A 60948-nucleotide genomic window follows, 5' to 3' on the forward strand; every position below is an offset into this window, starting at 1 on the left:
GGCTCACAAGAGGTGTGGCCGTCTGCCCGCTGGTGGTCTGGCTTAGGGACTGGATGGTGCTCCCAGCCAGCTGCAGGGTGGACCACGTGGTCTGGGTGCTGCCTGGGCTCTTCGAGTCAGCTGTGCTAAGGCCCGCGGCCGACACAGGGCCGGGGAGGGGCCAGCAGCCGGCCAAGGGGCCGGTGGCCTGCGTGCCTGCGGCCGCAGCCCCCTCAGCTACACCGGGGCCACCCGACGGGCCTGCCCTCTGGCCCCCATCGGCTGGAGGGGACGAGCCTGGGGCCAGCGGTCGGGACGACTGGGAGCCAGCGAGGTCCGGGCCCGACGCCACCCGACCGTGGCTGGCCGGTTCCCGGGGGCTCGGGGCCCGGGTGGTTTCGCAGGAGATGCTGTCCACTGGGGGCCGGGGGCTCTGGGGAGCACGGCCATTCTGGGGCAAGGTGTCCCGGCTCCCGTCCGAGTTGGGGGGCCGCAGGGCCTCCTGGGAGGGAGCGGGGGCGGAAGGGACCGGTGGCGGGCTCCGGCGCCGCGGCTTGTCCTCGCGGGGACCAGTCCCAGGTGCCGCGGGGCCACCTGCCCGTGGCACAGGCACCACATTGGCCGTCTGCTTCTGCAGGCCATGACCGAGGCCAAAGGTGATGCCCTGGGCCGGGGTAGTAGGGCCGCTGGGCGCAGGCTGGCCCCCGTGTGAACAGACGATGATGTTCTTGGGCGCCGGGTCCCCCGGGATGAGCACGGACACCTTGGGGCCGCGCAGGGCGCCTCGCCAGTGCACGGTGGGGTCATCGTACAGGCAGATGTCGTTGGCCTTGAGCAGCTCGATGTAGCGGCCGTTTTCCCGCTGGATCTCATCCAGTTGCTTCCGGAGCTTCTTGATCTCTTCCGCTGCGGGGACAGCAGGAAGGACTGTGGCGGAGGGGGGACGACCGTGGCGGCAGGGGTGGTGGGAAGGACCGTGGGAGTGAGGACGAGGCTGCCTGCACCGCCAATCGCAAGAGGGGGCGGCCGCTGCCCCACCGTGGGGCCCAGGCAAGCCACTCCCGACCGCCCACCCTTCCATCCCAAGTCCATCGGAATGGCAGGGCGCACTTTGGCCCTCACAGGTCCAACCCCTCAGCTCCCCCTGGAGCGAGCCCACGGGGCAGAGCTCCCCACACACCTCACGGCAAGGGAACGTGATGCCAGACTGCTCCTCCCATCGCCAACTCCCCAATGGCCCCGGTTGCTTCCCTGGCCCCACCCCATTTCCTCTGTGCTTCCCTTGGTCTCTGGGACTGGACCTGGCGTGGCTCGTCCCCACCTTTGGGACAGCAGGCTTCTCCGCGACCATCATCACCCACCTCTTCCTCTTCCTCCTCCTCCAAATGATGCAAGGAAAACACACTTAAACCCTGCAGACCTGCCATGTTTCCAGTCCCTGAGCCTGAGGGGACCAGCTGGCTTCTCAGCAGCCCAGGCCCGAGGCAGGTGCAAACTGTCTGAGACCCTGTGGAGGCCCCCCTGACCACTGGGCTTGGGCTTCAGGCAGCCTGAGGGAGGAGGTGAGCTTGGCCTGGATCCCAGGGCTAAAAAATCAACCCCGTCCCAGAGGACGCACGAGTGCCCTTGGTGCCGAACCACCGGTCGGGAGGGCCACCGGGCGCTTGCCGCCAGCTTGGGGGATGCCCGCCCCAAGAACCGTTGGGGAGGACAACCGAGCACTTGCTGCCAGCCTGGGGGATGCCCACCCCGACAGCCTCAACTCCTTCACCCTGCCGCCGTGAGACACCCCTCCAGCTAGCCCATCCCTAGACGTCGGGGTTTTGCCAACACCCACAGAGGGCACCCTGCCAGGAAAGGTGCCCTGAATGCTCCCTGGAGAAAGGTCATAATGGAGTCCAGTTACCCAGCCTGGCCCCAGGGGAGAGCAGGCCCGGGGGACCCCCAGTCCAGAGCGCCAAGCCTGGGTGGAGAGAGGCTGAGTCCCAGGGATCTACCTTGTTCGTTGTTGCCTCCGTTGAGGAGAAGCTGATCGTTCTGCCGCTTTAACTCCGTGATGTACTTGAAGGCTTGATCCAGGATCATGTTCTTGCTCTGCGGCAGAAACGGGCTCGCACTGAGTCCGGCGGAGCTGGTGGCCACAGCACGCCGAGACCGCCCAGCCCTGGGGACCCCTCCGGCTCCCTCCTGCCCGAATCCGCCACCCTCCAGCCTTTTGAGAAGCGTCTGGCCTGCCACAGCGGGGTGAGGGACCCAATCTAAACATGGCAAGAGAGAGTAGGTGTGGGGACCACTCCCCAGGGGGTCCTATGCCCCCCACCCACCCCGCAACCCCCTCCATGCCCGGGGCAGGGCCTTGGCCACCGGAAGCCTTGGGGCCGCTTACCTGCTTCAGTGCAGGGGAACAGGGGATGAGCTCCCCAATGCGGTTTATCCCAGCGTTGATTTTCTTTTTCCGGTGCCTCTCCACTGCGGACAGACCACAGTCAGTCCCGCCCTGATGTGGCTCCGAGAGTGGTGGCCCGGCCCTGCTGAGTGCCCGCTGCCCCCGCCGCAGCTCAGACCGGGGCACCTAAAGGATCTCCAGGGATTGCCCAGTTGGGGCTGGACCCTCACCTGCCCCAGATGATGTCCCTCTGCACCCACGACCGCCTCCCTCCCCTCCCGATCAATCCTACCTGCATTGTGCGTCTCCCGGTTTTTCTTTCTGCAACGAAAAAGGGAAGTTATCAGGGTTATGGGAAGACAGGAGGGAACTACGTCACTACTGAACTTGAGTTCAAGACGCCCCCACCTCCAAAGAACTAAGTTACTTTTTAACGTATTTGCCCTCTTCTCCTGAGGCCGCTGTTACCTAAAGGGAAAATCGCCTGGGCCCCAATGGTGGCTGACCCTTGGCACAGGAAGGAAGGAGCGGGGAAGGGAAGAGGAAAGAAGATGATGCAGAGGGAGGGAGGAATAGGGGCCAGAGGAAGGCAGGAAAGTGGAGAAATGAGGGAGAAGACTGTAGGGGCATGGGAGGGAGGATGACGTGGGGGAGAGTCTCAATCAATCAATCATATTTATTGAGTGCTTACCATGTGTAGAGCACTGTACTAGGCGCTTGGGGAAGCACAATGCAACAGAACCAGCAGACACCTTCCCTGCCCATAATGAGCTTACAGTCTAGAGAGGGAGACAGACATTCATAGGATTAAAAAATTTATAATGTATAATGTAAAGTTATGTACATAAGTGCTGTGGGGTTGGGGGTGAATATCAAATGTTCAAAGGTCACAGACTGAAGTGTATACATGATGCAGAAGGGAGAAGAAGCTGGGAAAAAGAGGGCTTAATGGGGAAAGGCCTCTTGGAGGACATGTAGCTTAGTAAGGCTTTGAAGGTGGAGAGAGTGGTGGTCTGGCGTATATAGAGGGGAGGGAATTCCAGGCTAGGGGGAGGTGGTGGAAAAGGGGTCGACAAGATAGACGAGATCACCAGGGAGTAAACTGGTTGCTTAAAGGAGTGAAGTATGCGGGCTGGGCTGAAGTAGGAGATTGGTGAAGTAGGAGATTGGTGAGGTGCAGTAGGACGGGGCGAGCTGACAGTGTTTTAAAGCCAATGGTAAGAAGTTTCTGTTTGATTCAGAGGTGGATGGGCAGCCATCGGAGGTTCCTAAGGAGCGGGGAGACACGAACTGAACATTGCATTTATGAAACACGTTCTCTGGGCCGAGTAGTATACTAAGAGCTCGGAAGAGTACAATTTAAGTGCCATGGAGGATGGCAAGTTGAGAAGCCAAGTGCTTAGGAGACGTAGAAAGGTTAGAGTGTCATTAGGGTGGGGAAATAAGGCAGCGAGACGAGAGAGTCGTCGGGGAAGGCCTCCTGAAGGAGGTGTGATGATGGGGAGAGTGGCGGCCTGCCAGAGGTGAAACGGGAGGGAGTTCAAGGCAGAAGGGAGGGCATGAGCCATGGAGCAATGGCGAGAGAGATGAGAGTGAGGCCCAGTGAGTAGATTGGTGTTAGAGGAGCGGAGTGTGTGGGCTGGCGTGTGGGGTGAGGGGAGCGAGGCTGGGTAGGAGGGAGAGCTGAATGAAAGCGCCCAAGCCAAAGATGAGGAATTTCTGCTTGATGCAGAGATGGATGGGAAACTGCGAGAGGTTCTTGATGAATACGGAGAGTCTATGTTTTAGAAAGTTGATAATAGGCAGCAGAGTGAAGCATGAGCTGGAGAGGGGAGAGGCTGGGGGCAGGGAGATGAACAAGGAGGTTGATGCAGTAATCGAGATGGGATATGACCAGTTGTCTGAACCAGTGTGGAGGCTATTTGGATGGAAAGGAAGGGGAGGATTCCATACACACTGAAAAGACTTGGTGACAGGTTGAATATATGAGCTGAGAGAAAGGAAGAAATCAAGGATAATTCCACTGTTGCGGAATGGAGATGAGGTGAGGATGGAGGTGTTGTCAACAGTGATGGGAAAGTTAGGTGGAGGAGAGGATCGATCAATCAGAGGTATTTATTGAGCATTCACCTGTGCACGGCACTGTACTAAGTGCTTGGGAAAGAACAATACACTAGTATTGGCAGAAACATTCCCTGCTCACAAGGAGCTCACAGTCTGGAGGGGGAGATAGATATCATAATAAATTATGCATATGGACACAAGTACTGTGGGGCTGAGGGTGGGGTGAATATCAAGGGCTTAAAGGGGACGGATCCACGTGCAAGAGTAACGTAGAAGGGAGAGGGGATCAGGGGAAAAAAGAGGGCTTAATGGGGGAAGGTATCTTGGAGAAGATGTGATTTTAATAAGACTGTAAGGGTGGGGAAAGTGGTGGTCTGTTGTACTTGAAGGGGGAGGGAGTTCCAGGCCCGAGGGAAGATGTGGGCAAGGGGTCGGTGGCAAGGTGGATGAGACCAAAGTGCAGGGAGCAGGTTGGGGCAAGGCGTGAAATATGTAGGCTGGGTTGTAGTAGGAAATCAGTGAGGTTAGATAGGATGGGGAGAACAGATTGAGTGCCTGAAAACAAATGGTAAGGAGTTTCTGTTTGATGCAGGGGTGGATGTGCAACCACTGGAGGTTCTTGAGGATGGGGGGAGATGTGGACTGAAAAGTTGTTTAGAGAAATGCTCCAAGCAGCGGAGTGAAGCATGGACGGGAGTGGGGAGAGACAGAAGGCAGGAAGGTCAGTGAGGAGGCTGATACAGTAGTCATGGTAGGTAGGATAACTGCTTGGTTCAGTGTAGGAGCAGTAGTTTGAGTGGAGAGAAAAGGGTGGATTCTAAATTTGTGAAGGTAGAACCGACGGGATTTAGTGACAGACTGAAAATGTGAGTTGAATGAGTCAAGAGAGTAGAGGATAATGCCAAGATTTTATAGGGTTGTGAAATAGGAAGGGTAGTGGTGTCTACAGTGATAGAAAACAGCGTAGCGTAGTGGATAGAGCATGGGCCCGGGAGTCAGAAGGTCATGAGTTCTCATCCCGGTTCTGCCACTTGTCTGCCGTGTGACCCTGGGCAAGTCACTTCACTTCTCTGGGCCTCAGCTACCTCACCCGTGAAACGGGGATTGAGACTGTGAGCCCCAAGTGGGACAGGGACTGTGTCCAACCCGATTTGCTCCTATCCACCCCAGCACTTAGTACAGTGCCTGGCACATAGTAGGCACTTAAAGGAGAGGGTCTGGGTGGGACTATGAGGAGTTCTGTTTTGGACAGATCAGCGGGCCATCCAAGTAGAGCTGTCCTGAAGTCGCTGGAGTGAATAGGTTCTCCCAGGGAATGGGTGTAGGTGGAAAATAAAAGGTGCTGGTGGTCAGGGAGGGAAAGGGGGAGGGGGCGAATGAGCTCAGAAGGTGAGAAGGGACGGTGGACAGAGTTGGAGGGGGACGGGGTCTGCTAGGTCTGCAATGCTAGGAGTGGTTGTCCCTGCAAACTGACAGGTGACCTCTGAGTGAGGGAGCTGCAGTGGACCTCCCGCCCAGACCCCTCGCTGAGCCTCAGGGCCCTCCAGACTCTCGACTCTGGACCTCGTCAGCAGCACCATCCATCCCAGCTTTGACAGCGGGATGGCGGCTCTCTTCCCCAACCTCCGCCGCCTCCTCCAGTCTCTCACCAGCGCCAGCAGCCGCCACCTCCAGCCTCTCCGCAACCACCACTACCGGCAGCTGCCTCCACCCGCCTCCTCTACCCCCATGACCGACGCAGTGATCTGCCATCCGTGAGCGAGAAGGCAGAGGTGAGCGGGGCCGCCTGGCCAGCGTGGCCCACGCCCCCTGCCACTCTTCTGGGCAAAGCAGGGGCCATGAGAGGCGGCAGCGCAGCCTTGGGGAAGGCACGGACGTGAACCAGGGTAGAGGCGGAGGGGCGGGAAGGCGGGTGGACAACCGTCAGGGAAGAAGCAGAGATGCTGGCCAACTTACCGGTGCTGTTTCTTGGTGGGAGTTTCATTCTCGGTCATTTCGGGCATGGTTTCAGAGGGGACCTGCATGGTGATCAGATATGTCAGAAAAACATCCCAGCGCCCTGGCGAGCACTCTACTGGTTCGTGCGAGCACTCCCCCGGCCTGCGCGAGCATCCCACCGGCCCGTGAGAGCACTCCACCTGCCTGCAAGAGCACGGCAGACGGTGGTTGCTTGGGGCAGTCGAGTCCCCACCCTGCGGTCATCCTGTCTCCCGCCTGAATCTGCCCCGACCCGGCGGACTCAGGCCTCGAGAACCCACCCGAAACAAGGAAAATGACCGCTTTAATCTGACTGTGGAGGGAACCACTGTTTTAAAGGGGTTTAGGGGCGGATCTGCTGAATGCACCCCCTGCTGCCACCCCTCCCACCCCTAGGCGAAAGCAACAGATCCCGGGACCTACCAATGGTGTTCACTGAGTGCCTACTGTGTGCAGAGCACTGTGCTGGGCGCCAACTGCATACAGAATGCTGTGCTGGGCACCTACTACGTGCAGAGCACTACGCTGGGAGCCCACTGCACGCAGAGCGCTGTGCTAGGCGCCTACTTCTTGCAAAGCACTGGGCTTGGAGCCTACGGCATGCAGGGCACTGTGCTGGGCCCTTGGGAGAGAACAACTGAGCCGGGGACAGGTGGAGCAGACCCCAAGCTCCTGCCCTGCTCTCACCCACCATATGTGCAAGCAGAAATTCTTCCCCGTCACGTCCTGACTCCTGCCACCTCAAGCCCGTTTCTGATCCCAACGCATCGCCTTCCGCCAGGAGACCATCTTCACGTCACCTCCTCTTGCTACTGCACAAGACGGACAAACACCCGGCCCTTTCAGCGCTGCTGGCCCTTTCAGCACTGCCGGCCCTTTCAGCGCTGCCAGCCCTGGAGGCGGACATCATCTTCCCGCTGCGGTGGAGGGGAAGGGGCTGCACTGACCGGTCCGCCGGGAGACACCCGAATCTGGCCGGACAGTCAGGAGCTCCGGCTCCTTGCCTCCGCTAGGATGTCTGCCTGACGAGGGAGAGACCCGCTGGGGGCGGGGGCGGGGGCGAGGCAAGCAGTTGCTGGCATTGCTTCAGGCACCCTAACCCATTTTCCGGGGCCACCCGCAGTGAGCCATGCCGGTACCAGCTGCAGGACTGGACCGGGGATGGGAGCCCCGGGGCATCTCAGAACCACAGCTGCCCCGGTGTCGCAACTAACCTCACGACAGCCCAGCCCCCCGGGCGGCAACCGAGAGGAGAGCGGGTTCCCGCGTGGAGGGCTGGAGGCGTCCAGAAGACCAGTGGGTGAAGTGGAAACACTAGCTGCCCTTGGCTTCACTGACCCTGACCTCTCCCAGTTCTCCTTCAAGCTCCCTGCCTGCTCCTTCGGAGTTACTTTCACAGGCTCCTCCCTGGGGGACAGGGGCTGTGTCCAACCCAATTATCTTGTATCTGCTCCAATACTTGATACAGTGCTTAACACAGAGTAACTGCTTAACCAATTCCACCATTATTAAATATCACCACCCTCTAACTGTGGGGGTCCCTCACAGTTCAGTTCTGGGTCCCTCTCTATTTCCCATCTATGCCCACTTCCTTGGAGAACTCATTCGCTCCCATGGCTTTAACTACCATCTCTGCATAGATGATTCCCAAATCTACCTCTCCAGTCCTAACCTCTCACCTCTGTCATCTTGCATTTATTTCCTCCTGCATTCAGGACAACTTAGATGTCCCAGTGACACCTCAAACTAAACCTGTCCAAAACAGAACTCCTCATCTTCCCACCCAAACCCCGTCCTACCCTTTCCCATCTCTGTAGACAAAGCCACTATTCTCCCTATCTCAAAAGCCCGTAACCTTGGCATTTTCCTCGCCTTGTCTCTCTCATTCAACTCACATTTTCAATCTGTCACCACATCCTGTCGGTTCTACCTGCACATCCCTAGGACCCACCCTTTCCTCTCCATCCAAACTACTACTCAGCTGATCCAGGCACTTATCCTATCCCGCCGTGACTATTGTATCTGCGTCCTCACTGCGCTCCCTGCCTTCTGTCTCCCCTCTTTCCAATCCACATTTTACTCTGTTGCCCGGACCATTTTTTCTAAAAATTATCCTGTGCATGAGTCCCTTTTTCCTCAAAACCCTCCAACAGCTGCCCGTCCACCTCTGCATCTGACGGAGACTCCCGGCCATTGGCTCTAAGGCTTGGTTTTCACTGGATCGCCATTCATTCGTGAGCCCGACTTGAGCCCCCAACCTCTTTCCTCTGTTCTTCTGCCCGCAAGGGACACGCTTTCTTCCCACTCTACACGCACGTCCCTCCGGCACCTCAGGCTCAAAATACCCCCAAACCAAACTCCTCCTCATCCCTTCCCAATACTCTCCTCCATCCAGCTCCCCCAATCACGTAGACGGCACCACCACCCTTCCTGTCTCTCATGCCCATAACCTCGGCATTATCTTTGATTCGTCTCCCTTCTTCAGCCCGCATATTCAGTCAGCCATCCAATCCCATTGGCTTTTTTCTTTACATCTCCAGGATCCGCTCTTCACACCCCGTCCAAACGGCCACCACACTGACCCCGGCACAGGTCCGCTATCGCACCGGCCTTCTCAGCGACCTCCCTGCCTCCAACCTCTCCAGTCAACACTCCACCTCGCTGTCCAGATCCCTTTTCTAAAACATTGCTCTGCACAAGTCTCTCCACGCCTCAAAGACCTCCAGTGGTTGCCCACCCGTCTCCACATCACGCAGAAACTCCTGGCCATTGACTTACCGAGACTCACAGAGACGGTCTGAGGCCAAACACGGCAAACATAACCCAGATCCAAACGGCAACGATGCCCAGGCCTGGCACCTACGAGTGACCACGGTGTTTCTTCAGGGCACGAGGGGCGCAGCTTCTGTTGCGGGTCTAATCGACATTACTGACTGAGCACCGACTGCATGCAGAGCACTAGGCTGGCTGTTTGGGAGCACGAACCCCGTGTGCTGAACATGGGGATTCCATTCAACTCGGCCGCGTTGACTGGGCGCTTACTGCGCTCAAAGCACTGGACTAGGCGCCTGGGAGAGCACACTATAACAATCAACAGATGCATTCCTTGCCCACCACGAGCTTACGGTCTGGAGGAGAGTTCGCTTGCATAGAGAAGCAGCGTGGCTCAGTGGAAAGAGCCCGGGCTTTGGAGTCAGAGTCATGGGTTCAAATCCTGGCTCCGCCACTTGTCAGCTTTGGGTAAGTCACTTCGCTTCTCTGGGCCTCAGTTCCCTCATCTGGAAAATGGGGATGAAGTCTGTGAGCCTCACGTGGGCCGACTTGATTACCTTGTACCTACCCCAGTGCTTAGGACAGTGCTTTGCACCTAGTAAGCGCTGAATAACCGTACCTCGTTCTTGCCTGTCCTGCCATCGACCCCCGGCCCACGTCATCCCCCGAGCCTGGAATGCCCCCAATCCCTCTGCCCATCCGCCAAGCTAGCTCTCTTCGTCCCTTCAAGGCCCTGCTGAGAGCTCCCCTCCTCCAGGAGGCCTTCCCAGACTGAGCCCCTTCTTTCCTCCCTCTCCCCCTCGTCCCCCTCTCCATCCCCCCGTCTTACCTCCTTCCCTTCCCCACAGCACCTGTATATATGTATATATGGTTGTACGTATTTATTACTCTATTTATTTATTTATTTATTTATTTTACTTGTACATTTCTATTTTGTTGGTATGTTTGGTTCTGTTCTCTGTCTCCCCCTTTTAGACTGTGAGCCCACTGTTGGGTAGGGACTGTATCTATGTGATGCCAATTTGTACTTCCCAAGCGCTTAGTACAGTGCTCTGCACATAGTAAGCGCTCAATAAATACGATTGATTGATTGATTGATTGATTGTACATATGTATTCTATTTTGTAGTATGTTTGGTTTTGTCTCCCCCTTTTAGACTGTGAGCCCACTGTTGGGTGGGGACTGCCTCTCTATGTTGCCGACTTGGACTTCCCAAGCGCTTAGCCCAGTGCTCTGCGCATAGTAAGCGCTCAATAAATACGATTGACGATGATGACTGTCTCTATAAGTTGCCAATTTGGACTTCCCAAGCGCTTAGTCCAGTGCTCTGCACACAGTGAGCGCTCAATAAATACGATTGATGATGATGATGATGATGACGGAGCCTCCGGGGGGGGGCGCTGCTGGGTCCCCAGGGTCCAAGGCGCAAAGCTTGACCGGCGCGCGCGCGCACGCGCACCCACACGTGCCCGCACCCAAGCAGGCACGTCTGCAGGCGCGCGCCCGCCCGCTCGTTCGCGCGCGCGCGCGCGCGCCCCCGCCGCCCCTCCAGCTGAGCGGGCTGCGGCAGGCGGCCCCCGGGAGGCTCCAGCAGCCGCGCGCGCCCGTCCCTCGCCCCGCCTCGCCTCGCCCCGCACTCACCGTCGGGCGGCGCGCTCCCGGCGGCGGCGGGCCCGGCCCCGGCCAGCATCCCGGCCGGCCGGCGGCCTCAACTTTCCCAGCCCCCCCCCCCCGCCACCCCTCCCCACGGCAACCGCCCCGCACGCGCGCAGCCTACCCTGCTGCTCCGCTCGGCGCCTCGCCCCGCCCCCCCGCGGCCCTGGCGGGGCGGCCGGCCAATCGGGCGCCGGACGGTCGGCGGCGGCAGCCAATGGGACGCCGGGAGGCGGCGGAGGGGCGCCGGGGGGGGGCGGGGAGCCAGACACCAGGGGGCGGAGCTAGAAAGTTGCGTTGACGAACACAGGAACTCTTCTCCGTCCTCGGTGAAGGGCAGAGACGACGGACCAATAGGAGGGCGCGGGGAGGCGGGCCCGCTCCCTCCTCCTCCTCCTCCTCCTCCTCATCAATCGTATTTAGTGAGCGCTTACGACGGGCAGAGCACTGTACTAAGCGCTTGGGAAGTCCAAGTTGGCAACACATAGAGACAGTCCCTACCCAACAGTGGGCTCACAGTCTAGAAGGGGGAGACAGAGAACAAAACCAAACATATTAACAAAATAAAATGAATAGATATGTACAGGTAAAATAAATAGAGTAATCATCATCATCAATCGTATTTATTGAGCGCTTACTACGTGCAGAGCACTGTACTAGGCGCTTGGGAAGTCCAAGTTGGCAACATCTAGAGACGGTCCCTACCCAACAGTGGGCTCACAGTCTAAAGGGGAGACAGAGAACAAAACCAAACATACTAACAAAATAAAATAAATAGAATAGATATGTACAGGTAAAATAGAGTAATCATCATCATCATCAATCGTATTTATTGAGCGCTTACTATGTGCAGAGCACTGTACTAAGCGCTTGGGAAGTCCAAGTTGGCAACACCTAGAGACGGTCCCTACCCAACAGTGGGCTCACAGTCTAGAAGGGGGAGACAGAGAACAAAGCCAAACATTATTAACAAAATAAAATAAATAGCATAGGTATGTACAGGTAAAATAAATAGAGTAATAAATATGTACAAACATATATACATATATACAGGTGCTATGGGGAAGGGAAGGAGGTAAGATGGGGGATGGGGAGGGGGAGGAGGGAGAGAGGAAGGAAGGGGCTCAGTCTGGGAAGGCCTCCTGGAGGCCTTACTGTGCAGAGCACTGGACTAAGCGCCTTGGAAGTCCAAGTTGGCAACATCTAGAGACAGTCCCTACCCAACAGTGGGCTCACAGTCTAGAAGGCGGAGACAGAGAACAAAACCAAACATATTAACAAAATAAAATAAATAGCATAGATATGTACAGGTAAAATAAATAAAGTAATAAATCTGTACAAACATATACATATATACAGGTGCTATGGGGAAGGGAAGGAGGTAAGATGGGGGAGGGGGAGAGGAAAGAGGGGGCTCAGTCTGGGAAGGCCTCCTGGAGGAGGTGAGCTCTCAGTAGGGCCCATCTTACCTCCTTCCCTTCCCCACAGCACCTGTGTTTATGTATATATGTTTGTACAGATTTATTGCTCTATTTATTTATTTTACTTGTACCTATCCATTCTATTTATTTTATTTTGGTAGTATGTTTGGTTTTGTTCTCTGTCTCCCCCTTTTAGACTGCGAGCCCGCTGTTGGGTAGGGACCGTCTCTAGATGTTGCCAACTTGGACTTCCCAAGCGCTTAGTCCAGTGCTCTGCACACAGTAAGCGCTCAATAAATACGATTGATTGATTGATTGATTAAAGGAGCCGTTCTCCCCCCGCCGCCCTCCAAGGCGGAAGAGGAGCAAGTTGGCTCCCAGCTCGCGGGGGGGGGGGGGGGGGGGGGGGTGTCGAGGTCGGCTGGGGTAGAAGGAGCGGCAGTGGCGGCCGGCGGCCGCCGGGGGGCGCTGTCGGCGCGGTCCGGCCCAGGTTCCCCGGAGCGCGAGGGACGAAAGCCCGAGACCTTTAGGACGTACGTATTTATTACCCTATTTATTTATTTAGTTATTTTTCTTGTACCTATCTATTCTATTTATTTTATTTTGTTAGTATGTTTGGTTTTGTTCTCTGTCTCCCCCTTCTAGACCGTGAGCCCGCTGTTGGGTAGGGACTGTCTCTAGATGTTGCCGACTTGTACTTCCCAAGCGCTTAGTACAGTGCTCTGCACACAGTAAGTGCTCAATAAATACGATTGATTGATTAATTGATTGATTTAGGACGTACATATTTATTACTCTATTTTACTTGTACATCTCTATTCTATTTATTTTATTTTGTTAGTATGTTTGGTTTTGTTCTCCGTCTCCCCCTTTTAGACTGTGAGCCCGCTGTTGGTAGGGACTGTCTCTATATGTTGCCGACTTGTACTTCCCAAGCGCTTAGTACAGTGCTCTGCACACAGTAAGCGCTCAGTAAATACAATTGATTGATTAATTGATTTAGGACGTACACATTTATTACTCTATTTTACTTGTACATATCTATTCTATTTATTTTGTTAGTGTGTTTGGTTTTGTTTTCTGTCTCCCCCTTTTAGACTGTGAGCCTGCTGTTGGGTAGGGACCGTCTCTGTGTTGCCGACTTGTACTTCCCAAGCGCTTAGTACAGTGCTCTGCACACAGTAAGCGCTCAATAAATACGATTGATTGATTTTGTTAGTATGTTTGGTTTTGTTCTCTGGGTCCCCCTTCTAGACTGTGAGCCCTCTATTGGGTAGGGACTGTCTCTATGTGTTGCCGACTTGTACTTCCTAAGCGCTTAGTATAGTGCTCTGCACACAGTAAGCGCTCAATAAATACGATTGATTGATTGGTTGATTCCGCACCCAAGGACTGTCACCTCTTTCTGGCACTATGCCATGAAGCAGCGTGGCTTAGCGGATAGAGCACGGGCCTGGGAGTCAGGAGGACCTGGGTTCTAGTCCCGGCTCTGCCACTTGCCTGCTGTGTGACCTTGGGCAAGTCACTTAACTTCTCTGTGCCTCAGTTACCTCATCTGTAAACTGGGGATTAAGACTGTGAGCCCCATGTGGGACATTATTACTCTATTTTACTTGTACATATCTATTCTATTTATTTTATTTTGTTAGTATGTTTGGTTTTGTTCTCTGTCTCCCCTTTTTAGACTGTGAGCCCGCTGTTGGGTAGGGACTGTCTCTATATGTTGCCAAGTTGTACTTCCCAAGCGCTTAGTACAGTGCTCTGCACACAGTAAGCACTCAATAAATACGATTGATTGATTTTGGACGTACATATTTATTACTCTATTTTACTTGTACATATCTATTCTATTTATTTTATTTTGTTAGTATGTTTGGTTTTGTTCTCTGTCTCCCCCTTCGACTGTGAGCCCGCTGTTGGGTAGCGACTGTCTCTATGTGTTGCCGACTTGTACTTCCCAAGCGATTAGTACAGTGCTCTGCACACAGTAAGCACTCAATAAATATGATTGATTGATTGACGCCGTCCCCAGCCCGGCTCTAGCCCCGCTCAATCGCCTTGATTGCGCGCGTACTCGGTGCACAACACTGTACAACGCCCTTGGGAGAGGACGATATAGTAATAGAGAAGAGGTGGTAGACATGTGCCCTGCCCTCAACGGGCTTGCTGTCTCAGGCAGGCAAAAATAAGCGACCCATTTGCCCCGCCCACACAGAGCCTCCGCTCCCATGGGCAATGGACAGAAGCATTTACAGTCATCCAAAGAAAGACTTCAATAATAATAATAATAATAATGATGGCATTTGTTAAGCGCTTACTATGTGCAAAGCACTGTTCTAAGCGCTGGGGGGGATACAGTGTGATCAAGTTGTCCCACGTGGGGCTCACAGTCTTAGTCCCCATTTTTACAGATGCGGTAACAGGCTCAGAGAAGTTAAGTGACTTGCTCAAGGTCACACAGCAGACTTGTGGTGGAGCTGGGATTCGAATCCATGACCTCTGACTCCAAAGCCCGTGTTCTTTCCACTGAGCCACGCTGCTTCTCTGCCCAGGGGGACTCAGCTCAGGGAGCAGGATGGCCTGGTGGAAAGTACAGTGCTCTGCACATAGTAAGCGCTCAATAAATACGATTGATTGATTGATTGATTGAAAGGCCAGGGGCTGGGGAGTCTAGTCCCTACCCCTGCACTTGCCTGCTGCATTCAATTCAATCGAACGTATTGAGTGCTTGCTGTGTGCAAAGCACTGCACTAAGCCCTTGGGAGAGTACAAGAGACACATTCCCTGCCCACAACGAGGTCACAGTCTAGAGGGGGGAGACTCTATACATGAGAAGCAGCAGTGGCTCAGTGGGAACAGCCCGGGCTTTGGAGTCAGAGGTCATGGGTTCAAATCCCCACTCCGCCAATTGTCAGCTGCGTGACTTTGGGCAAGTCACTTCACTTCTCCGTGCCTCAGTTACCTCATCTGTAAGATGAGGATTAAGACTGTGAGTCCCCTGTGGGACAACCTGATCACCTTGTAATCTCCCCAGCGCTTAGAACAGTGCTTTGCACGTAGTAAGCGCTTAACAAATACCATCATTATTATTATTAATATACATAAATAAAAAACAGATCTATACATGTGTGCTGTGGGGCTGAGAAGGAGGATGAACGAAGGGGACAAGTCAGGGCGACACAGAAGGGAGTGGGAGAAGAAGAGAGCTTAGTCAGGGAAGGCTTCTTGGAGGAGATGTGCCTTCAATAAGGCTTTGAAGTGGGGGACAGCAATTTTCTGTCCGATATCTGGGGGGGGAGGTGTGACCTCGGATAAGTCACTTCACTTCAGTGCCTCAGTTCCTTATCTGTAAATTGGGGATTCAGTACCTAGTCTCTCTCTTACTTAGACTATGATCTCCACCTGGGACAGGGAGCGCCTCTTTTGTGATTTTTGTTAAACCCTACCTATGTGTCAAACATTGTCCTAACCACTGGGGTATATACTAGTCAGTCAAGTTGGACACCATCCCTGTCCTACTTGGGGCTCATAGTCTAAGTAAGAGGGAGTAGGATTTGATCCCCATTTTACAGTAAACAGGCACAGAGAAGTTTGAGACTTGCCCAAGGTCATATAGCAAGCAGTTGGCAGAACGAGAATTAGAACCCAGGTCTTCTGACTCCCAGTCCCAGGCTCTTTCCACTAGGCCATGCTGCTTCTCGGCCTTCTGACTTATGTGCCAAGCACGTGATCATCAAGTGCTTAAAAAATACCACAATTGCATATACATACACACGGAGTGCAGAGGATGGGTGTAAGTGCTAGAGGTAGCTGAGGGGCATATCTGATGGGGGGCTGGGAATGAATCCAAGAAGTCCTGGAGAAGGTGGGCTTTCAGGAGAGCTCTGACTACCGAGAGGCCTGTGGCCGGTTGGATTTGGTGAGGAGCGAGTCCCAGGCTGGGCGGGTGGGGGAACAGCGGGAGGCTGGAGAGGGAGGTACAGGGAAGACGGCTGGCTTGGGAGAAATGGAGAGCTCAGCATAGAGCAGGGGGTGAGGCTAAGGGAGAGATGACTGGAGTGAGTTGAAGAGACTTGAAGGAAGCGGCCCCACAGATGATCCAGTTTTTGCTAGGGTTTGCATTTCCTCTCTGCCCCTGCACTGTTATGAGCTGGATTGTACCAGGAGATGGCAGAGGCAACAGCTGCCCTGAGCCTATGGGAGAGTCCTGTTGTCCTCAAAGGGGATCACAGCCCTTCTGAAGCCCCACGGGCTCACACGACTTCTTTCTCTTTGCTCCACCGCCTACCCCCTCCACTCCCACCTTGGAGCTCCCCTCCCGCCAGAGCTCCTGTACATAATAATAATGACATTTATTAAGTGCTTACTATGTGCAAAGCACTGTTCTAAGCACTGTGGAGGTTACAAGGTGATCAGGTTGTCCCACATGGGGCTTACAATCTTAATCCCCATTTTACAGATGAGGTAACAGGCACAGAGAAGTGAAGTGACTTGCCCAAAGTCACACAGCTGACAGTTGGCGGAGCCGGGATTTGAACCCATGACCTCTGACTCCAAAGCCCATGCCCTTTCCCACTGAGCCACGCTGTTATCTATCCCAAGGCACACTCTTCCATTCATGCACTTTAATGAAGCAGCACGGGATAGTGGAAAGAACACAGGCCAGGCAGTCGGAGGGGCCTAGGTCTTAATTCCAGCTCTGCCACTTTTCTGCTGTGTAAGCATGGGCAAGTCACTTAACCTTTCTGTGCCTCAGTTACCTCAGCTGTAAAATGGGCATTAAGACTGTGAGTCCTAAGTGGGACAGAGACTGTGTCCAACTTGATTATCTTGTATTTATCCCCTTAGTACAGAGTCGGACGCAGAGTAAGCACAAATCCATAAAGAAGAAAAAAGCTTTACCCATCCTCATCTTCTCCTGTCCAATCCCTTTCCTCCTCTCCATAATTGTTTTGTGCGTCTCCCGAGCTAGATCAGAAGGACAGGGGACATGCCTTCTGCTATGGGACTCTCACAAGTGTTTAGGGCAGTGATCTGCCCATAGCAGCTTAGTACTGTCATTGGTTGATTGACTGCACAGCCCATTGCAGGATGAAGTGGTGGGTGAGCAGCAGGCCGGCTGCCAGCACAGAATGCAGACAGGGGACGGTTCTGGGGTCTCGCCACCGACCGCTGGCGCTGATACCTAACTGTGGCCCAAGTTTTAAATCTGCCTTTGGGTTCAGAGGGCCCACCTGCCCAGGGCCTAGCCCCCAGATATCATCACCATAGGCACAAGCGAGATTGCCCAAGAGGTGAGGCTGGAGAGTTGAGAGGAATGGAAGGGGATCTCTTGCTCTTCTTGGCTAAATTGTAAGCTTAACTTCCCCCTGGATAGTCCCCCCACCCGCCAGCAGCTAGTAACCAAGGGCCAAGAAAACATTTTCCAAGTTTGAGGCCACAGGGATGAGCAGCGGGAGTCCCGGCTGTGGGCCTTGGGCCCTTTCTGGAAACAGCATCTGTTCCTCATCAGCCACAATGCCAGGCAGGCCCTCCCTGGGGTCAGGGTGGCCACCATGCCAATCCCCGCCTCAACTCACTCCAAGAGAAAACCGTAGGAAGAGAATGGTGAGCAACGATCCCTACAGGGAAGTCTCCCGGGAGTTGTTGCAGAAAAGGATTTCTCCCATCCTCACTGGCTCTAGAAACCCTGCTCCAGCCTGGCTGGGCCAATGTTTCAGATCAGGGCTGGATCGTTGGCAGAGGACATAGACACGGGTCCCATCCCCAAGGATCAGGTGTCCCAGCCCACCAATGCCCGGGCGTCACTTAGCTCCAAGCCCCCATTGCTTAGGAGGCTGGAGTATTTTTACCCCAGTGACAAGTGACCCTGGACTTTTAGTCCACCACAAATTCCTCACGCTCCTCGCTCATCACTCATAATATGGAACTGGGACATGGAGCACCTGCTGAAATTCTTTTATGAGGAAGGATCAGAATCAGGACTGCTTAGCTCTGCAGTGTTTCTGAAAGCCAAAAAACCCCCAAAAAACAAAAGACAAAAACCCACCCCGCTGAGGCAGTTGGCCCCTCCTCTACTCACCCAAGTTGTTCATCGTCTCTCCCTAGGGAGCTCTGCCAGCTGAGGCCAAGACCTGGATCCTCCCACTGCTCCCCACCCATGACTCCAAGGGTTCTGAGGCAGGACAGGCCCTAGGACCGCTCCGGCTCATTTGGTCAGTGGTCCAGTTCCAACATCACTCAGTGGAAGAATTCGGGCCGACCCGGTTGCTCCCCCGAGGGGTCACTCTGAAACCCAATCCTGCAAACTGTCAGCCAAGCCTGCCCACGGAACCAGCCCTGGAAATCGATCCACTGGTCAGTCGTGTGCACAGAGCACCGTGCTAAGCCCTTGGGAGAGTACAATATAGCAGACATGTTCCCTGCCTACAACGAGCTTACAGTCTAGAGAGAGAGAGAGACAGACAGACATTAATCTCCCCATAGCAGGCAGGGACGACGGAGGGAAAAGTCAAATTAGCTTTCTCGTCCCCCAGTCTACCTCATGCCTCCCCTGGACAACACAGATCCACCCTGAGTAATGTACCACTGAGGGTGGGCCAAGCTGCAGGCTGGTTTTCCAACGCTACTGTTACCGGTTCGTCTGGCCAGAACTGAAAACAGCATGCTCAGGTTCACAACTCCGTGGTACGTACTTGGCTTGAGGCGTCTGGCCTCGTAACTGGGGGTGCCAAGCACGGGCGGTCTGGGACTGACTTCCCGGCTGAAACCGCTGTAGGCCCGGCAGGGCCACTTCAATCACGGAGGCCTCTGTGGACCACAGCCCGGCGACGGTCTAGAGCCCGGGCTGCTGGCCTCCAGAGCAGGGAGACAGGAAGCTGTGGGAGGGCCCTATCCAGGTCCAGACAGAGGGAATCGTCCCCACAAGTGGAGGGTTCCACTTGGATGCAGAGATTGAGTGTCCATTGTATACCATCTTGCAGAAAGTCACAAGCCCAGTCAACTTGGTGGGGAGGAAACGTCAGTGTGCTTTTGGACCCCATGCTCGAGATGCTACTTTATTGAATTTGTCACCACTGGGCTGTGATCTGCTCACCCACCCGCCCCCCTACCCGGACCCTCCAGAGCCAGTCGTTGACTTCCAGGGACGGGTGGTAAATGAGTCCAAACCCCGGGGGCTGACACTCCTGGTTTCCACCCCGGCCACCACCTGTTTTCAGCGACAGAATCCTCCTGGCTCTGGAGCAGCCACTGCCCGCTACTGGAGTTTAGGGGCTAGGGCCCCTGCCATTTTCTCTTCCTCTGTGGGAGAAGGAAGGAAGAGGGAGGAGCAGGCACAGGAGGAAGGGAGAGGATAAGGGTTGTGATATCAACAGCCCAAACCAATAGCCTAGTTTGGCCACATCACGCCTACGTCACACGCCTGGGCCACCCACCTTACACGTATCAGACAGATCAGGGCAGTCCCGGAACAAAACAGCACACGTTTATTTCACACAGAACAGCAATGGCAGCAAAAAATCAACAGCAAGTTAAACCCAGCTTCTGAAGCATTTTTTAAAAAGTTCTTCCCTCTCCAAAAACGAGGGAGCTCTGGGTCCCTCCTCCCCGGTTCCTTGGTCTGGGCGGATCCTTCACATACACAGCCTACACCCGGGGTCCAAGTATTAGTTGCATAGATTTTCCTCGTATGCTCTCACGCCCAAGACTGAAGGGGCAACGACTGCCCCATGAAACCTCCTGCCCCAGTGGGGATGATGTGGCGGGGGCTGCTCTCGGGCACAAGAGTTAGGGGGAGGAGTAGGAGGGTCTCAAGCCAAAGGGTTACTACTGTTCAACACCCCGGATACAGGACCCCACCCCAAAACTGTTTCAGGCTGCCAACCTTACAGCCCACCAAACCCCTGGCTTCCGCCTACTCTGCCCAAGGGTAGACCGGGTTCTAATTCCACAGCCATGGCCTTTCTCCAGCACTCACCAGGCCGGGAGCACTCACACTTTCATCTTCTGGAGCCAGAGGCGGCTCTCTGATCCCCACCTTGGGCACGCTCTGACCAGAATGGGCCAGCTGAGAGAGGGGGCCTCGTGGCCTGACCAGACCCCACCACAGGTAGCTACAGAAAATAGGTGGATGGGGGAGCTCAGAGAAGCCACGTTCACCCCGAAATCCCCCAGAAGCGGGGGGAAAGTGGACGGAAAAATCACCAATGAAAGTGTCAGCTTCTGGAAGCCTTTAAAGGAATCCTGAATAGCTTCTTCTAGCCCTGTCTCTGAACTTGCTAGTCTTTGGGCCAAGTCTCAGGAATCACCAACACCACCCAGGTATCACCCACCTACCTGAGAGGGGACTGGGGCCGGGGGGCCGGGAGTAGGAGAGAGGCCCAGTCTAGCCATTCGTTCTTCACACCTGTGGCTCCCAAAGCAGCCCTCCACCCAGCCCCGGATGGCCCGCAGCCTCTTCCTTCTAGGACAGAAAGCCCTCAGGGAGCATCCAGCCTCGGGATCCGCAAAACCAGCAGTCACCTCCCCACAGGCCTCTTCGAGAGAAAGGAAATGGAGGATGCCAAGCGTAGTCTTCCATGGCTGGGAGGGCTTAAAGCGGCCCCACACAGTCCAATGTGAGTGCTCCGTTTTCCAGTTCCCAGACTGAAAATTACCACTGAGAAGGGAACCACCAGGAGGCTACTACGCATATCATCACTGTCTGTGGATCTCTCTGACTCTCTCTCTCTCGTCCCCTCCCTACACAGGGAGCGGCACGCTGTGAGCCAGCCAACACATCCCTTCCTCGGAGCCTGTAGCTTTCTTCTCTGGTCACCCATCGGAGCTCAGCCTGCTCCGAGGAGCCCGCGGCCAAAGCAAAGCACATCCCTGCAGCCTGCTCCATATGCGCCAGTCCAACCGCTTCCTACTGGGCAGGGATTTCTTAACAAAAGGATGAACGGCTGCTCGACGGCAGAGAAGTATCTCAGATTGATTTCACAGAATCGCCCCGGCCGGGGAATCGCTGCTGGACAGCTTGACTAACTAGTTTTAGGGTTAACTTTATTCCAGGAGCAGACAAGGGATTTGCAGCAAAACAAACAAAAACAAAAACAGGGGGGTTGGGGGGGGGGGGAGAGGAAGGGAGGGAGGGAGAAAAGAGAAAAAAAAAAACACGAACCAGGAGCATATCAAACCTGTTTCTGGGCAAAGGCCGCAATGGGTGGGATGGGAGTGAGCACCGCACCCACCCCCCTGACCTCCAGAAACAACCTGTAGCAGGGAGAGCAAAACTGCCACTCACCAGTCAAAAGCGGAGAAGTCGAACTCAAACATTCAGAGACCAGAAGAGTACAGGACACAGACCGGGCTGCCATTCCTAAACCCGAACCCCCCACCCCACCCTGGGGGGAGTGAGAGGCAGGGGCAGTAGCGAGGAGAGAGGCCAGCTACCAAAGATTAGGCTGAAATTCACTCTAGGGTTCCCAACGCTCCCAGTCCCGAGAGCGGGCTCGGGAGGAATGGGAGGCAGAGTGCACGGCCATGGCTGCTGAGATGACTGCATCCCACAGATCGTAACTGGGGAAAAAAAAAAAGTCACCAAAAAAACCCCCAAAAACAACACAAAATCCAGAACGCCACAGACGCAAAAACCGGTCCGGGGCTCACAGAGGACAAAGTATTGCTTTTTCTTGTTTTGAAATACATGAAGATTTTCTACACTCTGCCCTTCAATGTGAAAGGAGATTAAAGAAAAAAAATACCACTCCAAAGGAAACCTGCCATTCTACTTACCACCCACATCTTTCAGGACCACCCGCCACCCCCTGCGCAACTGCACAACCCCTCCGTCCTTCCTCCCTCACCGAGACACAAAAGAACAACGAGAAAAAGCCACTCAATACGATCGGTCTCCCAGGTCCTCGGAAGGAACGTGAAAACCTGTGCAGGGGAGGCCAGAGGGGAGAGGAGGAGAGAGACGAGGGTGGGAGAACCAAGCGTTTCCGAGGCGGAGGGGACGGAGAGAGGAAAACCGGATCGTCGACAGGTCTCTCGTATTTGGCGACAAGCAAGTGCGAGGCGGCAGTCCGCCCGGGGCCCCTCCGCCCGGGCCCAGCTCAGTTGTCGAGCTTCTGCACGTCTGTGCTCTGACCGAGAGGCGGGGGGGTCTTAAGGTTCTTCTGCAGCACATGCGCGTCCGCGGGCTCTATCCTCTTATAGTAGTTTTTCTTCGTCTCGATGACCTCAAAGCCAAACTTCCGGTAGAAATCGATGGCGGACTCGTTGCTGATCTGGACATGCCTAAGGCAGGAGAAGGTACCGATGGTCAGAGTCAAAATTCCGCTGAGCGGAAGCCCAGACTCACTCCAGCCCTCCGGCCCGCCCCATTTCCACAGGCTCGGAAACCCTTCCAGCAAGGGAGCCATTAACTTACAGGTAGATGTTGTCAAAAGTGCCATCCTTTTCACAGATGTTTAAGACATGATTCAACATCTTTGTCCCTGCCAACAAACCGACGAGCAAATAAGTAACGCACAACCTGAGATCACACGTAGCCCCCCCCCCGAGCTGTGAAGCTGGGGTGTTCCAGACAGCAACTCCCGGAAGAGGAAAGGTCAATTCTTCCTGGTGGAAAGTGGAACCACGCATGGGAAGGGGGAGGGAGGAAAGGGGAAGAGGACCCAGGGGGCTTAACAGAAGGATGCTCCCCCAGCTCAGTGTCCCAGTTTGCCAGCAGCGGTCCCTAACAGGGAAACCAGCTTGCCAGGGTCTAGGGAAGGGGAAGGTCCGAGGCCAAGGCAGAGGACCGGGGCAGAGACCGAGGCTAGGTCTGCTAAGCATCTCCCAGGAGAGGGGCTGGAAGCGGCCGGGAATGAACTTACCGATCCCTAGCCTGCGGTAGGGGGCCAGGCAGCCCAGCGTCATGATGTAGAGCCTCTTCTGGCTCTGTGAGTGGTCCACCCTGCAGCATACGGCACCCACGGCTATGTCATTGAAGTAGGCTGCCTCGCCACGGGGAGGGCAAATGACAAGGCCTCAGGTTCCCGGCCACAGCTCCACCAAGCCCCCTTGGCTCCGGTGCCACATGAGACCCCCATGCACACCCTCAACCCCCCCACCCCATGCACAGGCCTGGGACAAGGCCATGTGGCCCGTGAGCAGACAGCCGGACTCAGAACACGAGTCTGGTGAGGGGGAACACGCAGCCCAGGTCAAGACCACGCTCGGTTTTCGGCGGGCATCCACAGCCGGCTGAGGAGGAAGGGGAGAGAAAGCGAGTCTGGGACCGTACCGAGTTTTGCCAGCTCGCCGACCTCCAGCACGTCTTTGTAAAACTTGTCGTTGTAGCTGACTGGAAAGATGACCTGGTTCAGTCTCTTCAGCTGCTTGATGTTGTGTGGCGTCACATCTCCAAGCTCGATCCGGCTACTGGAACAAACCAAAACATGCTCAAAACCCGCCTGGACCCCAGGAGGCTCCCTGCAGCGGACGCGGCTGCCCGGCAGAGGAGGGTCCCGGGACCCCGATGTCCTCGGTTCCCCACTTCACGGAGCTTCCAACTCGGCTGCCCACCCCGGCACCACAAAGCCTCCAGGTCACCGGGGCCAGGTGTTCCGAACTGGTCGAGGAGCCCGCAGACTCAATTTAGGGACTGGCTAGAAACCACCTGCTCCCACGTGGCCCCTATTCCCCGCCCTCGGGTATGGGGGATCAGACTGGTCTCCCCCTGCTTGCTTAGCAGTGGGGCCAGCCTTACCTCCACCCCGTATTTCCCATAGCCCTGGGACGGCGGACCCTCGGCAAACACCGATCGACCCCCGGTGAGTCAGCAGCAGAGGCTGGTCCCTTTAGAGCCAAGGGGACGCTGGGAGCCCGGCCTGCAGTCCTGGGCGCCGGCCAGGCCGGGGGTCGGGCGGCCGGTATTCCTTTCACGCGCCTTGCCCAAGGCCCCTAGAAGGGCCCGCCGGGCTCACTCCCTGGCCCAACGGGATGTTTGCTCCTCGAGCACCAGACCGCTCCCCCTAGACACACCAAGATGGCTGCGCTGCAGGGGGCACACGGAGCCACACACTACACCCCGCCAGCCAACTTGGGGCTCTAAGGGATTTGGGGGGGAGGACCAGGGGTCAACCCTGAGGCAACATGGGGACAACAGGCCGGAGAGCAGCTCGGCCAAACAACACCCGCCCAGCTGGTCCACACCCTGGGTTGGCGGAGGGTCCGTGGGGAGGCAGGGGATGCTCGGTGATGTTGTTGCACTGCTCAGCTATGTTCTCGGCAGCGGGAGGTTTCCAGGAACCCTGACTCACACCCCCAGCTCCCCCCGCACCACCACACACACGACACAAGCCGATGCGACTGGGCTAAATGGTCCAAGGCGGTGCTGGGATGTGGCCACTTTCCTTTCCCGAGGGGAGGTTGAGCGCAGGAGCTCGACCTGGTAGAGCAGGCTGCAGAGGAACGGGCCTCCCGCCCAAGGCTCCCCGAGGGTGGGGGGCCGTAAAACTCTGATCCGAGGAACCACAAGGGCCAGGTGCCCCGCGCGCACATGGTCTGGGGCTCAGGAAACCCCGCCCACCTGGCCCCCCGCTCGCCCAGCACAACGGGGAAAGTTTGAGGCAAGTCCAGAGGCCGGCTGGCCGCCGGGTGTGGAATTTCACGCTGCCCATCTCCAGCAGCCTCCTGGCCTAACCCCTCTTTAATTATAGCTCAGCTCCTTCCACAGCCTGCCCTCCGTGGCCGGCACGACCCCCTGCGACCTAACTGTCGGGCGCGGGCCTAGTTGAAGCGGTAGGTGGTCCGAGTAAAGCAGAGGGGCAGCTTGGGCCAGAGAGCTCGAGGCGGCCAGCGAGGGGCAGCATGGACCAGAGCCCGTGGCGGCCAAAAGAGGGGCAGCACAGGCTAGACAGCCCACGGCAGCCAGGCCCGGAGAACGGGAAAATGCTGTTGTGCAGCCCATCGGACCAACAGCTGGAAAGCTGACCCGGTGCTGCTCGCTGGAGACCCCGACTCACTGAGCCCCGGAGGTGGGCAACCGAGTTTCCCAGTGGGAATGCTGGACAAACCCCAGTCCCGCACGGAGTCTCGTGTGCAGCGAGCAGGTAGCACAGGGCTAAGGGCACGTGCGGCCTCTGCCCATGCAGCCAGCCATGATGGGAACCCAGGCCTCCTGGTTCCCAGTTCCCGGCTCTCCTCGGCAGGACCAATTGGGAAACCACTAGGATGGGGACACTGGTGTCCACCAGGCCACTAGCAGGGGATTGTGGTGAAGTTCTCACACTCAAGGATGAGATCGTCCCCGCTGCCCTCCCATGAGACAGTAAACTATTCTGGCCACCCTGTCAAGGCCTCGGCAGACCGCCCCCCCACACCCTCCCCCCAGCACCTCAAACACCCTGGCCCACTGCCAGCCAAGGACCCTGAGTGCACCACATGGTGACCGGGTACAGTAGAGAGAGCTCCAGGAGGCTCTCCCCTGGAGGGCAGCCAGATGACGTGGCAGAGAAACCAGTTAAGGTCATGAAGCCCAGAGAGACCTTTCTCTCCGGGAAGGGGACAGCTCTGCGGACCAGTCAGGCACCCTAGGATGACAATGCGAAGCATCAAGCCTGGGTCACAGGGGAGATACCCCGCCAGGCTCCGTGGGAAAGGACCCCGGTGCCAGGATCCAAGAGACCTGGGTTCTAGCCGTGGGCCAATGGGGGCATGGTTTCTGACCGAGGAACCACCAAGAGTGTTCAGCGAGGTGGCCAGGCCCCGCAGACAACCTAAAAACAAGGGTGCAAAGACCACAGTGGCTACCCAGGGAGCTGCCTACTGGGCCAAGCCTCCACAGCACAGCACCGTGCCGTGGTCACTTTTCCATGGAGGACCGTTGACACCTAAATGCCTCCAGGCACACCAGACCACGTCGCACTCTGCCCTCCTGCTGCCCTGCGGGCCCCAGCAGGGCCGTGGAGGGCAGGCGGCCACAGCCCTGACATCTCAGGCCTGAGGCTCATCCTGTTCTGGCCCATTTTTGGCAGGGTGTGATCTGGGACCCCACCTGTGCGGCCACATTCACTCCGGCAAACACCGAGGGAAAGGGCAGGGAGGAGCTGCCCCGGCACTCCCCATCCCAGGGCACTGCCTTGGGGCCACAGCCTGAGCTGCCCACTCAGCAGCCCGGACTCGGTCACCCACGTCTCGGGAGCCTCCCCCTACAACACTAGGGGAGCAAGGCACGGCAGGAGGAGCTCCCAGAGGGAGCTCTGGCCGGTCAGAGGGTGGGTGGAGAAAGCCGGAGATGGCCCCGGCGGCCACCACGCCACAGCCCACTCCGAGGGCCAGATTCCAGTGGCAACGTGGAGAAGGTAAGAGATGGCTGGGATGGGGAGGGTCAAAAAGAGAGCTTTAGAGGAAATATTAGAATCGGGGCCTGGCCTGGAGGAAGCTTTGGTAGCCAGCTAGATTAATTGACCCAACAAATGACATTGGGGGCAGAAGGAAGGAAGCAATCATGAAAGGCTCCCCCCCTTACCCTCTTTTCTCCATCCCACCCCAGGCCATACCATTCACTCCCCTCAAGCTAAGACTAACTGCACCTCATTCTCATTCACTGAGACACAGAGTGGCCTAGTGGATAGATACTGCACGGGCCTGGGAGTGAGAAGGACCTGGTTCTAATTCTGGCAACTTGTCTCCTGGGTAACCTTGGGCAAGTCACTTATCTGGCACAAGGTAAGTGCTTAACACACCAAAAAAAAAATCTCATCTCTCTCTCTCTAGCAACCTCTTGCTCATATCTGGCAGATTTCTATAATGCCCACCTGCAGGGCCCTTATGAGATGGCATCTCCTCCAGGAGTCCCCAACTCCCCCATCAGAACTCCTGTGCCACTTCAAAACACATGAGTACACTCCCCTCACCCCCAGCTTACATACAATCTCTCAAATGCTCTATTACTTCCTCCCACCTGTAATTTACATTACTGCCTGTTTTCCCTGCTAGACTCTCAGCTCCTCGAGGGCGGGGATCACGTCTTCCAAATCTACCGTACTCTGTCCAGCGCTCAGTACGGCACTCTGTACCCAGTACCTGCTCAGTGAAACCTACTGACTGAGCATGCGGGCCCGTCTTAGTGCTTGCTGCTGCCAACGGGCTCCGGCTAAGCGTGGCTTTGACTGCAGGGCCTGCAACGGTCTGCCCCGGGGACAGGGGAGCAACACGGGGAGTAACAACAAACACCAGCCCACTGGCAACAGACTGTGGAGGCATTGCCTTCCTCGAGGGAAGTGGCTTCGTCTAGAGCGGGCATGGTATAAAGGCTCTGCCCTCCGGGTCACCGACCTCCGCCCGAAACCACGCTGGCGCTTTCAGCAGACAGTCTCAACTTCCCCGGCCTCGACGGGTGACGCAGAGAAGTGGCCTCTCGACTGCCCTTCCCCTCACTGAGGACTGGACACTAAGACCAGCAGAAGGAAGACTGGGGTGAGGTCAGCGGTCATGGTGACTCTGGTGCCGTCCAGAGCGGGTCCTCACGGCCAGAGCCACGGGAGGGCTGCGTGACTGGAGGGGCGCCGGACTGAGCACCCGTAGGGAAAACCACCAGGCCCCCTGGAAGGACCAGGGATCTAATCCCAGTTCCGCCACTTGCTGTCTTATGGCCTTGGGTAAGTCGCTTCACTTCTCTGTGCCTCAGTTACTTCATCTGTAAAATGGGAATTAATGCTCTGACTGGGACATGGACTGTGTCCAACCTGATTAGCTTGTATTTACCTCTGCACTTGGCACAGTGCCTGGCACACAGTAAGTGCTTAACAAATATCATAAAAAAAAGTCAGAACTAGAGCAAGTCAATCAACTTTTCTGGGCATCACCTGGAAAATGGGGATTAAATATCCTTGTTCAGACCATGAGCCTTGTAAAGGGATGGGGTTATGTCCAATCTGATTATCCTGTATCTATCCCAGCGCTTAGTGGAATACTTGGCACACAGAGAATGCTGCATAAATACCATCATCCTTTTCTGCTCCTCCTCTATCTCTCGTTCCTAAATCGAAAGGTGGAGCTGAAACCAAACCCAGAGCTCTCTGCCCAAAGCCTCCCTCAATCCCCGAAACGCCAAACCTCCCTGGGATCGGCTCCTCCTCACCGCAGCCCCAGTCGCCTGAAGTGCTGGAGGCAAGGAAAGAAGGGAGTTTGTGCCCTTGGTTAAGGTCTGCCAGCCAAGACTGCCCGTGTCACATTTCTGAGGACTTGAGAGAAACCCAGACAGGCTCACCGGGAGAGGCAGAAGTGGGTCAAAAGTAGAAAAAAAAGGGGTGTGTGTCTGCTCTGCTAGTCACAACTCCAGGGTTTGAACAAGGACCTATCACAAGCATTTCTTCTTCCCACCCACCAATTCTGAGGGAATGAAGGATCTAGTGACAATTAGAAAGATTCATTTCATTTTGAAAAAAATAAAAACAAAAAACCGCTGTTTCTCCCACTGTCCCCAAGCTAAAAAACCAAACCAGTCCTTGGTCGAGGGACAGAGAAACCTCTACTCAGGGTTATCCATGTTTCCCATAAGGGATCTGAGATTGCTATGATTATATTAAGATGGGTCTCTGGGAAGAAGACCATACCAATCCACGAAGTTGTACGCTCCATGAGGGCAGAGACGGTGCCTCTGGTTTCTGCCGCACTCTCCCAAATGTTGAGTACGGGCCCCGTGTAACACAGGCTCCCAACAGGCATGATCAATAATTAAATGATGAAGTGGGTGTGCAGTATAACAACTTTCCCTTCCTGCAGTGGTTTTGCTTGGGCCTCGCTCCCTTGGACAGGACATCTGCCTGCACCTGCTCAGTCGGCCTCCTCCAAAGACAAAGTCCTCACATGGAAAAGCTCCCTGGGTCAGTCAGGCACCAGACGCGGGAGCCCAAGAGCAGGTCTAGGCTGTGGGCAAGCCGACGCCCCAAGGCTGGAACGGCGGGGAGGTGGAGGAGACTGTGGATAGTTAGGAGGTAACCAGAGTATGGGGCTCACATGGAGGGGGGAGAAGATACACTGCTTTTAAAAAAACAAACAAAACAAAAAACCACCACCACCACCACAAAAAACCACGCAAACTGATGGTTCCCTAGAGGGAAAAAGCGCCATTATGGTGAAAGCTGCTGTGCTTGCAGCTCACTACCTTACTAGTCAAAGGGAAAGGAAAGAAATCACGTGCATATGTGTGTGTACGCACCCTTACGTGAACTGTCAGCTCCTTGTGGGCAGAGCGTCTACCAACTCTGTTATTGTACTCTCCCAAATGCTTAGTACAGTGTTCTGCCTATGGTAAGCACTCATGTCACCAACTGACAGACTGTGGACGCCCTGGGGGTGGGAGGGGAAGCAAATCTGTGAAAACGAGGCTCCACGGCTGGGTGGGTTCTCACACCACCTGTGCGGATCCACACCACTGAATCTACTTTTTCAGATCCACAACCAACTCTCTCACCAACAGTGAGATGGGAGTCAGGGGATCTGGGTTCGAAGCCCGGCCCCAACACTTGTCTGCTATGGGTCCTCGGGCATGTCACTTGACTGCCCTGTGCCTCAGTCTCCTCATCTGAGGAATGGGGATGAAACGCCCACTCTCTCTCCCTCCCTCTTATGGTCTCCTGCCCTCGGCTCCGCCCAACCCAAAGGAAAGCAATACTAATGAGGTCCCCGTCTTTGGACCGGGTGGATGGGATGGACTTCTCCATTGCAGCGGTCCCGTTTGAACCCAGACAGGGAAAAGTTTTGGCCAACATCGATCCCGCCAAATCCCAGATGGGCATCTCCGAAAAGATGAGGGCTCGGTGGCCAGCGGGGACCTCAACTGTCCCTTCGCAGGCCCTGAATTACCTGGTAGGAGGGGCCCTTCCACGTCCCTAGGGCAGAGGCAGTCACGGCACTTTCCCGCCTCTTCGCCGGGGCCTAGGCTCCCCTGAGCTCCACAGCATTGCCGTTAGTTTTCTTAAGGACTTTAAGCCAAAAGTGCAAATACTATCAAAGCCTCAAGGTAGGCAGCACAATGCGCGAAAAGGATAAGTTCTCCCTCCCTTTGCTGAGGCCATTCATTCAATTTCCATGGAAATTTGGCCAGCAAGGGTAGCCTGGCTTTGGGGGCCACAGGTAAATGGAGCTCTCAGGGCTTAGAGAGAAGGGCACCAAGAGAGCGGTGGGAGTGGCTAGAAGCGGGTTGCCGCCTGGGCATGCGAATTTCTGCCAGCTGAAAGATTTCTCTGGGCCGCCTGTTTGTAAGGCTAATTTTAAAGTGTGCAATCAGTCAGTAGTGTGACACGTACAAAATGTACATATAATAACAATAACAGTGGTATTTGTTAAGCGCTTGCTACGTGCCAAGCATTGAACTAAGGGCCGGGATAGATGCAGTTATGTCCCACAAGGGGCTTACGGTCTGAACAGGAGGGAGAAGAGGTACTGAATCCCCATTTTACCAATGAGGGAACTGAGCCTCCGAGAAGTGAAATGACTTGCCCAAGGTCACAGCAGGTAAGTGGCAGAGCGAGGATTAGAACTCAGGTCCTCTGCCTCCCAGGCTTGCGCTCTTTGCTCTTTCCACTAGACCACGCTGCTCCTACATTAAAAGCAGGGCAGAAAGACAAAAACGTGTTAAGCACAAGAAAAGCACCCACCTGGGGACACCCACTTCCCACAAAGTTGAGTCAACGTAAAATAGGCAGCTCATTTCACCACCGTTTGAAAAGAAAATCCACCGTCACATTCAGTCTTCTACAAAAGGGCTATGACAAGCAGGTTTACAGACTTTACTCTTTGAGATACTTCTTCCCTCCATCCCCCCCCCGTCTTACCTCCTTCCCTTCCCCACAGCACCTGTATATATGCATATGTGTTTGTACAAATTTATTACTCTATTTATTTATTTTACTTGTACATATCTATTCTATTTACTTTATTTTGTTAATATGTTTGGTTTTGTTCTCTGTCTCCCCCTTCTAGACTGTGAGCCCAATGTTGGGTAGGGACCGTCTCTATATGTTGCCAACTTGTACTTCCCAAGCGCTTAGTACAGTGCTCAGCACACAGTAAGCGCTCAATAAATACGATTGATTGATTGATTTATAATCAATTTTAACGCCCTTCTCCCCAGCTAGATTGTAAATTGCTGGGGGGGGCGGAGAACGTGCCTACCCACTCTACTGCACCTGAGTGCCAGAAACAATGCTGATTAACTGAGCTAGTGCTCATTAAATAATCCTGATCGATGTGAACTCTTTTTTGAAAGCCACGAGCATCCTAGAATGACACCGCATTATACGTCTACTAATGTCACTTGATGTTCTGTTGGTTTTGCTCTCTCCTCCCTCTAGACTGTAAGCTTGTTGAGGGCGGGGAACGAACCTCCCAACTCTGTTATACTGTACTCTCCGTTCAGTGCTCTACACATACTAATAAGTGCTCAATAAAGATGATTGATCAGTTTAGGGGGTGGAGAGAAGGAAAAGATTTAGTTCGGATTGCAAGTGTTGAGGGTGAAGACTTGACCTTGGGCAAGTCGCTTCGCTTCTCTGTGCCTCCAGTTACCTCATCTGTAAAATGGGGATTGAGACTGAGTCCCACGTGGCACCGGGACTCTGCCCAACCCGATGTGCTTGTATCCACCCCAGCGCTTAGAACAGTACATGGCACGCAGTAAGTGTAAAATAAATACCATCATTATCCAATCTGACCCCCTCTGGGTGCTAGGCAAGCATATAGCTCAGAAGCGATTTTGCCTCTAATAACAATAATAACTGTGAGATTTGCCAAGTGCTTGGTACGTGCCAAGCGCAGTACTAAGCGCTAAGACAGAGAAAAGATCATCAGGTCCCACATGGGGCTCGCAGTCTAAGTAGTAGGACGAACAAGTGGCCTAGTAGAATGAGCCGAGGACCTGGGGTCTAATCCCAGCCCCACCACATCTGCTGGGTGACCTTGGGCAAATCACTTATTTTCTCTGGGCCTCAACTTCCGTAAAATGTGGACTAAATCCTACTCCACCCTACCTAGACGTGAGCCCCACGGGGGACGGGAACTGAATGTTGCTAGAAGCAGCTTGGCTCAGTGGAAAGAGCACAGGCTTTGGAGTCAGAGGTCATGGGTTCGAATCCCGGCTCTGTCACGCCTGCTGTGTGACCTTGGGCAAGTCACTTAACTTCTCCGAGCCTCAGTTACCTCATCTGTAAAACGGGGATTAAGACTGGAAGCCCCACGTGGGACAACCTGATCACCTTGTAGCCCCCCCAGTGCTTTAGAACAGTGCTTTGTACATAGTAAGTGCTTAATAACTGCCACTGTTCTTATTCATAGTACAGTTGGACAACCTGATCACCTTGTAACCTCCCCAGCATTATTATTATTATTATTATAGAACGCCTAGAATGGTGTTCGGCAGATAGTACGCGCCCAACGAATACCGTAATTATAATCACGACTGTTATTACTACTAGCAGATATTGAATCCGCGTTTTGCAGATGAGAGAAACGAAGCGATTCGCCCAAGCCCACGGGGCAGACAAGTTGCAGAGCTGGGGCGGGAAGCCGGGTCCTCGGCGCTCCAGGCCCGGGCTCTTCCCACTACCATCATCAGCGCTTAGTCCAGTGCTCTGCACACAGTAAGCGCTCATTAAATACGATTGATTGATTGACTGATTGAATGCCCTCCCTCCGCCCATCCGCCAAGCTAGCTCTCTTCCTCCCTTCAAGGCCCTACTGAGAGCTCACCTCCTCCAGGAGGCCTTCCCACACTGAGCCCCTTCCTTCCTCTCCCCCTCGCCCCCCCTCCATCCCCCCATCTTACCTCCTTCCCTTCCCCACAGCACCTGCATATATGTTTATACATATTTATTACTCTATTTACCGATTTATTTTACTTGTACATATCTATTCTATTTATTTTATTTTGTTAGTATGTTTGGTTTTGTTCTCCGTCTCCCCCTTTTAGACTGTGAGCCCGCTGTTGGGTAGGGACTGTCTCTCTATGTTGCCAGCTTGGACTTCCCAAGCGCTTAGTGCAGTGCTCTGCACACAGTAAGCGCTCAATAAATACGATTGATTGATTATCATCAATCGTATTTATTGAGCGCTTACTGTGTGCAGAGCACTGCACTAAGCGCTTGGGAGGTACAAGTTGGGAACACTAGGCCGCGCTGCTTCTCCAGCATGACCACGACGGTTCGCTCGAGAAAAGAGGGCGGCAGCTGGTGTCGGGCCCCATTATATAAGAGCCCGGTTCTACAAGCGGGAGAAGAATTGGATGTCGGCGAGGTTGCCGCGGCCCAGCGCGGGGGGGAAAGTGCCAGCCGCGGGTGAGAAACGTAAATGGCCATGGCCCGGGACGGGGGTCCGCGGATCGGCGGGGACAAAGCGGGCCCGGCGCGCGGGAGGAGACGGTCAGGGCCGGTCCGGGCGGGCGGGCGGGAAGGAGGGAGAGAGGGAGGCCGCACCGGGCGGGCTCCACCTCCTCAGTGGCCGCCGCCGCTTCCTGACGGTTTCGGTGTCCCCGCTGCCCCCTCCCCCAACCGTCTCACTACTACCACCACCACCACCGCCGGCCGCCCTCCCTCCCTCCTCGCCCCGGGCCTGCGTGAGGGAAGGGCCGGCCGCATCGCGCCCCCGGGGCCGCTCCCCCGCCTCACCCCTTCATCTTCCGCCGCCGCCGCCCGAGGCCTTCGTCGCCCGCGAACGGCGCTTCCCACAGCGGCTGCCGCCCCGGGACCGAGACGGGTCCTGGTCGCCGCCGCCGCCGCCGCCTTATGGCGCTCTCGAACCGCCGCCGCCGCCGCCTAACGTCGCGAGCCTCTACCCGCTCCTCGTCCACACGTGCACGGGGCTCGGCCCCGCCGCGCGCCGCTCCCTCCCGCCACGGCCGCCGCCGCCGCCGCCGCCGCCGCCGTGACCTTTCACCCCTGCCTGCGCTCGCGCGCCGACACGCCCCCCTGCCCGCCGCGCGCAGGCGCGCCGCGCACCCCAGGCCCGTCATCATCATCATCAATCGTATTTATTGAGCGCTTACTCTGTGCAGAGCGCTGTACTAAGCGCTTGGGAAGTCCAAGTCGGCAACATATAGAGACAGTCCCTACCCAACAGTGGGGGCCCCCTTCCACCGGGCTCTTTGGTCTCCATCAATCAATCGTATTTATTGAGCGCTTACTGCGTGCAGAGCGCTGTACTAAGCGTTTGGGAAGTACAAGTTGGCAACATATAGAGACAGTTCCTGCCCAACAGTGCGGGCCCCCTTCCACCGGGCTCTTTGGTCTCCATCAATCAATCGTATTTATTGAGCGCTTACTGCCTGCAGAGCGCTGCACTAAGCGCTTGGGAAGTACAAGTTGGCAACATATAGAGACAGTCCCTGCCCAAAAGTGGGGGCCCCCTTCCACCGGGCTCTTTGGTCTCAATCAATCAATCGTATTTATTGAGCGCTTACTGCGTGCAGAGCACTGTACTAACAAACAAACAAATGCCATCATTATTACTAAGCGCTTGGGAAGTACAAGTTGGCAACAAATGATCCTCCCCTCCCGCGGCCACCGGGAGCCCTCTCAGTAGGAACATCGCTCCCTCCCCCGATTTCGGCCGGCGGACCGGCCCAGCCCGCTCTCCTGTTTGACCTTCGACCTTTCCCGCCTCCTGAGCGGATTTCCCCACAGTGCACTGCCTTTACGCCCAGGCCCCTTGGGGCGACGTGAAAGAAGCCGACTTTAGTTTTTCCAAGCTCATGTCATCGATAGGGCTCCCCCTCGCCGCGATTCGAGATCACGTGGTCCGCGCAGCCCCCCCCCCCCCCCGCTCCCAACCGGTCAGAGTTTCTTACAACGCCCCAACCCAAGTCCCCGCCAGGGGATCGCGTCTTACTAGGAGGTTGCATTAACATTTCCGGGCCTGGAGCGCCCGGACGTCACTTCCTCGGCAATACCCTCTGCCCTACTTCTTCCTGTGCCACAGGAGAGCATGTTTGCCACCCAACCCGGGAGGTTTTTATCAACGGATTAGCGGGGGCTCCTCCCCCGCCCCTTCCCGTGACACGCACACTCCCAACGGAATCCCCCCCACCGTCCCCTCCAGAAGTCGTTTCGAAACGCGGAGCTCCCCCCGCGATGCCGCGCACGCGGCCGGGAGGCGGGAGGGGGGCGGGGCGCGGTCACGTGACCCGAGACTCCGCCCCCGGCGCCGAGCCGCGGCCGGTGCAGTGTCACAGCCCGGGGGGCCCAATCCGCGGCGACCGGTGCAGTGTCAGAGCCCCGGGGACCCAATCCGCGGCGGCCGGTGCAGTGTCAGAGCCCCGGGGACCCAATCCGCGGCGGCCGGTGCAGTGTCAGAGCCCCGGGGACCCAATCCGCGGCGGCCGGTGCAGTGTCAGAGCCCGGGGGGCGCAATCCGCAGCGGCCGGTGCAGTGTCAGAGCCCGGGGGACCCAATCCGCAGCGGCCGGTGCGGTGTCAAAGGCCGGGGGACCCAGTCCGCAGCGATCGGTGCAGTGTCAGAGAGCCCGGGGGGCCCAGTCCGCAGCAGCAGCAGCGGCGGCAGGTGAGCGGGGACCCTGAGAGCTCACCTCCTCTAGGAGGCCTTCCCAGACTGAGCCCCTTCCTTCCTCTCCCCCTCGTCCCCCTCTCCATCATCATCATCAATCGTATTTATTGAGCGCTTACTGTGTGCAGAGCACTGTACTAAGCGCTTGGGAAGTACAAGTTGGCAACATATAGAGACAGTCCCTACCCAACAGTGGGCTCACCATCAACATCAATCGTATTTATTGAGCGCGTACTGTGTGCAGAGCACTGTACTAAGTGCTTAGTACAGCGCTCTCCATCCCCCCATCCTACCTCCTTCCCTTCCCCACAGCACCTGTATATATGTTTGTACATATTTATTACTCTATTTATTTTACCTGTACATATCTATTCTATTTATTTTATTTAGTTAATATGTTTGGTTTTGTTCTCCGTCTCCCCCTTTTAGACTGTGAGCCCACTGTTGGGTAGGGACTATCTCTATATGTTGCCAACTTGTACTTCCCAAGCGCTTAGTGCAGTGCCCTGCACACAGTAAGCGCTCAATAAATACGATTGATTGAATGATTGATTGGGCGGGCCCGGGAGGGAGGGCTCGACCTCTGTCTCCGGGTCTCCGCGATCTGGATCGAGGCCAGGGACCCCTCCATCGGCCGGGGGACGGCAGCTCTGGCCGCGCGGAGCCGCTCAGGCCCGAGTGGGAGGGAAGAGAAGAGACCCCCATCCCCAGCCCCGTCCTATTTCCTCCTCCTCCTCCTCCGGGTGGATCTGGGAAGGGACGGGATAGGTAGAGGGCAGGCCCCACCGAGCCTCAAAGTCCTTCCCAATCCTGTGGTGAGCGAGGCTGGGAGTGCAGCCCCCCAACCGCAATCCCCGCACGCAGCCCCGCGAGTGGGCACCTAGGCCTGGGGCAGAAGAGGGAGGGGTGCTCTGCGCTTGAAAGCCCATTGTAACCGTAATAATTATAATCCGGCTTTTTTTATGATGCATTTACCAAGTGCCAAACATTATGCCAGGCGCTGGAGTAGATAGAGGATAATCAGATGGGACACTGTCCCCGCCTCACACGGGGCTCACCTTCTCAGGAATTATTGGAGTTTATTGAGTGCTTACTGTGTGCAGAGCACCGTACTAAGCACTAGGGAGAGCACAATAAGATAGACTCCGTCCCTGCCCTCCTGCAGTCTAGTAAATGTTGGCTGTAAACCAGACCCACTCACCCCCAAACACACACACACTCCCATGACAAGGGAGTCCAGATAATCAGACCCCTCACCCTTCTGGTCCCTGACCAACTCTGCCTCAGATCTCTGCTTTGGTTTTCCAGATCTGCCTGGCCCTGGCCGACCAGGGCAGATTGTGGCCGATGATATTTACTAAAGCATTTTGAGCTTCTCAAATTGAAAGTGCTACAGAAATGCAACTTTCTAGCCTGGTTACTAAACAAACGCAGCCAGCATTCTTGCTTCGCTTGGAGCTTTCTCCCAGCCCTGGAACTCCCATCCCAACTGTGTGTCCCCCAAACAGGGGCTAGTTAGAAGTAGGTATGCATCTTTGTTGGGTAAACTGTGTACATGTTGGGTAAACTGTATCTTATAGGTACTGTAAACTTAACAAGAACGTGGCCTACCCTAGTAATGAAGGGTACTGTGGAAGCTTACTGTTCCCCCAAACTGGTCAAAATCAAATTCGTATCTGAATTTTAAAAACGTAACATACAGTCTACCGACAGAGTTGTAGATATCGTCAGTTCATTCATTTAGCTGTATTTATTGAGTGCGAAGCACTTGGGAGAGTACAATACAACAATAAGCAGACACATTCCCTGCTCACACAGAGTTTACAGTCTGAGGGGGCGGGGGACAGACATGAATAAATATACATATCCGTTTACTTATATTAATTGAATCGTATGTATTGTATGCAAAGCACTGTACTAAGCACCTGGGAGAGTGCAGTATAACAACAGACACATTCCTGCCCACAACGAACTCAAGTGCCATGGGGCTGGGAGGAGGGAAGAACAAAGAGAGCAAGTCAGGGCAATGCAGAAGGGAGTGGGAGAAGAGGAAAGGAGGGTGCTTAGTCAGGGAAGGCCTCTTGGAGGAGATGTGCCTTCAATGAGGCTTTGAAGGGGGAAGGATCATTTTCAGTCGGATTTGAGGAGGGAGGGCGTGCCAGGCCAGAGGCAGGTCGCTGGCGAGAGATCGGCCGCAAGATAGGCGAGATCGAGGCCCAGTGGGAAGTTGGCATTCGAGGAGCAAAATGTGCGGGCTGGGTTGTGGTGGGAGAGTAGCAAGGGGATGGGGCGCTGACTTCGGTTCTGACTTAAGCACCAAGTTTGGGTAAAATATTAATCCACCAAATGCACAAAAAAGACGAAAGGATTGCCGAGTCGAGGACTTGCATACAGAGAGGCTCTAAGCTCCAGAAGAGAAAGCTCAGGCACAGGTCAGGACTCTGCCAAGGACACATTACTTGAAGAGCGGTTACCCCCATCTTGTGGCTGTGAAGAGGCCTACCAGTTTTTGTAGGTTTTCATAGGATTCTCCCAGGCTTGCTGAGAGCTCAAACTTTCTTCCGTAGTGCTGTTTTTCTCCCTCAGGGGCTTCCCTGTTCCCGGCCCTCCAATTTCTATAATCCTTTGCTATCACCCAAATCTAGATGGGTTTTCTGACCCCCCTGCCCTTGTCACAGCCAGTCAAGACTGGCCGAGTCTTCCCCGAGCCAGGGGGAGCTGTGCCCTTATCTGTTGGGGTTTTTCCTGGGCTGGGGGGAAACATTATTTAGTGGGTGTGGTGGCGGAAGGGAAGGGATTTTTCTTTTCTTTCTCCGGTGGTCAGAGAAATCCAGCCTCTCCCCAACACTTAGGGAAGGGAGACTTCTGGGCTTGGGGACTAAAGAGACTCGAGGGGAGCAAAGGAGCAGGCCGGTCTGTTGGTCGGCATTCAGACGTCTCCTCCTTCCTCTTCCCCTGAGATAACTGAGGATTTTGGTGCCGATCCATTTCCGAGAAGGTCAGGTATGTGTTGCTCCTTTCTGCCGTTCCTGCTCGGAGGTCTGGACAGCCCGCAGGTTTTTTCATCTAACGTACCCGGCTCTTTGTGTTTCAGATCCAGTTGTTTATCGATAATCCCCAGATAATAATAATAATAATAATGATGGTATTTGTTATGCGCTTACTATGTGCAAAGCACTGTTCTAAGTGCTGGGGAGGTTACAAGGTGATCAGTTTGTCCCACGTGGGGCTCACAGTCTTAATCCCCATTTTACAGATGAGGTAACTGGGGCACAGAGAAGTTTAAGTGACTTGCCCAAAGTCACGCAGCTGACAATTGGCGGAGTCAGGATTTGAACCCATGACCTCTGACTCCAAGGCCCAGGCTCTTTCCACTGAGCAATGCAGCTTCTCGGATGTGCTCTCTGCTGGTTGGGCAGGTCCGTCAGTGACCGTATTAATCATTTTAAAGTGCAGATTTGGTGGCCTGTACATGCAGATGCCTGGGGAATTTCTTTTGCTGCAGATACCCGGGACATTTAGTACCCAGTCACCATTTGAGAGCATTTACTTTTCAAGAGAAATATGCCCAAAGTCGAGTTCTTTTGAGGGTCAAAATCAGTTGGAAAAAGAGAATTCTTTCTGTCATCTAAAAGTGATATAAGATTTGTCACAGTCTACAACCTGAAGACCATTTGTGCTCTCCTCTTTCTCCCAGAAAGTGTGTTAGCCCTGAAGGGAAATGGAGACGAAAAGAGTCATGAAGCGGTTTTAAATGCAGGTTTTGAATCTTGGTGCTCTAAGAAGTAGGGAAGCAGAGTGGCCCAGTGGAAAGAGTACGGGCCCTGGAGTCAGAGGATCTGGGTTCTAATCCTGGCTCGGCCCTTTGTCTGCTGTTTGACTTTGGGCAAGTCAATTTGCTTCTCTGTGCCTCAGTTATTTAATCTGTAAAATGGGGATTAAGGCTGTGAGTCCCTTGTGGGACATGAGCTGGGTCCAGTCTGATTAGCTTGTACGTACCCCAGCTCTTAGTAATAATAGCAATAATAATTCAGGTATTTGTTAAGGACTTACTGTGTGCCAGGCACTATACTAAGCTCTGGGGTGGATACAAGCCCCCTGTCCCACATGGGGCTCACAGTCTTAATCCCCATTTTACAGATGAGGAAACTGAGGCAAAGGGAAGTGAAGTGATGTGTCCAAGGTCACACAGACAGGTGACAGAGCCGGAATTAGAACCCATAACCTTCTGACTCCCAGGTTGTATCCACTACACCATGCTGCTTCCCGTATAGTTTGTCTACTTTCTGTGATCAGACTAATAATAGTAGTACAGTGCCTGCCACATATTAGGTGCATGACAGATACCATTTTTTTAATTTTTAAAAAAATGGTAATGGAGTAGCTGGTTTCCAGCCCATGCCCACCAGTAATGCAAGAGAAAAAGTGCTTCCAGGATGAGAAGACCGACTGTACCTCTCCGCTCTTTCCACTTTGTTCCAGGGACTTTTCACTGACCACTTCCCCTGAGCCATTGGCCCCAGCCCATCAGCCTCCCACCTGTCACTGAGATAGACATTTTAGGTGAGCCTTCCATTTTTAATTTAAATTGCACTCTGGCACAAGGGGGGCAATTGACTCCATTTCCTAGCCCATTTTCCCCCTCCATTTGTAGTTAGTGGGCTTTTCAACATCACCCCTGATTAGCTTAGGATAGGGTTCATGTCTCCCAACTCCACTGTGCTCTGCACCCAGCAGACACTCAGTAGTAGTCATAAGCATTCACTGTGTGCTGAGCACTATACTAAATGCTGAGAAAAAGCGTATCTAGGTGAGAATTTGATAGGGACCTTGTCCCTCCAGGGCCTCACAATTTATGCTCAGTAAATAGTATCGGTGGATTGTTGTTTTTATAATGGTAGTTGTTAAGCGCTTACTATGTGTAGTATTTAGGCCCTGGGTTGGGTACAAGTCAATCAAGTCAGATACAATGTCTGTCCCACGTGGGGCTCACAGTCTAACTCGGAAGGAGTAAGATTTAATCCCCATTTTATAGTTGAGGAAAATGAGGCTCAGAGAAGTGAAGTGACTTTCCCGAGTTCACACAGCAGGCAAGTGGCAGAGCCAGGATTAGTACTTAGGTCCTCTAACTCTCAGGGCCAGGTTCTTTTCACTAGGCCATGCTATTTCTCAGAGCTTGTCCAATCTTATTCAGTCCTCCAAAACTCTGACTATTAAGCACCACAGTCCCTCATTTCTGTGCGCTCTCCTAGTTTGTGGAGTCTCTGCCTCACGCCATTCCCCCCCTACCCCAACCTCATCATTGGTACCTTTTGAGTGCTTACTCTGTGCAGAGCCCTGAACTAAGCTCTTGGGAAAGTACAAAACAGTAGAGTAGGTAGACATGATCCTTGCTTACAGGCCTCAGGGAGAAACAGACATTAAAATACATCACAGATAAAGGAAATATTGAAGTAGAAGGATATTTACTTAATTACTTTGGGGTTGGGGTGAGTATCCCCCTTCTAGACTGTGAGCCTGTTGTTGGATAGGGACCGTCTCTATATGTTGCCGATTTGCATTTCCCAAGTGCTTAGTACAGTGCTCTGCACAGAGTAAGTGCTCAATAGATATGATTGAATCAATCAATCAATCAAAGGGCTTCAGGGTTGCGCAGCCAAGTTCATAGATGAAGCAGAGGGGTAGGTGGATTGGGGGAATGAGGACTTAGGGAAGGCCTCTTGAAGAAGAAGGAATTTTAGGAGGGTTCTGAAAGTGGGGAAAGCAGCAGTCTGTCCACTGTGAAGGAGGAGGGACTTGTAGGCCAGCGGGAGGTCGTGAGCAAGGAGTCAGTGGCGAGTTAGACAAGCTTGAGATACTGTGAGCTGTTTGGCATTAGGGGAGCGGAGTGTGTGGGCTGAGTTGTAGGAGATCAGTAACTAGTTGAGTGAGTGGGACACAAGTGAAGGTGGGCTCCTCAAGGCTGAGATGGACCAGGCTGTCACCGCTAGAGTCCAGCTCAGAACACCCACCCCGCCCTCCCCTACTCACCACCGCTCTGACTTGGAGGGAGACCCTGAAGCATAAGTTCAGGAGTTTTAAATCCCCTCGATTAGCTCGAGAGAGGTGTCTGGAGGCTTTTAAAAGAGAGGGCGCCCACAGAGTTGCCTCTTGCTGGCGGGTGGTGGGGTTGGGGAGACCGGGCTGGACCCAGTGAGACTGGGGAGGGGGCTGATGCATTAGTAGCTCAGTGAGGGTGCTGGGTGGTGAGGCTGCAGTGAGTCCCATGCCCGCTTTCCTGCTGTGCCCACCTGATCTCACGAGGGATACAAACCGGGGAGGCCGCGAGAGGGATGGACTGGACGGAAAGCCGGAGAAGAGGCAACTTGTGCTTATGTGTGTTTCCTCTCTGAGCTGTGAGTCAAAAATGACTAGTTCGCTGGCTAGGAAACATCCCTATGTTTAGAACCGACGTTGGCTTAGGGTTGATTGCCATGTGTCTGAGTCTCACCTGATCCCAAGAACATCAGTGATTTGTCCCGGTCCCAGGATTCCTTGGCTAAATGAGGAGGGGCTCCAGAACCCGTGGAGGGGGGCAGGGCCAGCGGGTGGGAGCTCTCCCCATGTTTGGGACATCGCTTGGGTTGTGGTGGCAGGTACGGGGGCGGTGTCTGGTTGTGGTGAGGGTTCCAAGGACCGGTCACCCCCTGTGGTGTGAGCTGAGGGTGCCCCATCAGTTCCCTTTCCTCCTCACTGTCTCCCCTCCTGCCCCTCTTGGGTCAGAGTCTTCCAGGGGCCAGGGAGAAAGTTCAAATTAAGGCCTCTTCTCCAGCCCTCGGTGCCCAGAGAGCTGCCCAAAGTGACTGCCAAAGGACATCAATATTAGCAACGTGCACAATAGTAGCAGCTGAAATAGCATATATTAAGCACCTGGAAAGCAAGCACAACTGAGAATTAGCCCCAGTCCCTGCCCTCAAGGGGCTTGTGGCCGAAGAACAGAGGTGGGAGAGGGGACTGGCAACTGGCCTGGCTGAGGCTGCTGCCAGAGTCTTCCTTCCCCCAAGATCTGATGTTGCCAGTGTTGGGGCGGGGGGAAAGCAGAGAGGTACAGAAGCCAGTGGCAGGACCCCCATCTCCTGTCCACTGTGCTTCCATCTTCTCCCCAAAGAGCCTTTAGGGAGCCCCTGTGGGGCCCCATGTCAGCTTCCGCTGGAAGGTGTTGTCAACTCAGGGCATTTTTTAATAAAGGAAGTGGATCTGGAGCCCATTGAGCAAATTTTGTTTAGTTTGCTTTTTTATTGCATTTGGATGAGAACTGAAATCTAATGTGGGGAAATGTAGACAACATTTTTTTCTAATGATACTTGTCAAGCACTTACTATGTGCCAAGCACTGTACTAAGCACTGGAGTAGATACAAATTAATCAGATTAGACACAGTCCCTGTCCCCCATGGGGCATGCACTCCAAGTAGGAGGGAGAACAGATATTGAACCCCCACTTTATAGATGATGAGATTGAGGCCTAGAGAAGGTAATTGATTTGCCTGAGATGACAGAACCCAAGTCCCCTGCCCCCCAGGCCCAAGCTCTCTCCACTGGGCCACGCTTCTTTCCCCCTGACAATCTCGTATCTATCCCGGCAGTTGGTGGTGGCATCAGGAGCAGCAGCAGCAGCAGCACTGGTGTTCAGGGCTCACTTTGTGCAGTCCTGAGAAAACTCACAGCTGAGCTTTGGAACTCTCACGTGGCTCCCCAGGGGAAGAGTTTGGTGACAGACACGGTGGGAAAGATGAAATGATCGATTAATGGACTAATGATAGAACTATAGAAACAGCATAGAGACCAAGTTTAGAGTCCAGCAAGTCGGGTGGGAAAGGGGGCCATAGGGGCAGCAGGTCGCCCAGAGGCCAGTAACATCTAAAAGCTTCCCCAAATCTGTGAAGGCCTCACTCCCCAGCTGCTTAACTCCCCCTCAGCCCTGTGTGCACGAGGCGTGTCCTAGTGCTGTGGGAAGGCCCTAGGGGCCTGGTGGCTTTGCTGGGAAATGGGCTACCATTAGATAAGGTCAAGGTGGCGGTTGGAGTTGTGACACCAGTGAGCCATGGTGCCTGGCCTGGCCCCACCCCGCCGGGCCTGAGGGCAGAGAAGCTGTTGCACAAGCAAGGAGTCAGTCAGCTGACTAGTCAACTGACAGGATCAGGAAGCCCCTTCCAACCAAATCACTGTTTCCGTTCCCCTCTGCCATAGGGGCCAGCCCACACTGAATCATTTTAGAGAATGCCTAAGGAAGCGTTAAAATCTTTTATAATCCGTATTATCATTGCTGTTATGGTATTTGTTAGACATGTACTATGCGCTAAGCACTGTACTAAGCGGTGAGGTAGCTATAAGATAATCTGGTCCCATGTGAGACTCACAGTCTAAGTAGGAGAGATATCAGGCATTGAATCCCCATTGCAGATGGGATAATAATAATAATAATAGTGGTACTTAATAATAATAATAATGGCATTTGTTAAGCGCTTACTATGTACAAAGCACTGTTCTAAGCGCTGGGGAGGATACAGGGTCATCAGGTTGTCCCACGTGGGGCTCACAGTCTTAATCCCTGTTTTACAGATGTGATAACTGAGGCATAAAGAAGTTAAGTGACTTGCCCAAAGTCACACAGCTGGTAAGTGGTGGAGCAGGAATTAGAACCCACAACCTCTGACTCCTAAGCCTGTGCTCTTTCCACTAAGCCATGCTGCTTCTCAGAGACTGAGGAAACTGGCGCATAGGGAAGTCAAGTAATTTGCCCAAGGTCACACAGCAGGCAGTGGGCACTGGTGACTTTCGAAAGCAGTCCAGAGGAGTGTGGGGGAGACATTAAGTGGATTTGATTAAAGAGGTCTCCTGGGCCTTTGTGATAGCCACCATGATTGGCTAGAGACAGTGCACTCCACCCTTCTGCATCACCACCTTCACCAGTGTGAAGTCTGGCTGCCTGGGCCTTGAAACTGGTAAAATTCCTTGGTGAAACCCACGTGAAAGGTGGGTTTTTTCCTTACTGGGGAAGGATGGAATTTATTGACTCATTCTCCAAAGTAGGTTTTTGCTGTAGAACTGAGAGCTCCTCGAGGACAGGGATGGTGGCTACTAACTCTATTGCATCTCCCTAGAGCTTAATACAGTGCTGCATACACAGTAGACTGGAAACTCCTTGAGGTCAGGGATCCCCAAAGCTCAGTACAGTCCTGCACACAGTAGACTGGAAGCCCACCGAGGGCAAGGATAATGTCTACTATCATCCTTTCCCCAGCGCTCTGCACCCTGGAAGCAATTGATAAATACTATTGATCGGTGGATTTTTTTTTAACCTCATGGTTCAGTGTCAGAGTGAATGCCCTCCAGTTGATAATTTCCCCACCTTTACACTCCTAAAGACAGGAATCGAAAAAACTGGGACAGTTCAATTAAAGGGGATACTTTTAAATTTTAATTTCTGAATTGGGCCTAGCAGTTTTTCACCTCGAGTTGTGGCCCAACGGAGTGGGTGCATATCCGTGTCTTAGAAGCAAGTGGTCCTGCCAAGGGGCTTCATTGTCCACAGAAGCTCATGGGAACGCTCTTAGGAAACCGCTCTGGGCTTTGGGATCTGCTGTCAATTTTGTGCTCACAGCAGTCAAGGTTTTTCTCAAAGACAGCCCTAAGTCATGCCCTTTTAATAATAATGATGGGATTTGTTAAGCACTTACTATGTGTGAAGCACTGTTCTAAGTGCTGAGGGGGATACAAGGTGATCAGGTTGTCCCATACGGGACTCACAGTCTTAATCTCCATTTTACAGATGAGGTAACTGAGGCACAGAGAAGTTAAGTGGCTTGCCTAACGTCATACAGCTGACAAGTGGCTGAGCTGGGATTCGAACCCATGACCTCTGACTCCCAAGCCCGCAGTCTTTCCACTGAGCCAAGCTGCTTCTCACCCTTTTCTCAGTAAGCTACTGACCCCGGTCCTTTAGGTTGGGAAATGGTTGGTTTTCTAGTTCTGGTGTTCCCCAGTCTGGCTCCATAACCACCTCAAAGCCGGTAACTCAATCTCTCGGCCCCAGAGAGTAAGTGAGTGAGACAGCATGCCAATCCAGCTGGTCTCCGGGGCCGGGGCAGGGGGGCGGCAATGGTGGAGGCCACGCCCTCTGGCCCTGCTCGCCGAGCTTTGCTTTCCCACCCCACGTCTGTTTCTGAACGTTGGACCACAGTACTTATGAAAACATGGTACACTACTGTAATTTCCCCTAACCATAATTTATTTTAATGTCTATCTCCCTCGTAGTCTGTAACCTCCTTTTGAGCACGAATCACATCTTCCAACTCTGTTATATCGACCTCTCCCACACGCTTAGTCCAACGCGCTGAACCCAATAAGCTCTCAATCAATACTGTTGATTGCCTGATAGCAGCAAGAGCAAGGGGCTTGGCGGCAGGAGACTGGGCTTTGATCCTGGTTCTGCCGGCTGGATCTGGACCGTCAGAGGGTGGCGGTTTCAGACTTCCCCTAGTCCCCAGGGTATTCAGTGAGTAGAATGGAGCCAGAAAATGTCCCAAGAGGTAGCCGGCCGATGTGGGCAGCTAAGATCGGGATGGCTACTGAGGCCACAGCCTGCATGGTCACGGCCCTGAGCGGTCACTGTGCTGCGGGGTCACGACACGTTAAAAAAAAAACAAAACCTTTGCCTTGTGCCGCCCCACCTACCCACCCGCTCATTTGACCCCATGACCCAGCGGGAAAACGCCAGGCCCGGCTCCGCCACATGTCTGCTGTGTGACCTTGGGCAAGTCACTTAGCTTCTCTGAGCCTCAGTTCCCTCGTCTGTAAAACGGGGATTAAGACTGTGAGCCCCACGTGGGACAACCTGATCACCTTGTATCCCCCCAGCGCTTAGAACAGTGCTTTGCACATAGTAAGCGCTTAACAAATGCCATCATTATTATTAGAGGGCATGAAAGGCCCAATACAGGCCACCAACACTCTGACCAGTGCTCCCGCATGGGGTTTCGTCTCCAGGTCCTGGCTCCAAGGCTCATTGCCGCTAAATTCCGAATCGGGGCCTGAGGGCGACCCCCTCGCCTGGCCCCTTGCTTCTTCCATTCCACCCACAGGGTGAAACAGAGGGCTGGTGAGCCGGAGCAGGCTTCAAGCCTAGGTGGTGGGGCTGGGCTTGCTGGGCTGCTAGAGTCTCCGGGCCAGTGCTGTTCCCAGGGGCAGCTGGTTGAGAAAAATGGAGTAAGGAATCCATCCTTCCTTCCCTTCTCTCCCCTCCTCTCCTTCCCCTTCCTCCCTTTCTCTTTCCCTTCTCTTCCCACCCTCCCTTCCTTCTCCTTCCACCGTCCCATTGCACCCCAAGCTCCCTGTCTGCAGAGCTCTCCCTGGCAGGCCCAGCGCTCACTTGCCCCTCAGCCAGTCCAGGGGTAGCTTTGGCAGAGCCCAGACCACTGGTCTGAGAGCGGGGAAGAGTCCCATAGAGTTAGTAGACACAATCCCCACCGTTAAGCAGCTGACAGTCTACTATGTGCTCTGTACCGAGCGCTGGGGAGAGGACAATAGAGTTAGTAAACACTATCCCTAACCTCAGGGAGATGATAGCTTACTGTGTGCAGTGCACTGTACTGAGGGCTTGGGAGAGGACTGAATTCATTCATTCAATCGTATTGTATGCTTACTGTGTGCAGAGCACTGTACTAAGCACTTGGAAAGTACAAATCGGTAACAGAGACAGTCCAAAATGTAATTTCAATGTAGGCATTACAAGAATCAAAGATAGAAAGTCTGGACAGTTTTATCCTCTCCTGGTCAGTGTTAGATGCACAATGGGGCCACCGTAACCCTGGGGACACTTGTCTTAGTTGTCCCGCTGGCCTTGTGTCTCTCCATGATTGTGGCTGACTTGGGTCCCTTCACTTGAGGGGCTTCACCGTGGCTTCCAGAATGCTCGACCACCAAGGCCTCTTGGTGCTTTGACGCTGGATTCTGTAGATTTTGATATTCTTGGTGTGGAATAGCCACGGCCCAGATTAGCCTGGCCCTTAACTCCTGTTCCCACCTGTTTGGTTTTGGCCATCTCTGGGAGGAGTGGGGGAAGCGAAGGGAATGCTCCCCGTTCCCCCGGATCATTGAGGCTAGAAATTATATAGAAACCAGCTATTTTAAAGCAGATAAGTGGCATCAAGATGCTTGGCCCTCTTACCTGCTGCACAGCACCTTGCAGCTCTGTAGAGCCCTGGCTCACTAGCCCAGGCCCAGTCAATATTTTCTTGTTCTGGTTTTGTCCGGTGCCTCCTGGGTTGCCCGCCGTGGCCCACACCCCAGGGACCATCTCTGGGTCAGGCCTCTCTTGCTGTGAGATTGGGCAGCTCAAACCAGGAAAACTCCTGCCTGACCTTTTGTGTGCTTCTGTATTCCGACGAGGGTTCCACTCTGTCATTGGTGAGCCCTTTTACTCTGCCCGTGAGCCATGCAGGATTTTGGTCTGGTCTCTGTTTTTCTCTGTTCCTGGGCACCCGGTTTCCTTAGGCCTCCACTCTGGTGGTTTAAATCGGGTCCCAGCTTCCAGTAAGGCTCTTGTCCCTTCTCTGGGTTTCTCTAGCTACTCCTGTCAGCATTTTCCTAGCCGCAGTTCACGTTATTTCACTGCCGCCGTTTCTCCAAGGGACCATTCTTGGGTCAGCGTCTCTCAGCCTCTCTCTCTCCTCGCCTGAGGGAACATAGCCTTTGTCAGAGCTGTGGCTGCTCCTGCGGAGCCCCAGGCCCATCCACCCCAGGCTCTTGCTAGGTGAAGCCGCCATCCTCTCACTGCTCAGCAGTTGCGGGGTGCTCCGTTGCTGTTGGAGGGGAGGGAGCGGGGAGGAGAGACTGGTGTGACTCATTGGATCAGGTGACTGTGCTCTGAGCCAGACTGAAATTGCTTTCCCTCTGCAGCAGTCTCTTCTCGCCTCTCTGTCAGCCGGGGGAAGGGGCCGCAGCAGAGCTGTTGTTCTGAGCTCCTCGGCGTTGAGCCCTAGGACTGCTAGGCTTCTCCCCCTGAACCCAGGTAGGACACCACCTGCAGCCTCTGCCGGGAATTAAACAGGGCATCACTGCTGTTCTGTTGCTTCCCACGGAGACAAAATGTTTTCCTCCACCTTTGGTTTCTGAGCAGGAGATTTTGGTCCATTTTGTGACCAACCAGCAGGGATCCAGTTAGACGCAGATCGGCAGCTTTCAACATCATCTCTGAGTTGCTTCGCCCTTTCGGGTGGTTCACTGGAGGGTTTGTGGGTTGCACCAAAGGAAGCCTCCAGAAGAGATATGAAGGCTTGAGGACCCTGACTGAAGGCCTCAGGCCCTGCCTCCTGCCACTTTGATCGCCAGGGGCCATGGGAGCCGTTTGCCAGAAGACTACCCCTTCCCAGCACTGTGGTGAAAGGAGGGGGCTACTCTGGCAGTGGAAGGAAGCCGGCTGATCCTCATCGGCTTCCTGGCTGTCAGGGAGCGTAGGATCCAAGGGAAGAAGACAGTTGCCTGGGAGGATGTTGGCGGTTGGGGCTGCGGGGCAGAGGGTGGCGTGAGGGTCCCGAGGTTGTGAGTGAGACTCCCGGCCCCGCTCGTGGAGTACACCAGCTTGTCTCCCGGCCGTCCCCCTAGCTGCTCTCTGACCCAAGGAGGGGTCCTGAGCCGAGGCTTGGACTTGGTAGCGGCTTTCCCTTATCCTAGGCCCAGGCCCTTTCCTTTGGTCACTGAACTGAGCCTGGCGGTGCAGAGGCTGGTCTGGGTCCCTGGGGAGCACCCCCATGATCAGGCCCATTGGAGAATGGTTAGAGAGATCTGGGTAGGGAAGCCTGGCAAGCTCCAGCTGTGGGCCCGTCTGCCTGCCCACCTGCCCAGGGACCTACCTGCCCTGGACGCTTGCTCTGCACACAGTAAGCGCTCAATAAATACGGTTGAATGAATGAATGCGGGCTCCAGGCAAGACTGGCTTGAGCCGGCTATTGGCCACACCAAAATCCAAAGGGTTCTATTTCCCCAGCAGATGGCATAACTCAGACCACCACCTGTCCAGCCCCCTGCCTCCACCTTCTCCTCTGGCTCTCACCTCTCCCTAACCCCTCTGCTGCTTCCCTGACAGGTGTGTGGACAAGATGGATTTCTCCAAACTCCCCAAGATCGGCGATGAGGACCATGAGAGCGCCTTTGGTTTTGTTCATGGAGTCTCAGGCCCCGGTAGGCACTAGTCTGTCCCTCTCCGCAATGAAACGCTGGGATCAAAAAACGGGTCAGCTCCGTCCGGTCTAGAGGCCCCCAAAGGTGGTGGGGTAGCGGGGCTGTGTTGTCTAGGTAGCCCGATGCTGGAACCCCTGGCTGCCATGTGCTCCCCATGTGGGCTTGGAGGTAGGTGGCCACCAGCATTGCTGACCATTCTGCCTCCCAAGGGCCTCCACTGCTGGGGGAGAGAGCGGGAGTCAAGTCCCACTCAGATTAAGACCCCGCCCCATGTGAACGGAGGGTTCGGTAAGTGGGGCCGTGGTCCTGAGGGCCACAAGGCTTTTTTAAAATTTGGTATTAAGCATTTACTATGTGCCAGACACTGTTCTAGGTGCTAAGGTACATGCAAAGCAGTCAGATTGGACACAGTCCAGGTCCCACATGGGGCTCACAGTTTTATTTCCCATTTTATAGATGAGGGAACTGAGATCCAGAGAAGTGAAGGGATTTGCCCAAGGTCACACAGCAGACAAGTGGCAGAGCTGGCATTAGAACCCAGGACCTTCTTACTCCCAGACCTGTGCTCTATCCTCTAGACTGTGCTGCTTGACCCTCGCTCTCAGCCACAGTGGGCTAGCGGGGGCAGGGCGAGAGGGGGCATCAAATATCCTTCCCCGGGCCTGGCTGACAGGTGCCCCGCCCTGGACCGGCACCGGGGCCTGGCAGCTCCAGCTCATCCTGGGGAAAGTGAGGTGTCAGCGGGGCTGTGGCTTATCCTGAGAGGAGAAGCATCCCCACAGCCGTCTAGCTGGAGACTCCATCCCCCCTCTTCAGAGCGCGCGAGAGGCTGACCGCTGCTGCTGCTGCCCTATTCCGGGAGGTTCGGTCCCTCATGGGACCGGATTGGCAGGCCCGGCAGTAACCAGTCTCAGCCAGACTTGTCACTACAGTCCTAGCCGCCCCCGGAGTCCTCTGTCCTCCTGGCAACGGTTTAACGTGTCCAGCTCAGAGACGTGTTGAAGTCCCGACCGCATTTGCTTTTGCTTTCTTGTGGGCTTCTCCCTACAGTGGTGACGGCTTGCAACATGGCCGGAGCGGCCATGTATGAACTTGTGCGCGTTGGCCACAGCGAGCTGGTCGGAGAGATTATCCGGCTGGAGGGTGACATGGCCACCATCCAAGTGTACGAAGAGACCTGTATCTTTCTTGTCAGAGCAGTAGTAGTAGTAGTAATTGTGTTTTTTGTGCGCCTACCTTGTGCCAAGTGCTTTACTAAGGACTGGGAAAGAAGTACAAGGGTGAGATCTAGACCCAGCCCTTGGCCGCCAAGAGGCTCACGGTTTAAGAATAAGGTGGGGAGGGAGCCATATGGGAAAAGATGAAATAGAAATGGAAAAGTACAGTGTTCTGCACACAGTAAGCACTCAATAAATATGATTGAATGAATGACGACAACAATAAATACCCCAGGAGTAGCTGGGTTTTGGGCTCTTGGTGACTCAGACAGTTCCAGAAGTCTCAGCTGCAGCCTTGGAGGTAAGAAGGCCTTGGACTGTTGTGGGCTGGATCCTTCACCCAGGCTGGCTCAGGTGCTGCTGGGCATCCCAGGGCCCAGGAGGCATCTTCCCTCCCACATGAGTGGGTCCTGGAGGACGGGAGCACAGGGGAGGGGTCCCCCGCCCATGTCCACAGTAGAGGCATTCAATGGGAAGGGATCGGGAATATGTGAGCCCTAGCTCTCATCTCCCCTCATTCACCCCAAAGCCTTTGTCGTCTCGTGGGCCATACAATTGAAACACAAAATTAAAGTCTTATTCCCGAGAACGGGGTGGTTGGCCCCTTCTGGAATTCGTGCCGGGGGAGCATTTCCTGTGAGATTTTTCCTGAGCCGCTGCGTGCAGCCGGCGTATCTGTGGGCGACCCAGTCCTGCGAACGGGGAAGCCCCTGTCGGTGGAGCTCGGCCCCGGCATCATGGGAGCCATCTTCGACGGGATCCAGAGACCGCTGTCAGACATCAGCAATCAGACCCAGAGCATCTACATCCCCAGGGGCGTCAACGTGTCCGCCCTCAGCCGCGACCTCAAGTGGGACTTCACGCCTTGCAAGAACCTTCGGGTAGGTGGGGAGGAGAGACCTTGGAGCAACCGAAGCCCCCGGGGACCGGCGGGTTGGTGGGTGGGTGCGCGAAGAGGCGACGGCAGCCTCAGAGGCCCTGAGGCTGCCATCCCCTGGGGCCACACTCTTGGCATTTCATTTTACCCTGGCAGAGAGACCCCGGGACTGGGAGTCAGAGGACCAAGGTTCTGATTCCAGCTCTGGTACTTGCCTGCTGGGGTGACTTTTGGAGAGTCACTTTACTTCTCTGGGCCTCAGTTTTCTCATCTGTAAAATAGAGATTCATTGCCCGGTCTCCGTCCTACTTAGACTGCGTGGCCGTATAGGACAGGGACAGTGTCTGGCCTGATTATCTTGTCTGTATCCCAACCCCTTGTACATTGCTTGGCACGGAACAAGTGCTTTGCAAATACCATAATGATTATCACTAGAAATTGTTCTATCCCAGACCAAAAGATGAAGGGAGCTGCCCAGGACAGGCAGAGGGACGCATTTCTAGATAATAATAATAATGTTGGTATTTGTTAAGCGCTCACTATGTGCCAAGCACCGTTCTAAGCATCATCATCATCATCAATCGTATTTATTGAGCGCTTACTATGTGCAGAGCACTGTACTAAGCGCTTGGGAAGTACAAATTGGCAACATATAGAGACAGTCCCTACCCAACAGTGGGCTCACAGTCTAAGCACTGGGGGGGATACAAGGTAATCAAGGTTGTGCCACGTGGGGCTCACGGTCTTCATCCCCATTTTACAGATGAGGTAACTGAAGCACAGAGAAGTTAAGTGACTTGCCCAAAGTCACACAGCTGACAAGTGGCGGAGCCGGGATTAGAACCCACGACCTCTGACTCCCAAGCCTGTGCTCTTTCCAGTGAGCCACGCTGCTTCTCTTTTAAGATGTTTGCTTATTCAGTTCCTCATTGAGAAATCTCAGCCTGATCTCTCCTCACCGCTGTTTTTTGGATCCCCACTCTCCGCCTGTCCGCCTACCTACCCCGCTGCCCCCCTACTCCCAGATCAGACTGCCGGTTTCTGGAGGTTGGGGAACCTGTGTTTGGTTCCACGAGCAAACCTCACAGCGCACTCTGCGGGGCCGTGCACCTTCTCGGGAAACCCCTCGGACAGATTGACCAGCCCCATGCTGGATCGGCATTCTAACTGGGATGACCCCTTTCCTGCACCCCCCCACCCCCCAAATCTGGTGCGTTTCTTAGGTGGGCAGTCACATCACAGGCGGCGACATCTATGGGCTTGTCAACGAGAACTCGCTCATCAGGCACAAAATCATGCTTCCCCCGCGCAGCAGAGGGACAGTGACCTACCTCGCTCCTGCCGGCCACTACGACGCTTCGGTGAGGGTCCTTCCCAGAGGGGCCAGGGCAGTGAATGCCCGTGGGCTTTGGGCGGGCACCGGGAGGAAGAGGGGGTCTCCTCTGTGCGAGTCTTAGTTGTGACTTCGTGAGAGTGGACACGCCTCGTGGACAGGGAGCACAACTCAGGCTTCTGCTCTGTGCTCAAGAGAGCTCAGTACAGTACATTGCCTTCAGTAGGCTCTTGGTAAATACTAGTTCTGCTGCTGTTTCCATTGAGTGGGACTGTAGATTTGTATTTTGGGGGATATCTTATTTTAGCGGCCATGATGGGTGAGGGGTGGGAAGGAGGAGGGGAAATGCACTGTCGAATGGGTGGGAAGAAGGTAGGAGAAAGCATGGTTCTTTTTTTAAAAAAAAAATTTAACTTCTTCCCACCCTTTGGCAAAGCCTTAATTCTAACTCCACAACACAAATTTCTATTCCTTTGCGTGTCTGTCTGGTCACAAACTCCATAACTCCCTAACCCTGGCCCCTTCTGGCTGGATCTCCAGGCCCCTCAGTGAGGCTCACCAGTGCCTGGGGTTGTGAGGAGTGGTCAGTAAGCTGGATTCGTTGGTCCCATTGTCTATGCAGGACGTGGTGCTGGAGCTGGAGTTTGAGGGGATCAAAGAGAAGTTCACCATGGTTCAGGTGTGGCCTGTCCGCCAGGTCCGCCCCGTCACGGAGAAGCTGCCGGCCAACCACCCTCTGTTGACCGGCCAGCGGGTCCTGGATGCCCTTTTTCCGTAAGCATCACCAGGGGGCAGGGGCAGAGTGGAGGAGAAGACAGCGAGTCCTGTTTCAGCTGCGCACTTCCACCTGGTTCTTTGCTTTCTTTCACCCACCCGGAGGATTGGCCAGCAATTGGCCTGCGGTTTTCGAGGCCGCTTGTCTCCTGGAAAGCTCCCGGAAGGAGGCTGCTTTCATTTCCTCCTGGTGAGGGAAATGCAGATCGGCCCATTCAGGGGTGTTGCCCTAGGCCAGGTCTCGGGGCTCCTGGAAGAAACCACAGAAACAGCAGTGCTTGGCACATTCATTGCCCAGAATTCAGGCCATCTCACGCTGTTTTCTCCCACGTGGAGTTCTCTGTTCTGCTTTGGTTGCCAAACTGTTGTTGAAGCTAACGGATGGTTGGTCAGAGGGACCATGCCTACTTTCCCTGGCTCCTCCTAAGCACACCTTCTAGGAGACAAGCCTCAGCCTCTTAAAAACAGAGTACTCTCCCCAGCTTCCCCACACTTTGGTAGGAATTCCACTTTGGGGGAGCCCCACAAATTCAGAGGGAAGCTTTGATTTCATCTCTCGGCTGGTGCATGGCATGATCCCAAGTGCATTTCTACATCCAGTTGTGTTCAGGGCGGGACCACGGCCATCCCCGGGGCCTTCGGCTGTGGGAAGACTGTCATCTCCCAGTCTCTCTCCAAGTACTCCAACAGTGACGTGATCATCTACGTGGGCTGTGGCGAGCGAGGAAATGAGATGTCTGAAGTGCTGAGGGACTTCCCAGAGGTCAGTGCAGCCGGCCTGTGGATCTTCCAACAGGCTCACACCGGTCACTCTTGAAGTCACATCAGTTCCGATGTGCCTTGAGGGTTGAGCCCGGCCTCGTTGGGTTTTCCTTGCCCAGCCTCCATGCGTTCAGGACTGAATCTGGGCCTTGGCACAGAGACGTCCTTGTTCTGGAGTCAGGGGTAAAGGAGAAAACCCTGCCAACTTTTTGTTACCTGTAAGCACAAACATGAAGGATCCTGTGGCCTGATTGGGCAATTGGGATTCCTACAGTTAGCTTAAAATTCTTCAGATTAAATATGTTAAGCTAGGCTCTTCCTCCTATCCAAGCGGGGAGAAAGCTCTTGCCCCTCTCTCATGGGAACCCCGTCAGGAAAAGTGTAAGGTAGCTGCTTGGAGAGTGTTTTCTGGGATTCCTTGTCCTTAAGGAAAGATGGGTATGTGGATATGATTCAGAGTGGAGAGCAGACACGGTGCAGGAAGTTCATATGGGAGAGTTACTCTGTTGATGATGTCAACAACTGGATAACACTTGCAACAATCTTGCTGGTGAGGGAGGGTCCAAAAGAAAAAGAAACAAAACACCGAAATAAGAATACTCTAGGAAAGGGGTTTATAGAAAACAGTGTGGACTCTGTAGAAAAGACTGAGCATAGTTAGTGTGAGGGGGAGGAGTATAATGATCATGAAACTTTCAAAAAGAACCAGTCTCTGTAGAAGCCCAGGTCAGAGGTGTGTTACAGATCAGAAAATGCTCAGGGACTGAACAGAAGTCTTGCGTGGCCCACTGGCCTGGTAAAAGAGGTCAGTGGAGGAGAAAGGTCCCTGAGGGAGGGGACCAAGAAAGACCAGAAAGAGAGTGAAGTTCAGGGGCAAACAGGAAACCAGGCAGGCCCAAAAGAAGTTTGAAGCACTGTTGACAAGCAGTGGACACCAGAGCTCCCATTAAAAAATACTTCATAATCTGTGAGACCAGAGAGAGGGGAAGTGATCGAAGCCTGTCGAAACAGAGAGGGTGTGGTGTGGGCAGGGTGAACACTGAATGGCTGCACCCCAAATCCCACTCTCCTAGTTGAGAGTGCTTCTTTTACCTAGGAATGCGTTGGGAGGAGAAACAATTGATTTTTCTGCCTTAAAGTAAATTGTCCTTTTTAAATCTGGTGGTGATCATGATGATGGTGTTTGTTAAGCTCTTACTATGTGCCAAGCACTGTTCTAAGTGCTGTTCTCTGGGGAGGTGGAAAAAAATACAAAAAAGCCCCCCACAAAACAAACCAGTGAACTTTTCAAGTGCTTTGCATCAGTTAGGTGGTAGTGACATATTTTTGTAGTTGAAATAGAATAATTTCCTTGCCAAATGCCAGCTGTGTGACTTTGGGCAAGTCAGTTAACTTCTCTGTGCCTCAGTTCCCTCATCTGGGGATTAAGGCTGTGAGCCCCCTGCGGGACAACCTGATGACCTTGTAACCTCCCCAGCGCTTAGAACAGTGCTTTGCGCATAGTAAGCGCTTAATAAATGCTATCATTATTATTATTATTATTGTGAATTGTATTTGGGGACCATTCATTCGTTCAATCTTATTTATACATTCATTCAATCAGTCGTATTTATGGAGTGCAGAACACTGTACTAAGTGCTTGGAAAGTACGATACAGCAATAAAGAGAGACAATCCCTGCCCACAACGGGTTTACAGTCTAGACGGGGGGGACACAGACATAAAAACAGACCAGAAATTAGAACAGTGTGGTAGGCGCTCATGTACACTTTACCTGAGTTGGGATTACCAAACAGGAATTCCCAGAGGGTCCTCACTCATCTCCTTTTCCCATGTAGCTTACGATGGAAGTGGATGGTAAAGTGGAGTCTATAATGAAGAGGACGGCTTTGGTTGCCAATACCTCCAACATGCCGGTGGCTGCTAGAGAAGCCTCTATCTACACCGGTGAGTGGCGTGGGCAAAGTGGGTGAGGGTTGGGGGACAGCTGGACTGTCTTAATGGGTCTAGGGCAGTGAGACCGTCCAGGAAATAGCCCCACCTCAGCAGATCTCCTGTTCCCACGTAATGAACAGCACTCGATAGTCTGGGCAAACAAGGAAGCAGACAGGTCGCACTGTTGCTTCCAAGGAAAGAAATGTATCGGGTGAGGCGGTCAAGCCCAGCGATGGAAGGGTTTGGGTCTTTGACTAGGTTGGCTTCCCCCCGGTGTGGGAATTACAGCTGCAGTCAATGATCGTTTTCTCCCCCCAACCTAGGGATTACCCTCTCCGAGTATTTCCGAGACATGGGCTATCACGTCAGCATGATGGCAGATTCCACCTCCCGCTGGGCTGAGGCCCTCAGAGAGATCTCGGGGCGCCTAGCTGAAATGCCTGCCGGTGAGTCACCGTCTCGGTTGTGCGGACCACGTTCATTGCTATGTGACACTCTCCCAAGTGCTTAGTAAAGTGCTTGGCACACAGATAGTGCTCAGTAAATACGAATGAGTGATTGACGGACGGTCACAGCCTCGGACACACCTCCCTGCCGCCGTTTCTGGCCAACGGCCACAGTCTCCACTGCACAAACCCTGTTTGGAGCTCTTTGAGATGGACCGAAACCCCGCCTCTCTTGTTTCCTGCAGACAGTGGTTATCCTGCCTACCTGGGGGCCCGGCTGGCCTCTTTCTACGAGCGGGCTGGCCGTGTCAAGTGTCTCGGAAACCCAGAGCGGGAAGGGAGCGTCAGCATTGTGGGAGCGTAAGAGCCTTTCCACCCCCACCGCCCCCTGCCCCCCCTTGTCACCTTGGGCTTTGGGAAGAAAGCGATGTAGCTCTGCTGTGTGGACAGAAACTTGAGGACTCTGGGAAGACCTTGGGCAGTCCAGTGGTGGCGAGGGACGGGGTTTGCCAGGGCTCACTGTAGACTGGGTGTGGCTGGCCAGTGCTCTTCTTTGTCTGTTGGCCACAAAGTCAGACTGACCCAGTGGATGGAGCCAGTGACCCTGCTCGGCGGCGGGCGCCCAGGCATGGTGCCAGGGCAGGTGGCGGCACTAAGCCTTTCTGTGCCCCGTCTGGATCGGCCTTCAAGTTGGGCCCTCTCCGGCCCATGGGACATCTCTGAGCTTTCCTTCTCTTGTCCATTCAGGGTTTCCCCACCTGGTGGTGACTTCTCCGATCCAGTCACTTCGGCGACCCTGGGCATCGTTCAGGTACACTGTCGGCGGGGGATGACAGGAGGGATGGTAGGGAGGAGCGGGAGAAGGAGCAGCTCTGTTCATCTTGAAGGGAAAGTCTGTTAACCATTTTGCCCTTGGCTGTTGGGAAAGGGTGAAGTATCCTGTGGTCCCCTCGGCCCTGCTGACGACAAACGTGCGGGGGTGGGGGAAGTGTGTGTGTGTATGTGCGCGCGCACGTGCGCTAAACCACAGTCCATGGGGCCCTGGAAGCTGAAAGTGAGGGGTCACCCACCGGGTGTCTGGCTTGGGCAGGTGTTCTGGGGCTTGGACAAGAAGCTGGCCCAGCGCAAGCACTTCCCCTCAGTCAACTGGCTCATCAGCTATAGCAAGTATATGCGGGCCTTGGACGAGTACTACGACAAGCATTTCACCGAGTTCGTCCCCTTGCGAACCAAGGCCAAGGAGATCCTGCAGGAGGAGGAGGACCTGGCCGAGATTGTGCAGCTGGTGGGCAAGGTGAGCGCTGTCCCCAACCTCTGGACAAGTTGTGCCACGTGACTGGGTACTGGGGAGCCCCAGGCCTACCCGGTGGCACTTTCTCTTACAGGCCTCCTTGGCGGAAACGGATAAGATCACCCTGGAGGTTGCAAAGCTGATCAAAGATGACTTCCTTCAGCAGAATGGTTACACTCCTTACGACAGGTGAGGCCGCGCTGGCAACCCATAATTCTTTTTGTTCTGGCGATTTTGACACCTGTCTACATGTTTTATTTTGTTATCTGTCTCCCCCTTCTAGACTGTGAGCCCGTTGTTGGGTAGGGGCTGTCTCTATATGTTGCCGACTTGTACCTCCCAAGCGCTTAGTACAGTGCTCAGTAAGTGCTCAATAAATACGATTGAATGAATAAATGAATGAACCTATGCCCGGTTCCAGTGGCCAGTCCTCCCACGGAAGCCATTCTGGCCACCCTTCTTTTCCCACCTCCCGCGCTACTACAGGGCCCTGAAAAAAACTCTCGCTAAGGTGGCTCCTGCTCCCCAAGGCCCAGGCAGATCTCTCACAGGCAGACAAGATAGTATTTTTTATTTTATTTTTTTACCTTGGATGAAAAGCTTTAGCTGAAGATTATCGTGAAACCTCGCCCTCTGCCCCGGACATGCCACGGCTGCAGGACCTGCTCTGATTATGGTTTCAGGGTGTTGGACGAATGATGTGGGAAGGAGTTGGGCCTCCTGTCATTCCCAAAACCTGCCAGCCTCTCTCAAGCTACAGCCAATCCGGGAGGCCTGTCCGTTCACTGGCGACCAGCTAGATGGGGCTTTCTCTTGGGTCCGACCTCATCAATTCCTTCCCCCTCCCTCAGGTTCTGCCCCTTCTACAAGACCGTCGGGATGCTTTCCAACATGATATCTTTTTATGACATGGCCCGCCGAGCGGTCGAGACCACTGCCCAGAGCGACAACAAGATCACTTGGTCTGTCATCCGCGAGCACATGGGCGAGATTCTCTATAAACTTACCTCCATGAAGTTCAAGGTAGGTAGGCTTCAGCCTCGAGTGGGCCAGGGGACTGGGGGCGGAGAGCAGCACCTGCATTTCTAGACCTTTCCCTGGCCGAGTGGGTCGGAAATCCCTGAGGAGGCGTGCTGACTGGTGGGGGCATTTATTAAGTGCTTACAATGTGCTGAGCACTGTGCTCAGCACCAGTAGCTACAAATCATCCTCACCAGCTCAGTCCTGAGGAACAAAGTCGTGCTTTATCAAATAAAAAAGACTCCAGCAAAGGATGTTTTTTGATTCACAGTCCATTAAAATTGGGTCTGTCATGGCCCTTTGCAGTCCTGTGGGCAGCACTAGCTGGAACAGCTATTCCCCTTTCTGCAAGTTCTCCTACTCTTCCCCTCGGCTGAGGAGGGGAAGTTTGAAGTCTCAAAGGAATTAAAATAACCTGTCAATTTGTCAAAGCTCAAAGCTGAAACCCACCTGGGTCTTCATTGTAGGATCCAGAGAAGGATGGTGAGGCTAAGATCAAGGCTGACTACGCCCAGCTCTTCGAGGATATGCAGAATGCGTTCCGCAGCCTTGAAGACTAGAAGCAAGACTGTCCTCCTCCTCCTCCTCCTCTCCCCACGCCCTCAGCTTCTACGGGTTCTCTTCTCTTTCAGTTCCTCATCTGCCTCCTCCTCCTCCTCTCAGCTCCTGGCTTCTCTGTTGTGCAGAACTGTGGGTGTGTGGGTGTGTGTGTGTGTGTGTGTGCGTGCGTGCACGTGTGCATGCGTGTCCTTGTTAACTTGGATTGTCTAGAAAACAAACATTCCTTGGTGTTGCATGGAGGAGGGCCTCTGACTGTCGGGAACTGGGGGATGAGTGAGTGGGCATATCTCTGCAGTTACCATCCCACACTGTGACTTGAGAGAGGCCAAGCTCTCCCTCTCTCCCAATTTGAACTCATTTTCCCCTTTTTGGTCCCCCTCCTCACCTCCAAATTCTAAGCTATGTGGGCACTGTAGGCACAGTGTTTGTTGAGAGGGTCTGGCCTGTGCCCCTTGGCCAGGGAGTGGTCCCAGCAAGCTGTTTAGCCAGCTCTTAGTGTTGCCCGGGGGCTGCGGTGCCCCAATGGGCCTCTCTGTCTTAACTATGGGACCGGTCCGTGTGACGCCCCCAATGTGCTGTGGCTTCCCTAACCAGGGGTTTTTAGCCAACTTGGGCAGGCGCCAAGCCCCACCTCCAGTGGCGCCAGAAACCAGACCCCTCACTGATTGATTCCTGCCGGAGAAGAGGACGGACTCATCTTCACACTTTTAGCAGTTTAGCAAACTCCTA

The 60948-nt window shown here is 54.3% G+C and overlaps 3 protein-coding genes across 8 annotated transcripts in view; 1 reads left to right on the forward strand and 2 right to left on the reverse strand.

Annotated features, from left to right (window-relative positions):
* Window positions 1-7213, reverse strand: part of USF3 (upstream transcription factor family member 3) — a 13748-nt gene extending 6535 nt beyond the window's left edge. The window contains exons 1-6 of the mRNA XM_038753468.1: window positions 7098-7213; window positions 6386-6447; window positions 2658-2686; window positions 2366-2448; window positions 1977-2073; window positions 1-885 (exon numbers count right to left, since the gene is read on the reverse strand). The exon at window positions 1-885 is cut by the window's left edge and continues 95 nt beyond it. Of these exons, the coding sequence (XP_038609396.1) occupies window positions 1-885; window positions 1977-2073; window positions 2366-2448; window positions 2658-2686; window positions 6386-6447; window positions 7098-7100 (1159 nt within the window). The 5' untranslated portion in view covers window positions 7101-7213. The remainder of the gene's footprint in view (window positions 886-1976; window positions 2074-2365; window positions 2449-2657; window positions 2687-6385; window positions 6448-7097) is intronic.
* A 12503-nt stretch (window positions 7214-19716) lies between these two features.
* On the reverse strand, window positions 19717-35271 carry NAA50 (N-alpha-acetyltransferase 50, NatE catalytic subunit). Of its 4 annotated transcripts, none has more exons than XM_038754187.1 (5): window positions 35113-35271; window positions 23528-23661; window positions 23118-23237; window positions 22670-22736; window positions 19717-22536 (listed from the first exon to the last, which is right to left on the reverse strand). In XM_038754187.1, the coding sequence occupies exons 1-5, from the start codon at window positions 35208-35210 to the stop codon at window positions 22353-22355; spliced, it is 603 nt and encodes a 200-aa protein (XP_038610115.1). In that variant the 5' UTR covers window positions 35211-35271; the 3' UTR covers window positions 19717-22352. The 4 variants fall into 4 exon arrangements, with proteins under 4 accessions (XP_038610115.1, XP_038610114.1, XP_038610117.1 ...); XM_038754186.1 differs by having other exon boundaries at window positions 23528-23664; XM_038754189.1 differs by lacking the exon at window positions 35113-35271 and adding an exon at window positions 33894-34082.
* A 240-nt stretch (window positions 35272-35511) lies between these two features.
* ATP6V1A (ATPase H+ transporting V1 subunit A) lies at window positions 35512-60218 on the forward strand. Of its 3 annotated transcripts, none has more exons than XM_038753437.1 (15): window positions 35512-35783; window positions 49910-50004; window positions 51055-51183; window positions 51888-52102; window positions 53322-53459; window positions 54054-54205; window positions 54806-54968; window positions 56805-56913; window positions 57225-57347; window positions 57593-57707; window positions 58095-58158; window positions 58438-58641; window positions 58733-58827; window positions 59490-59661; window positions 60126-60218. In XM_038753437.1, the coding sequence occupies exons 2-15, from the start codon at window positions 49923-49925 to the stop codon at window positions 60216-60218; spliced, it is 1854 nt and encodes a 617-aa protein (XP_038609365.1). In that variant the 5' UTR covers window positions 35512-35783; window positions 49910-49922. The 3 variants fall into 3 exon arrangements, with proteins under 3 accessions (XP_038609365.1, XP_038609366.1, XP_038609364.1); XM_038753438.1 differs by lacking the exon at window positions 35512-35783 and adding an exon at window positions 40326-40349; XM_038753436.1 differs by lacking the exon at window positions 35512-35783 and adding an exon at window positions 48724-48835.
* Window positions 60219-60948: the final 730 nt, after the last annotated feature.

The sequence above is a fragment of the Tachyglossus aculeatus genome, chromosome 11, assembly GCF_015852505.1.
Source record: "Tachyglossus aculeatus isolate mTacAcu1 chromosome 11, mTacAcu1.pri, whole genome shotgun sequence".
In the NCBI taxonomy this organism is placed as follows: domain Eukaryota; kingdom Metazoa; phylum Chordata; class Mammalia; order Monotremata; family Tachyglossidae; genus Tachyglossus; species Tachyglossus aculeatus.

Excerpts from the sequence above, each read along its gene's own strand:
- NAA50 (XM_038754186.1), bottom strand. The coding sequence starts at position 35,210 with ATGCTCTCCTGTGGCACAGGAAGAAGTAGGGCAGAGGGTATTGCCGAG. Across the intron at positions 23,238-23,527 it reads CGGCGAGCTGGCAAAACTCG|CCTACTTCAATGACATAGCC; the intron begins GTACGGTCCCAG and ends GTGGCGAGGCAG. Across the intron at positions 22,537-22,669 it reads ACTTTTGACAACATCTACCT|GCATGTCCAGATCAGCAACG; the intron begins GTAAGTTAATGG and ends CTCCTGCCTTAG.
- ATP6V1A (XM_038753437.1), top strand. The coding sequence starts at position 49,923 with ATGGATTTCTCCAAACTCCCCAAGATCGGCGATGAGGACCATGAGAGC. Across the intron at positions 53,460-54,053 it reads CCGGCCACTACGACGCTTCG|GACGTGGTGCTGGAGCTGGA; the intron begins GTGAGGGTCCTT and ends TTGTCTATGCAG. Across the intron at positions 54,206-54,805 it reads GTCCTGGATGCCCTTTTTCC|TTGTGTTCAGGGCGGGACCA; the intron begins GTAAGCATCACC and ends TTCTACATCCAG.